The following is a 72,089-nucleotide window of genomic DNA, read 5'->3' on the forward strand; positions in this document are numbered from 1 at the left end:
TATTGATTATTGCATCGAACCTATTATTATTTATTTTTTTATAGTTTTATAATAAGTAAACATTTTATTTATCGGAAAATTATTGAAACTAATATCGAAATTATTTTTTAACAAATTTGATTGTATCGGCTTCCACAAGATACAATGCAAACCACCACTCTTTGCAGCTGTTAGACTGTGACGTCATGCTAAAAATGGTCTTTATAGCTGAGGTAGATGGCGGGAATGATTCCCGTGTGAGCGAGCTATACACTAACTCCTTGATTGGGCTCGCGTCAAACTGTAGACATCAGGAAGAAAAAGGCAAGGAGAGGATTTGGCGGCCGCAGCTATTTATATATGTGCCCCCTGCGAGTCTTTACAAGCTGAGACCTGACCGACAGAGACCAACGAGGTTCCCGAGGCTGAAACTAGTCCAGAAGTTGGAAATGGACTAGTTCCGGCGCGCCACGCATCGTGATTACGCTGTTGCATCGGCTAGAAGCTGAAGCGGGACACGAGCACCAGCTTTCAAGGCCAGGCTCCCATCAATGACGAGAGCCGGTTGGAGGGGAACTAAACTGAGCGATGGTGGTGATCGGTTGGCTGACTTTTCCGTGAAGGTGAAGAGGATTGCTGGGCCGGAAAAGCAGAGGCTACTTGCTGCAAGACCGATGCGGTTCCAACGATGTCCTTGGAACGAGCTGCATGGTGTCCTGCACTTTCAACATATGCGAGCTTGAGGGCGAAGACAGAGATGACCTTGAGAGTGCCGTTAATGTCAACTTCATAGATGAGGTCGTTGAACGGCCTAAGAACTTTGCGTGGCTTCGCGTATGGCAAGGGCTTCTTGACGGTGTCCACTATCCGGAAGACGTACGAGCACGGACCAAGAGTTTGACTGGTACGGTGTGACGAGCATCGGGTGCAGCTCATAATTTGGACTCAAGGGTTTTGAGCTCCGCAATAAAGATGGAAACGTTTATTGCATTCGGATGACTGTTTCAAATAAAAAAAATCGCCTGGTATCCGGAGCGTTTTCCCGAAAAACTTTTTTTCTGAAAAAGACTGCAAGTCTTTTTTATGTTGGTTCGAATGCCAAGTAAGACCATAGGAAGTGCGTGGGGCTAAAAACCGTTCGCCATCCCGTTCGCCTGGAGATGATTTGGAGTGGTCTGGACGCGACTTGCACCGAAAAGATTGGATATTGCGATAACGAGTGATGTCTCGAATTGCGGGCTTTAGTTGGTCGTAATCGTCAGCGGCGTGTCAAAGAGGAAAATCCTTTGGTCGCAAAATGCGTACACAATGGTCACCGGTTGCTAGTCTGAAATAGGAATAGCAGCTGGCCATTTGAAGAAGCAGTCTACAATGGTGGTGCAATATTGCAGCCCGCCGTGAAGCAGCGATTTGACGAGATCTAGGTGGAGATGGTCATAGCGGACCTGTGGTGTTACAGCACTTCTATGCGGCAAGGCGTGATGCGGCCGTGGACAACGTTAGAAGCCTGCTCGTAAAGCTGCCTTGGGACGTTGGGTTTCACGAGGTTTTCCTCGGTCCTGCAGTACAGGTTGCAAGTTTCAGTGCTTGTAGGGATATTATTGGCAGAGTGAACAGATCTTATAAACAGATAAAATTTGTTTTTAACGTAAACGTGAACACCGGTGACAACTCACAATCATCATTAATATCTTTATTTTTTATATAGAAACCATTACATAGATCCTTCAAAAGCGATAAGTCGTAATCTAGGTTATAACACTTAACAATATTAATTTTTTCAAGGACCATCTACGTTTTGTTTAGGCAAACCATTGGAGGTAAGACGCGACAAATTTTCCATATTTTTTCATATTATATTTTTACCTTTCAACTGGACTAATAAATATTAATAAAATTATTTTCAATTGACTTTTGAAATTGTTTTTGCCAAACATGTTGCGCACTGGCGTAAACACATATTTAAAATAAAATCGTTATGACATTGACATATTTTGAAAGAACGTGATGTCCTTGATTGACATAATCATCATAAACGTTGCCAATGCAGTGCTCCATCAAATAAAATATTCTGTTTTTTATTAGTAACAATAAATAATTTGATTATTGATAAACTCAAAAGCCTAATAATCGAACTAATTCGTAATATTAAAATAGTTTACTTTATAGTTTGATTTTCATGAATGATTTTATTATTTTATACAATAGAAGTCAAAATTTTTAGACACTCCTAATTTTTCCTTATCTCATTTTCGAATTTTAAGCTTTACACGACTTTGGAGTTTTGAATTTTCTAGTAATCTCCTCAATGTTTTTTTTCACTCAAAATTAATCGAATAAGCATAATTGACACTATATAGATGTGATTCACTAAAAAGATTTTATGTACATTTTAGTTTGAAAAGTTAGAATTTGTAAAATAATGAAAAATTATCCATTTCACTATTTAAGAGACACTAAAAATTTTCTACAACTAAAAATATATTAGTTATTACTTAATACGTAGTTTTTTTTCTACATATACTTTAGGCTTTTAAGTTGAGCTGTCAAATATATACTTTTTAGCATTTCATATCACTGATTTTTAGTATTCGAGATTTCTGCATTCATATACGCTCGTTTTTTTTTTTTTTTTTTTTTTTTCAATTCAACATACAGGAATTTTATGACAACATATTTGTATTTATTTGGAACTAATTAGTTTTGAAAATAAAAATATTTAAGAATAAAATTAAACTACTGAATTGTACTAATCTTTTTATAATATTTCAACTCAATCAAAAAAAGAATAATAAAATTTAATTTGTTTGCTAATTTATTCAATCATAATAAGAAAATATTTATCCAAATCCTTCAATATCTAGTGGCTGCTCCTTTAGCTTGATAGCAAGCCTTTAAACAATTTAATTGAAATCAAAAAGATTAAAACAATTTTTAGCTTTAGCAAATTGGCATCATTAATTCTGTAAGCTAGACAATAATTGTTACTCAGAGTTTGTCAAGCAACAGCGATGGTTGTTTTTTAATCATCATGGTTTCTCCAGGTGTAAAGGGTGAGATCGGGAGGAAATTAAGTATGTGGATTTGAAATTTGAATTGCACTTTATTTATTATTCGGCGCACACGAACGACGTTCCTATACAAGGCCGTAAAACTGTATCTAATGAAAATTCGTATCGTACGCACGCGTCCGAGCGTGACGTACAAGGCAATGTCCATTTTTCGCTCGGCCACTGCCAAATTTTCCTATCCGTTACCGCCGGTTATAGGGTCTGAATGACGCGTACGTCCCCTTAACGTTTCTCTTCCAACTTTACTCTATTTCTTTCTCCCGCTCTCATCACTCACCAGCTTTCCGACTCTAGGTTCAGTTACATACGTAACTGTCTCTTTTCGTATTAATTTGACTTCCCGTGAGGTCTAATAGTTCCCGGAGACCACCTCTCGGAATTATCTCAATTTTGACATTACGGCGATGAAATTTTCGTTTATTTATTTACAGCTAAGATATCTTGATAAAAAATGAATACAAGTTTTATTTTACAGCTATTCACACTCAAATCTAAAAACAAAAAAATCCGAAATCACGTACATTTACAAGTTCAGGATATCTGGAGGGCCGAACAATTGATAACGTCTAAACACGTGTGCTAGAACGGCCTCTCCCATTAAAAATGAGTCCTCGTTTATGATAGAGTTGGCGGAGTGCGTCAAAGACTGTCGCTACCTTAATTGAAGAAAATCCCGAATTCCCGTTACGAAGTGTCCACGCGTCCATCAATGCAGGATCTCTCTTCCTCTGCATGTACAGTGCCGGTCAGCCACTTTTACCCCCCCACGGGCAAAATCAGTCTAACTTCAAAGTTTTATATCTCTGGTAGAAATTAACGTACAGAGACGCGCGTGGGTGCGTTTGAAAGGTCTTTCGGAAAGCTTTCAAATGATATGACTCACGAATGCCATCGATTGTTTTTTTAAATTTTGCAACAATTATGCAAAATTGAAAATTCTGAAATTTTTTTATTATTTTTGACAATTAGCCAATTTTGGAAAAAAAATCGTACGAAAATTTGAAGTACACCATTTTTCAGCTATTACCAAGCCCTATCTGAATCACTCATCAAAAATTTATTTTCGTCAAATATGACGCGCGCACGGGCATTTTTTCCTGGAAGTGACAGTTTTTTTCAACATTTTTTATCTCCGTCAAATTGTAACAATCGAAAAAAATTTATAGGAGAAAAAATGTTTGTTTTTTCACGTAGAATACTGCAATAATTTTTTCTTCGGTTTTTCGAAAAATTTTTTTTTTCGGTTTTTTTCAATTTTTTTTTCTCACAGTCGGTACTCTAAAAAGATGAGAAACCACAAAAAAAAATTTTTTTCCACCCATTCAATAATACTACATAACAAGTATCGTAAATTACATAAAAAAAAAAATCTTTTTTTTTTTCGACCTTGAAAAATAATTTAAACCGAAAAAAAAAATTATTGCAGTATTCTACGTGAAAAAACAAACATTTTTTCTCCTATAAATTTTTTTCGATTGTTACAATTTGACGGAGATAAAAAATGTTGAAAAAAACTGTCACTTCCAGGAAAAAATGCCCGTGCGCGCGTCATATTTGACGAAAATAAATTTTTGATGAGTGATTCAGATAGGGCTTGGTAATAGCTAAAAAATGGTGTACTTCAAATTTTCGTACAATTTTTTTTCCAAAATTGGCTAATTGTCAAAAATAATAAAAAAATTTCAGAATTTTCAATTTTGCATAATTGTTGCAAAATTTAAAAAAACAATCGATGGCATTCGTGAGTCATATCATTTGAAAGCTTTTCGAAAGACCTTTCAAACGCACCCACGCGCGTCTCTGTACGTTAATTTCTACCAGAGATATAAAACTTTGAAGTTAGACTGATTTTGCCCGTGGGGGGGTAAAAGTGACTGACCGGCACTGTACGTTTTCAACACAAGGTATTATTTAAAATCACTCTCTCAATTTGATCTTAAGCATTCTCAATTATATTAAGGTTCGGTGAACAGGTCGACCATTTTAATAAGAATTACGAGTATATTGTCGTTTATTCATTTGGAAGTTTTTTCGAGTTTCTAAATTTCTCACTCTCGCGAAATGTAGTTCATCTAGATTACTTTTTCTGACAAACAATTCCAAATCAGAAGTCAAGAAAAAATAATTAGATATCTACAGAATGAAAAATATCAGATTTATCTAAACTAATTGAAATCAAAAAGATTAAAATCCTATGGATTCATTTTATTCTAAACTATTTTTATTTTCAAAATAAATCAGTTCCGAATGAAACAAATGTATTGTCATTCAATTTCTATGTGCTGCATTGGGCAAAAACAAACGCATATAAAAAAAAATAACCTCATGTACTAAAAATCAGTTAATATAAATAATGTTAAAAATTTTACATTTATATGTGACTTGAACATCTTTTTGCATCATCACTTAAAATTTAACAGATGAACTTAAAAGCTTAAACGAAATATAGAAAAAATGACGTCGTGACATGTTGATAGAAAATTTTTATTGTGTCTAAACTAATGAAATAGATAGATTTTCATTATTTTACAAAACATAACTTTTTAAACTAAAATATGCATAAAATCTTTTTAGTGAAGCCCACCTACTGAGTGTGCCCTAAAATTTTGACCGTTACTGTATAGTCAAATAATTACAATAAATAAAATTACATGACTTTCGCAATTTTTGGTACGTAATAATATTCTATCTTGATATTTATTTATATTTGGTTATACAATGAAAATAAAATTATGAAATGTATTATCATATCGTCTGACTTATAACGATAATGATTTAAGAATTGATTGAACATGGTACGGTTGAATAAGAATCTGATTTACTTGTACCATTTCGAATTATTATTGGACGATCTTTCAAATTTCTAACTCCCGCGTAGTGTTGTTCGATTTCTTGAAGAGTTCTCCCTTCAGTCTCGGGAAGTATAAAGTACAGGACTATCAAACCAAAAAAATTAATTAATGTAAAAAATAAAAAAGTGCCTGCCAAAGTCATGCTTTGAACCATATAGAGGAATACTTTGTTGATCATAGCCGAATAAATATTGAAAGTAGAACTAACTAAACCATTAGCGATACTACGTATGTTCTGTGGAAAAACCTCACCGGACATAATCCACGGTATATTTTTAATTCCAACCGTGCATGAAAAGACTGAAACTAGAATCATAACTGTAGGAATCCAAGAATACTGTTTTACATCAATGTCATGGTAATTTTGAAGAAAACAATAAATTGTGACAATGCCAAGAGCTAAACCAGCGCCAATTAAGGAATAAAATGTAAGTTTTCGTTTGCCTGTGTAATGAATGAGAACGATGGTAATTATTCCACCAATGACTTTTAATAGTCCTAATATCATGGTGGCTGTGTACTCATTTACAGGTGAATCCAATTTTTGAAACAGCAAAACTGCATAGGTCAATATAGGTGCTGATCCGTTAAAGCAACTGACAAAAAATGTGAAAGAAACCATCATAAACGGTAAATAGACTTTTTTTTGTAAATAGACTCTGACCATTTGTTTGATATTTTGAATTCGAGATCGTTGGCGAGTGATGGTTGTTTTGTGATGCAATTGAAAAAGTGATTCATATTCTCGTTGCACGTCAGTCGAATCAGTCCAACCTCTCAACCAAATTAATGAGCGCTTACATTCATTAAAGCGACTTCTACCTGTAATCAAACATCCATTAGTCAGCTTCATTTGACGAAATAACGAAACAATAAAAAGGAGTAAACAGGAGGCTTACTAGCTAGCCAATGAGGGCTTTCAGGTATAAAGCACATTGCCAGAAAGCAAACAGCTGGAAAGACAAGATTAATGAGTACAAGTGTGCGCCAGTAAACATAACTGCCAATCAAAAACTGCAAAAAAACGCCGATGGTTAATGTCATTGAAACAGTAGTTGACAGGCCGCCACGCAACGAAGGCTCGCTTATTTCGGCTGCGTAAGTTTGAAGAGGGGATTCAGCGAAGCCACCTGTCAGGCCTGACATGGTTAATGCAACGAAGAGCATTTTTATTTCTTTGGTATAGTACAGTATCGTCCAGGCAACTGTGTAAGACAATGTCAAGATCATGATCGTCGTGCGTCTACCCAGCCATTCGGCGATGAAACCGCTAAAAATCGCCCCGATGGTCACTGCGATGTAGTTTATACTACCTGAAATGAACAAAGAAGTGCTCGTAGGATGCTTTTCACTGTCAATCGTGCGTATTCAAATCAATAATTAGCTTTACTCCTTGAATTTAAAAACCTTACATAACCAATGAAGTTATATAACGCCATGAAACGTCGATGAAATTTCGTTTAAGTGATTCAATTGCTTTGCGAAGTTATAAAACTGACATTCAGCGGGAGAGTCGAATAAAATTTTAATTATTACGCACCGATCCACGTCAACTCCCCGATTGTCACCACTATTTCTGCATTTTCTTTATATAATTCGGGAATCAATATCGTGGAGAATCCAATGCTTATTCCCATGGACATACTTAGGAAACTAGATCCCGTAGCAGCGCAATATTGTGAAAATGCTCTTCTAGTTTTAGACGGCGATTTTTCTTCCACATTATCACGTTCACTATTCTCTGCACGGATTTCAATATTTCTGAAAGTTTTTATATAAGTTCAATCGCATGCTATGACAAATGGTCAAATATTAACGTAAAATAATATTTTCATGCTTTCTTTCTTTTTTCCTAAACTATAAATAAGTAGTTATGTATTTATCTTCGATTTCAAAGTCAGCTACAAATTCCTTGGTGCGTTATGCTAACATTCTCATGCGTGTTGCCTTCTGATTCTACAAAGACGTTATACAATATGTGCTGTGCTCGTTAGACAAGAAACCACACGGATCCTAGTTTTTTATAATTTTTCCACGTTACTTATTATGTGTCTATTAAATGTTCCTTTATTTTGCAATATGCAATAGGTATTGTTAAAATAAGTCATGTTGCTTCCTTTTAATGAATAGTGGTGTTTCCTCTCACCTTACAGCGCCGATTGTAGGTATATCAGGCTCCATCCTCTTAAGTTAAATATTGTAAATGAACTAACGAAATAAGAGAACTATGACCGAGATATCTATTTTGCACATTCCCAGTAAGATTTCGCAATCAATTGTAAATTAATTTATAAAACACAGAATTAGGACTACTTTTTGCAGAAACTATAATTTTCTTTTACATCCTTGATAGAAAAGAGTTGTCCTACACTGCTGGCAGCTCTCAACTAACTGCAGATCTTTCTAAGCACGGTTATGTATTCTAGTGTTGGAACTAGTATGAAATGAATTTTCATTCGTGTTTCCGAGTATTTGATCGCACCATGTTTCTCTCGATTTTAAATATCAGCAACAAGCTGATTTGATTGCAAAGAATAAATAATGCACATACTAAATGAAGAAGTCATCCAGCTAACATAAAGTCATTATTGATAACATTTTCTATTGACGTCTGCATTTTGATGCCGAAAACCTGGAATTATGAGACGTGTGAAAAAGGTATAAAAATGCTAATTTATAAAAAATTACCAGACTTGATGACTTCCAGATGAAATACCAAACGACGCGTGAATCTTGTAAAAACTCATTAATTTAAGATTCTTGAAACGAAGTTGTATAGCGCTAATCATGATTTGCCATGGTGTTTAATACACGGAGGTTAGCGTATTTTAGCATAAGTATTATTGGATGAAAATACAGTTGAGGCGTGTCTTCAACGAAAGGTTTTTGCGAACTTGTTTAGATGCATTAATAGATTAATTAGATAAATCTCAATGGAATGAAGTTGTTATTGTAAAAATTGAATGTAAGCAAAGAGACGAGAAATTTGAAATGTTAGGTGAGTTGCAACTTGCATAAGTATCGTTACCAAGAAAATTATTTGAAAATTTCATTTAAAATTTTTTTCATTTTACAAATTTATCTTTCACCTCTGTGTACTCACATAATGATGTAAGAGTCCAAGGGGGTTTGCACTTCGCAGTTATTGCACGTCCGCTATTCATAAAACCCCTTTATGTGTCTCGTACATAGTACATATTTTATTTAAATGGTTCCATAAATCTTCACTAATTTTTCAAAATATTTGAATATTGACGAGAAAGTTTTTTTTGTTTAGTAGGATTTCATTACTCGATAAATCTATATGGAGGTAACCTTAATTAGATCGCAAACGAAAATGTTTACACATTTAAAATTAGCGTGAAAACAAATAATTCAAACGTATTTATTTCTATATAGTTATTAGTATAATTAAATAATTAGTACGATCGAAGGACCGGATCGAATAACCAGATCAGCGCTCGGGCCAAGCCAGATAGCCCCTGAAATTATGCAATCGGTGCTTAGCACAGAACAAACTTTTCTTATTAAAAAGTATTAATAAGTCTCGTACTCGTGGATAGTTGTCAGCGAGAAAATTGTTCATAACAGTTCAAAGTACGTGTCTATCAATTTCCGAAAATCTACATTCAATATTTTCGGAGATTTGCGAGGAAATGTATGAGGTTATAGTACCGGCGATGCTTATGCATATCGCAGCAAAATTTCGGTTACTATTTTTTTTTTAAATATTGAAACGTTATTCTCTATCGAAAATAATTATGATACATGTAATAATTACTGTAATTTTCAATGTATATTTATGAAAATATGAATAACAATTATTTTCTATAGAGAATAACATCTCAATGTTTTCTTAAAAAAAATATTAACCGAAGTTTTGCCACGATGTGCATAGGGACTGCCGGTACTATAACATATCACATTTCTTCGTAAATCTCCGAAAATATTGAATGTAGATTGATAGGCACGTACTTTGAACCATTATGAATTACTTTCTTGCTGACAGTTATCCACGAGTACAAGATTTATAATGCTTTTTTCAATAAGAAAATTTTCTTCCGTGCAATGCGCCGATTACATAGGTTCAGAGGCTATCTGGCTTTGCCCGAGCGCTGATTCGGTTATTTGATCCCACCCTTCATTATCATTGCACTATGATACTAGAATTTAAACTAATTACTAATCTATTTACTAATATATTATTAAACAAAAATAATTGATTGGTATGTATATGTTCGAAAATAAATCTGTAATAGCATCATGTTACATTTTATAAGGGACTTTCTATTATGTGCGATCGGACGTCGAACAATGGACATTGGACCTGTACCGAAGTAAAAATATATATTAGTTGTTTGCTATTTGTGGACTCTGCAACCATAGGTCGATGTAAAAAATAAAACCATTAGACCTACTTTATATCGCTGTGCATCATTTTTAAATTCATTTTCTTTTCTACTATCAACAATGATTTTGAATAAAAATCAAGTTAAGAAAAAATCTTTTTATGTTTAGTTGTTGTGTTGTTATTAAAAAAAGTATTTAATTGAAAATCTTTATTTAATGAAAAAATTATACATTTTAACATGTGTGACTTGTCTACGTGTCATATTCAAAACTGGTCAATAAATATTTTTAAATTTAATAAAAATTCTTGTTTAAACAAACGTAATAATTACAGGATCTAAAGTTGTAAAACTTAATTACTTTCCCTTCGACGAGACAAACTGTAGGTGATTATAAAATGATTTTGACACCGTTGAGATTGTAAAAACAAGCACTTGTATAAGGGGAAGTAAATTTTACAACTTTAGACCTCATAATTATTAAGTTTATTGAAACAAGCATTTTTATTAACTTTTAGAATATTTATTGACTAATTATTAATATATATTTTAAACATACTACCAATGTAAAAATAAATATTTCGAATCAAACACTTTTTTTAAATAACAACCAAATTAAAATAAGATATATTGAATATACATTATATTCAAAATAATTAAGGTTAGTAAAAAATAACATTAATTAAAAAATGATAAACTACGATATAGATATATTCGTTTTATTTTTTACATTGACCTATATTTGCAGAACATATCAATAGCTAACAATCAATTTATTTTTTTCACCCCAGTACAAATCCGATGTTCGTTGTCCGACGTCCGATCATACCTTATGTAGCAGGCTCTTAAATTTCATATTAAATTTTATTTTATAAAAATTTACTGACTTTTGAAAATTATAATTTTACGCAGTGAAAAATTATATTGATACAATATAAATGAATATAACATCCATATATTATTACCATATGAGAGGTTTTTGCAAGAATAGAAATTTCATTTTCGACGCACACGACAGATGGCGAAAGGCATGCGATCGAGGTTATGACTTATGTATTTAAATCAAACTTTCATCCAAAAGTCTCATTAGTGAAAATTATAAATATGTGTACATAATTTTTCTGAGGAAACTGCATAATAGCGAAGAAACAAATTTGCTAACAAGCTTAAAAATATATTGTAAAATTAGCGAACGTGTAAATTTATTACAGAAGTCCACTTTATTAATGACTATCGTAAATAATGTAAAGTTCGGGTAAAATAGTTATTAATTTTTTTTAATTCAGTCTTTATTCATATAGGATGTGGTCATTTATTATATTTGTTTTTATTTTTCTGAAAAAGCAAGTGAATTTTCTTATTGCATTAAAAAATTTAGTTTCTTCGCCAAATTTTTTAGTTATATTTCACTTACAGATGATTCCCATGGTGTATATACATACAGCAAATCTGTTAATTAAAATTATTATTGCGTAGTTTATATACTACTTTACATTCTGATAAAAATTCATTATTAGTCATATTTGTTTCATCTACGTTATTTTAGCAATCGTTTTATTTTTAATTTAAGCAAATAAATTTTTTTCGAGATAAGAAAATAAAACTTGAGCAAGATATTAATATTTTTCATAGCTAGGTAATCGTTAATAATTTTGCTGCTTAATTCATTTATTTTACAACATTGAAATGTTTTATCTAGAAGATCAGAACATTAGGTTTCTGTAAATTCTGGAGAGTGGTTCATAAAAAAATCTACATCATTTTTTATTCTAATATAATAGTTCAACAGTCTAACAATATTCGAAAAAGTAACATATATTTTGCTCCCAAGTTCAACGCCTCCCAACACACGCCATTATTGTTTTATCTTCGAGTTTGAATTTTGCGTATTGATATTTTTCATGCATGTATAATTAAAAAATTATCTTACCTGAATATGTATTATTTTAACCAAAATGGCGCCCAGGAAAATGAGGGCGATGGATGAAAAAATTGTGCGATGCTTCTGAATACTTATTGTGCGATGAACTTTCGGTCGATCGAGGTATATATATAAGTGAAAATAACAAAATTGCAAAAAGTGTGATACCAATGATTAGCCGACGTGTAATTGGTTCCTGCCAAAATATTGTTGGTTAATATTTACATAACTTTAAATCCATCATATTATCGACGTCATATTAGATGACACTTTGTGCGATAAAACAATATGTGAAATAAAGTTTATCATTCACGACTTGAGAGTATTGTCCACTTTATTCATTTTCCATATCAACAGTCCAATTGTTTTACTGTTGAATAATTTTTCTCAGTTGATCACTATCTCGGTAATATCATCAATTTGACTTCTTTATTTTTTTATACAATACTTAACGTGAATATTTCACTTTCATTTCACTTGAGCATAAATAACTGGTCAAATAAAATAACTTTATCAATCAAGTTGTACATATCGATGTATGTACAGATTTTTTACGTATATTTGCTCGTCACTTCCAAAGACAAATAAATAAATAAATATAATGCAAGCACATTATATACGTATATACTATTACAGGCATGGAAAAACTTGGTAAAAATAATAGTTTACAGAAACCAAAGTACTTTCAAGTCGTAAAGAAATGTTAAAATAATAAACAAAAGAAAGTACTAGAAGTAGCCGCTGACGAGAAAAATAATATACGATTAACTGGTACAAATTTAATTGTAATTAATATACCATTTGACACTTGTCACATAAGTAGTCGATTGCGCTACGTAGTCCCTTTTGCAACCTACGCATCTTACACCTTGGTCGAATTGGATTTATAGGTAAAGTTGACTGGTTATTGCTAAGTGGTTCGCCATTTTCATCAGATGGCGTAACTGGTATTTCACATTCAATATCATTTATTGAACTTTGTTGAATTGGTTTGCGAAGAGTTCCTAAAGCCACCATGTATGTACTATTCTACTCACAACCTTTGACGTCGTAGAAGGTTGCTAGCAAACTGAACTGTTTCGCAGGACTTCGATTTTTCTCAGGTGCAACAAGAGGGGAATTTCCCACGCGATCCTTAATATAGCTACAGTTTCTGTATGCACATAGATTTTGGCATGCGGGCAAATGTGCACGGTTTCCTTATACACACAAATTATTGTACAACTTAACGTGACGTAAGAATCGATACACGCTGATTCACGCCATATTTCTGTGCACAGTAGTTTGCGTGTATAATTAAACCGCCATCATTGACTTGATACCTAATTTTCAATCCCTCGACAATATCAATCAATGTTTTAATTTACGAACAATGTTAGCCAATTTCATTAAAACCGTAAAAAATTCTAATGTGACCGCAGTATATTTAAAAAAAATATATATAATTATAAATAAATAAATTATAAATAAATAAATTATAAATAAATATACAATTATACAATACATTAACCTTTATGACAAAAATATTTAGATAACAAAGAAGATTTCAACTTTTGACTATCATTTGTTTGGTATCCTGCAGTGTTAATCTACAAAAATATATATTCAAAAGTAATGTATGCATTGCCCGCAATAGCAACGCTTGTTGAAGCAATAGTTTTGAATATAAAACGAAGAAGCACAATATTTTTTTCTTACGAATATTATTACGTTAAAATAATAATAAAATGTCACATAATCTAAAATTAATGTTTTTAAAACATTTCATACCACTGACGAATATACATAATGTGGTGTATTAAAATACAGACATTTTTTTATTATAAGTAGACAATCTATCGGAGATGTTATCAATAATGTTGCAAACAAGTAGATGTAAAATATTTGTATATCTAGAAATCGAAATTTAATGTATTGATATATTTTAAATAAAACATTGTTCTATAAAATAACAAAAAGATGTAAAATTATTTAAAAAGTAATGTTCAGTAAGATATTATTGTATAAACGGTGTAACAAGAATTAACATTGTTTTATATGTAAACCTTTATGAATTATCAAATAAAATATGTAATTTAAACATATACAATTGTGGCTTAAAATTGAGTATTCTATAAAAACTGGGAAATGAAATTCAAATATAATTAAGTCAAATTAATATGCTAAATTGCAAAACAAAAAAAAGAACGGCGAAACAACAAATTTTTAAATTACATCATGGCCTGATAACTAAAATGTTTTGTTCCCATATCCCAAATTATTGTAATCTTTACAAACACATTAATGTTATCCGTTATATGTAGTTCCTCTGAGATAGATGACTTATAATGTTCTAATATAAGAGCAATTATTATAACCGCGCATACCTTACCTGTTTAGATTTAGGAATATTTTTAATATAAGATTTTGACTTTCGATGTAAAAAGTGATGGTAATATTGTACCGCTGATGTGCGAAAAGAAAAAATATAGTTCAAGATGCTTTTGATAACGAAGTTTTAAAAACTTGTATGTAAAATAAATAAATCTAGTATTTTGACACCTTCATCAAAACTTTTACTAGTTGAAATATTTACATAATTTTTATCGGATTTACTTATGCGGTTTCCAGAAGACCTATAGCGACAGACTGTACATTCATTTTTTGCAGTTCATTTTAAAGATATGTATTCCAAAACTTGTTTCCTTCTATACTATCGGAATCATTCACTTTTCTAATTTCTTTCAGAATTTTAAATCAAAGTCAAAAGGATTATCGGAACTTTTATTTGATGTAGTTTTTTTTCTGTATTGGCAGAATTAACTTCCATTTCTTGTCGGAGAAATTCATTTATATCAGCAAATTTTGTATCTGTTATATTTAAAAATTACCAAAATTTTCTGATTGCGATTTTTTAAATATGTTTTATGCTTTCTTTTCTCAGTCAAAGTTGCCATAGATGCCTTCACTATTTGTAACAGGATCATTATTATTCCCAAATTCATATTAACTTCAGTTTTATTTAAGACATCATATTTTGAATCTTGTATTGATTTATTATTATTGTCAGCTTTTTGATAATAATTATCATTATTAATTATTGAAGGATCTGTAAATTATAATATAAAATAATTAAAACTTAGAAATATAAAGATTAATTGTTTGGAATAACATTTTAGAAATTATTATGGAAAATATTAAATTAATATTTAACATTTTCCATACCTTTAATTAGATTTTAACTACCTTTAATTCCATACCTTTACGTACCTTTAATATACAAAGGTACCTTGGTATCTCTAATTATCTCTCTGATTACTGTTATATAATTGGTATGATTCGAAATTTTCATTGCTTTAGTCTAGATAATTTATGTAACATTTGAGAAACTATAATAATTACAAATATTTAAAATAGTAATGCAAATAATTTTGAATTTTCTTTTTTAATCGCTATCATATTAAATTAATCATATACATTCTATTATAATGCATACCCATCTTCATCTTTTAGCTAAATTATATTCTATCAAGCTATTATAATCAACAGTCGTGTGCAGTGGATCGAAACCTCCAAAGTTTGTATCTTGACTTTAAGAGACAGTAGGCTTATACATAGTTTGGCAAATACAGTTGCTTTAGCTTCTTCATAACTAGGTGGTTCTTAGGAATAACAATCAAATACAACATGCGAATAGGCCATTGTTTAGAAGACAGCTGGTCTTGTGAAAAGTTTTAAAACGACTGGCGTAAAGCGAAATGAATCTTTATTTAACTATACTTTGTGTAATTCCGATAACGCGGCTGCGTGGCTTACTAAGCGAGACCAAGCGGGAAGATTCACGTATCATTGACAGGGTTGAGTTTTGGTTACTTTGATGGTCTGTGAGACACTAGGCGATGCATTTTTTTCTATACATTCAAGTGAATTCCATCCAAACTTTTCTGCTCAAAATATTAATTATATCAAAAGTTATTTACTATCAAGGAAAAATGATAAAAATTTTTTAAAAAGCTATACTTCTAAAACGACAAAAGATATCGAAATCAATTTTTTTTTAATATGTCTAACATATTAAGCTTCTCAAACTATTACAACAAAAGTTATTAACTTTAAACAATTGCAAATGACACAAAAAGTAGTTCTTTTTAATGTTCACTTCAACGGATTCCTCTAAGGGTTTTTTCTATAGAAATCAGTCATAAAATTCAAGTTTCTAAATATATCGGAAGGCGTGGCACCAATAAAAAAAATCGTCTCGGTGCGCGTTCGGTTGCGACGCTACGGCATACAGTGGCATATTTCGAATTTTTTTTCTTAAAAACCTCACGGAAATTGCAATTTACAATTAATTTGGATAGTATTTTTTAAAATACACGGCAATAGTTGTATTTTCTGAGGTTGATGCGCCTAAGCAATATTGATTAAAAAACAATCCATCTAGAATTGTGGCAAACTAAAACTACAAAAAAAATGTCAAGGAATATTTTTTTTTGCATTAATCGTATTGATACAAAAGTATTGTATCGTGACCTGGCGTTTCCGAGTCCATCGAAATAGCCAAGAATTACCCATATGCACCACAGCAGGACGCGTGATCAAATATGTGAATATATCGATTGTGCCTGTAGATTTAATAAGATATGAAAAGAGTAATAAATTATGTGAAACATACGCTCAAGTTTATGTATTTATGGCGTGCTAATTTGGCACAAAATTCCTGTCAAATTTAAGCAATTGAGTATCCCCCGACGGAGTTGCGTTTGCTGATGACTTCGACATTTAACTTTCAGCTGGAATCAAAATCTTTTGTAAGAATTTTACTTTCTGAAATTATTTATTATATATTTAGTTGTAATCATTTAAAGCAAATTATTCAAAGTAATATCTTCAAGAGCCTACATATTATTAATTAAAAAATATCTATAATGGTTTCTTAAATTTTGATTGAGTTATAACTAAAACTTTTGGAATGAATTATTTACAGTGCCGGTCAGCCACTTTTACCCCCCCACGGGCAAAATCAGTCTAACTTCAAAGTTTTATATCTCTGGTAGAAATTAATGTACAGAGACGCGCGTGGGTGCGTTTGAAAGGTCTTTCGGAGAGCTTTCGAATGATATGACTCACGGTTGCCATCGATTGTTTTTGTAAATTTTGCAACAATTATGCAAAATTGAAAATTCTGAAATTTTTTTATTATTTTTGACAATTAGCCAATTTTGGAAAAAAAATCGTACGAAAATTTGGAGTACACCATTTTTTAGCTATTACCAAGCCCTATCTGAATCACTCATCAAAAATTTATTTTCGTCAAATATGACGCGCGCACGGGCATTTTTTCCTGGAAGTGACAGTTTTTTTCAACATTTTTTATCTCCGTCAAATTGTAACAATCGAAAAAAATTTATAGGAGAAAAAATGTTTGTTTTTTCACGAAGAATACTGCAATAATTTTTTTTTCAGTTTTTCAAAAAAATTTTTTTTTCGGTTTAAATTATTTTTCAAGGTCGAAAAAAAAAAGATTTTTTTTTTATGTAATTTACGATACTTGTTATGTAGTATTATTGAATGGGTGGAACAAATTTTTTTTTTGTGGTTTCTCATCTTTTGAGCGTACCGACTGTGAGAAAAAAAAAATTGAAAAAAACCGAAAAAAAAAAATTTTTCGAAAAACCGAAAAAAAAATTATTGCAGTATTCTACGTGAAAAAACAAACATTTTTTCTCCTATAAAATTTTTTTCGATTATTACAATTTGACGGAGATAAAAAATGTTGAAAAAAACTGTCACTTCCAGGAAAAAATGCCCATGCGCGCGTCATATTTGACGAAAATAAATTTTTGATGAGTGATTCAGATAGGGCTTGGTAATAGCTAAAAAATGGTGTACTTCAAATTTTCGTACGATTTTTTTTCCAAAATTGGCTAATTGTCAAAAATAATAAAAAAATTTCAGAATTTTCAATTTTGTATAATTGTTGCAAAATTTAAAAAAACAATCGATGGCAACCGTGAGTCATATCATTTGAAAGCTCTCCGAAAGACCTTTCAAACGCACCCACGCGCGTCTCTGTACGTTAATTTCTACCAGAGATATAAAACTTTGAAGTTAGACTGATTTTGCCCGTGGGGGGGTAAAAGTGGCTGACCGGCACTGTATATAGTTCAATTAATTAAATTTTCTTAGAAATTTAAGTACATTTTTTTACCTGCTGATTGCTATTATTGATTTAAACTGCCATGTATCTTTTTGTAAATTGTAAAAAAGCAGATGATTCTTCTATATATTTATTATATGCAGAGTGCACTATTTTTCGATAAGTAATAACTACTGATAAGTCGGTACACGTTAGCCCTTCTTATCACAATGAACTATACTGAATGCTGCATCTCGATACTGTTACCCTTACTGAGTTGGAATATGATTCATCTATCTACAACAAGGTATTTTCAAGATTTTGAATAGGTTTTATATATCGAACTTTCATTCGTAATTGAGACTGCTACTAATGATTTTTGACTATCTTTTCGTAAACTACAAAAAAAGAAAGAGGATGGTCCTACTGCTGTTATCAAAAGAGGGCAATTCCTGAAAGGAAAAGAAAATATACAATTCGTAAAAAAATTGTAAGTATAATTTCTATTTGTTGAGAGCGTTTTCTCAGGGAGTGAGTGGAACTAAAGGGCCACAGTTTTCCGCAGAAGCCATTCCAACAGTTATTCTCAAACTTTAGTAGCGAAAATATCATTTTCACTCCAGTTCGATGTTTTATTCTCAACAGTACAGTTCAAATTCGTAGCTGTGTATAAAAAAATGTTTTTGAAGAACCAGTTTCAATAGATTCTTTCTCGAAATTTCCTAATTAAATTTAAATACTGTACCTACTTCAAAACTGTACAAAAACGCTGCCAACTTATTGACAGCTAGCTTCCTCGTCAACAAATTCAATTTCTAACTATATTTTTCTTTTTAAATTATTTTTTTTAAGCCTTTCAATTCAATTTACTTCTGTTATCGTAAAATAAAAAAAAATTTTGTTTTTAGACAAAACATTTTTTTGTGGAAATTAATCTATACGAAAAGTTGAGATTTACAGGATATTTTACTAATAGTATGAGACACCTTCAGTAAAATTATGAAATAGATTATGTATTATTTTTTTAAATATAACTTTTTTAAAATATTTTACCCCTTAACTTAAAAATGGGAATAACTAGAGATACGACTTTTTTGAATGATAGGAAAATAGAATTATTACCAAACTCTAACATACAATTCAACGAATACCGTATATAGGACCGAAAATAATTGAAAAAACTATAAGTTTCATAATTATTCAAAATCACATAATTTTAATTTTTGATCAAACTACTCGATAGATTTGAATGAATTTTTTTTCCACTCTTCATCACACACACGCGCACACAGATATTTCATATAATTATATATAATACAACATGCAAGACTTATTTCATCTATTAGTTTTCCAGCAATCAAACACAATGACAATATATAATGAATTATTAAATACAACTGTGATGTTTCTACAGTGTAATTAAAATCTACGAATACCAAGAACATTAAAATATCAATTATTATCACTTCTAACTATAATGGTAAATATATTTTTAGTATTAGTTATATTTCAAAATATGTATATTTGTTCGTTTAAAACACGATTTCCTTTTTCATATATGCATAGAGATTACTTGGCAGGGAAACATAGTCAAATAAACGCTACAAATAATCAGAAAAAAGCTCTTGAATGTGAAGAAACGAATAAAAAAAGAGCTGTCATTAACGACGGGAGTGATCAATGATAGTGCCACTGATCAATCTATTATATATATATATATATATATATATATATATATATTCAGGTATGCTGCAATATTCATCTGTTTAGTCATAAAAATTGTGCATATCGAAATTACATCGGATCTCACATCTGTTGCACATTATTGGCTGCGTTTAGGCGACTTACAAATCGCCGTGGTTTGTGTACATCTCTGAATAGCGACAATACAACAAATTTCCAGAGGGCTTACGTCGAGTTGTGACGACTGATCTGTAAGACGTCGATCATGTGTCGGGAGATTGCCGTTGCTATAGCTCGAGGTAGAGTTGAATGGTCATTTATTACGCCAAGTGTCCCGAACTTTGAAGAGCTGTGAAAAGCCAACATAAAGTCTTGAAACGCCACTTGAAAAGGATCATCGGGAAAGCAAAGTTGATATTTGAAGGCTTGTCTCAATTATCGACTTTTGGGGTAATATAATTTAGGTGGAGAAGTACCTGTACTGACACCAGAACATTTTCGAATAGGCAAGCCTATATAATTTCACCGTCGGAGCCATTCCAAAGAATCAAAGAGAATGAAAACAGAAACTAGGTGGAACTTACGTGTGCTTGTGAAGAATAATTTTTGGAAGTGATAGCATCGGGAATTCCAAGTAGAGTTGTAGAAGCGCTCTAAGTAGTTGAAACCGAATTATTACTTTAAAATAGGAGACGTCATGAAGTGGTGAATCATGAAGTCGCGAGTGGTGAATTCGTAAGGTCAATCAATAAGCTTATTTCGTTGTCTACGAATACAGAAGACTCCACGCACTGTGCATTTATAAGAGAATTTTTTAGCAAGCGGATCTAAAATAGATCCATGAGTTCGGAAATCGTCGAAAAACAAGCTAAACGAAGAGAAAATTCGAAATTTTGTAAGAACGCAGTGAATTAGAGTTATTTTTTGTAAAACATTTAAGCTTTATTTGTCATTTTTCTCTGTAGTTATATGTACCTTTTTAAGATTGAGTATATCACTGAAAAGCCTCATTAGCGCAAGGGTATGTTTGGAATGTGTGCGATGTTTTTTTAGCTGTTTGAAAACATTGTATAGCTTGCGTAACTTTACGTCACGATTTTACGTCGAGATCTTACGGAGCGGACGTACGATAGTGCATCAGTAAAGAACCATCGCAGAACAAATGGAACGCAAGCAAAATCCGTTGCCTGAATAAGATTCTATAATGAAGCTAACAAATGAGAGGATTACAAGAAAAGGCTTTGTCGCGACCTATATTGATTTAAGAGTAACGTGCGTGCACAGGTAGCTTGCTTTGATGAAAAAAAAAATGTAAATTGGATGACACGGTTACAAACCAAATGTCTTGACTACACCTACAAGTTTTGCTCCACTCCGTTTTCCGCTCAACAAAACAAAAGGCTAATTTCAGACTATATATATAGACACAAACACACGATTACAGAAATTATATAATTACATTATTTCGTTTGTACACACAGGATAAAATAATAGTTCATACTTTTAGGTCGTCATAAATTAAAAAACTAAATTTTATGTTTATTTGAACTGTAATATAAACTATTAATGAATATCCATTCGAAAGTTGAAACAAAATCAATAATTTTCTATGATTAACGAATATTATTGAGCTTTGTACTTTATGCTTTTACCCTTTATGTATACGGGCCTTTATTGTTAGTAAACTACAAATAAACTCTATAAATTGAATAATAATGTTGTTGACATAATAATACTGAATATTTTGTTCTGCCACGAATGAATTTCTACAAATCCAAAAGGTTGACTTTACCGTTACAAATCTTTCAAATCTTTTGATAAATTACTTTTCGATCAATGATACAGCTTTTCTTTAGTTTAGTTCTATAGTTATTCTTTTATGTCGATGCCTTTATCGTTACAAACATTAGAGACATTATAAGGAGGATTGTATTATAAGGCAAAACTAAAGATGTTCATTACTTGTTGCAACTAATAAAATATGTATATTTATTGTATTATTGAAAATATAAAGTTCATTATTCTTTATTAAACAGCCTAAAAAGGAATATGATTGAAAAATTGTTATTCAATGTATATTTTGAAACGTATCAGGTTTAACAATTTAAAAGTAAACAAAAGTAGCGGGCAATAATGTATGCAAAGCCCATTAGATATCTTTTTTTGGCTTAGAATCTAAGCATACTTATGTCTGTAATGCCTTGTTTTACGTCTTAATCTTTATATGCAGACTAAAAACAATTAAAATAATTCTTGTATCAATATCACGTGTTAAAGTAAATTTGTAGGTTGAACAAAATCTCACTGTCACACAATTGTTCTTGGAGGAAATACATGAAATTTGAATAAATGATTCTTAATTTGCAAAAAAACTAATATAGAAACCAATGAGAATCCCTTACATTAATTTGAAATAGCACGTTTGAATAGTAATGCGAAAGAGCCCATTATTATGATCCTCGCAAGTAGTAAATTTGAACCCAAAATGTATTGAACTGTGTTTTTTCTCGTATACTCTAGCAAGCACAAAGAATATTTCGCTCACGGAGCTCCAAAAAAATTATGAAGTACTCGTAAACGCGTGCTTATTAAAATATCAAGGTTACAATTACAACACCGTAGCACAACACGTGCTGAATCGTACTCGATGATAATGAATAATTTATGTTGGTACCTTTTATTCAAATTAAAAATACTTGTGTAATCTAAGCCGAACAATAACAATTTGTTCGTTCGTAATTGTTAGTATCACATTATAATGGAACCATTAAATGGATCCACAAACTCAAGCTCACCTCGTCGAACAGTCGATAACGGAATGTTGGAAACTACGATCCTAGGCTTTTTTTCATCAAATTTTTTCCATAGCTTCATCGTACGTTTGCGAAGAGTTTTCTCCACTTAAGAAAACATCACGTTTTGGAAAAAACTGCATGGCATTCTTTGACGAGAGTACTGACCATATACTGACTTGTTTTGTAGGCGGCAACAACGTCGCGTTGACATTACCTTCAAAATTTCTTTATTATAGTATTCGTATTGTTCACCTTAGAAGTTCTATTCATTTAATTTTAAACCATATAGATTTAGGACTATGTATACTCGAGTTGTCGAATAAAATTTTTATTTATTATACAAAAAGGTGCATTTTATGAATATTTACATAGGATCGAGATACGCGCATACATAGTATATATTTATTTATTAACCAGAGTATTGTATAATCTGTCTAAGCAAAATTTTACAATAACTTACACAATAAGTATGGTGTAACCCAGCAGAGGAATAAATTTCTTTAGTCTGGCCTGGTGATATATGATAATGAGTTATTACTGTGGATAAAAAAAGAATTCGATAGACACTTTTTTTCATTTCATTGTTCATTCAAGTTGTAATCTCTGAGTTAAAATTTTAAATGAACACGCAAAAGAAAAACAAAAAATGTAGAACACTAATTTTTCTAACATTTATAGTATTGATATCATAACAGGAAATGAATGAACGTTTTTACTAATCCCATCTTACAAATTTCTCTCTTAGATTACACATTAATTAATATAAGTTAATAGACTTTTAGTATTACAACAGAAGTTAAAATAATTAATAACAATTGAATACGTAGTCTACAATTGTTATTAACATACTATATATATATATATAGTAATTATATATAATAAAATATGAAAGTAATTATAAATAATACTGGAGGTATCAAGCAATCTTATAGTTTTGCAAAGTTGTACTTTGAAAAGAACGTTTCTTCCAATTTACCAAACTATAAAAAGTATTTATCGATGGCAATCTTATTTTTCATCGTGCAGCAAAAATAAATATAAATCTCATTTTTGTCACTAGACGATATCTTATTCGTCGTCAACACTAGTAGAATCGAATTTGGCAGCATATTAGCATTTACGCTGATAAATTTTATTTAGAAAAAAAATGTTGGTGCGTGCCGAGATCATTCAATAGATTACGGACGGAGTGTTTGTTTACGGTTGCCTAATTCAAGAATGACTGATCGCGAGCGAGCGATCGTTTCGTTTCTTGTTTCAACCATAAGTGAATGTTTAACATTTTAAAAGTCATTTTACTATCTGAAATGAGTAGGTACTAATACAGCTGCCAATTCAGGTGCATACATAGTGAAAACATGAAAATCAGTCGAAAGCAAACTTCGTCTCAGAATCTGCTTTTAAGATTTCGTCTTGGGTGTGGTTTACGAAGATTTGTACACATATTCAGCGAAATTAAAAAATGTCAAGCCACCTTTGTAAAACGAGACATAATTTATCGGAAAACTGTACGTCACTCTTAACGTGACTCATTATTAGTGTCACGCAAGAATTATTTGCTCAATTTCCTACGTACTTATTTTATTATCTGGACTACGATGTACTTTAATTAAACATCGCCAACTTCTTTACTTTTGTGATAAATACAATTAACAATAATACGATCATGATGATAATTAAGAATCCTACGATGTGAAAACCCAGCATACTCTGAAAATAAACATAGATATTTATTTCATAAAATCATCACAAATTATTTACTTATGTTATGAAAAAGATATTGCAAAATATGCAGATCTAATTAAATATTATTGATTATCGTTCATTTTCAATAAGATATATGTTCTTACTTCTTTCTCAACTGGTGTGAGATTTGTATAATTTGTTGAAGCAGGCTGACCCATATTCCATACACGATAATTTCGATAGTGTACCATTGCAGGCTCTGGCATACGTCGACCCAATTCTTGATTTCTTGACGAAAACTTTTAACAATACAAAGTAAAAATATTAATTTTTTTGTGTTTCACAAGTATCCATTTAAAAATAATTTATTTATTTGTAAATGAAGACGTATATCATTAATAATAACATGACCGTCCTTAAAAATTACGTCGATAATTAATTAAAACTTGAAATCTTCAAAATATTTTACTTCCCATAAAATTTTGCAGCAACGATTAATGAAATCTTGAATCGATAAAAAAACATTAAATTATTTATATTTATTTTCAATTACAATAAAGGCTTACAATATTCTAGAATGAAGAAATAATTTAATTAGACTGTACGTCTGTAATAATGCATATAACATGATCGTTACATATGGACATTCGCGAATCAAAACAAAACTAAATTTACAAAAATAGAAAAATATACTAGAATTAATCTAAATATCAATCAATCTGCTCAGAAACGTATTCAGTAGTTACAGCGTTCGTAATAAGGGCAAGGCCATGCGCGAGGCTATGTGATTGTGTAACTTGCAGTTGCATCTATCCGTCAAGCGAACGGTACATAAAAAATAAAATAAACAATTAGAAAAATGTACAACATATTGTTATATAATGGAAATTTGTTTTGCATTGGATAAAATGTTTTTGTTTAAGAGAGTCGGTTTGAATCAAGAATTACACGCTTGGCTTGATAGCTTCATATATTTCAGTAACACTTAGTGTTTTCAAGGTTAAGATATAATCTTAGTTAAGGTGGTTCTACGACGAGGTGCTCAACTTCGGATAGCCGTGCAATTAAAATAATACATTTTGGCTTCTGCTCGCTCGTAATAAAAGTTATTGATGGATAAAAGCGAAAACATTTGGAGGTACTCCTCATAGTGTTTAGTTTCTTATAGTCTTTGTCTGAATTCGATATCTACTTTTGTTTGTTCAGAAAACAGTATAAGTTCAGAGAAAAGTCTGCTAGAAATTTTCGAAAATCAAAAATTTATTTATATTATATTGTTCGCTAAGGTTTCGAGAGTACTTTTATCAATTTATAAGTCTTAATATTCATTAGAAAAAATTATAGAAGCTATTTACTTTATAGCAATATTTTAGTTAATAACTTTAAAAATAATTGTTAATAAACTTTAACTATAATTTTGATTCCAAATTCAATTAGCTTTGTGCTACAAAAATTAGTAATGTTCTTAAATTTGTTTCTACGTTACTTTTAAAAAATCAAATGGAAAAATTTGCTTCTTATCGAAAAATACATTGAGAACTATATTTTGTCTATTTCTAATTCAATTTTAACGATCTATCATTTGAACAAAGAAATCGATTCAGAATTCAATTAGCTTCGTTGTGCCAAATTCTAGTAATGCTCTTGAATTCTTATAGAACAATATGGCTTGACAATTATTCTATAATAACATGTATAAAAAATACCTGAGTTGTTGTCGTTCCATTGAAAGATGTATTATTAATTGTTCTATTATTGTTAGAACGTTGAGCCTGTGTATCAGAATCCAAGGAAGGAACAGCAGCTAATGTTTGTATAAATGTCTCTTGCAAAACTTTTTCCGTAGCTTGTTCGTATGTAGGTAACGAGTTTTGTCGTCCTACAAAGTTTTTACGCCTAGGCGAGGCGTTTGCGCTGTTCATCGACATTCTTCGGCGGCAGTAGTGACGCACTGTTCGTAACAGACGAACGCCGTGTGTAGTTATAGTCGGTACGGTACAACCAGCGCTGACGTAGGTTCCACTATCGCGGCTTATTTTAATGCCTTTTTCATATGGAGTTGTCAAGGTTAAAAGTAGAATACTGCTGAAACTTTACTGTACCTACACGTTCGGTTTTTAAATACTTTCTTTTGCTCAGCGGTAATCAAATGGAGCTTCGCGCAAAGAAAAAAATTTCATCATTTCAACTCGCTCAAATATATTCAAATTTATAGATCGATTAAAGCAAAAAAATTTGCGAAAGTGTTTGTTAATATCTTTTGTAAGCACGGTACCCATTATTTTTAATACATGAATCGCTTTAGAACTAAATGAACTTTATACTATCAAAGTTTTGCGTTCTGTGTTCATTACAGTTAGGAAATGTCATAATATCGTCCCCTGTGTATTTCTACAAAAGGAACCGATCTTTCGATTTTTATTTAGGAAAACAACATAACTCTTTTTTAAAAAATCGTAAAACTTTAATAAGATTAAATTTATGTAGTTCTGAAATGATGGATACATTATGAAATAGGTAAGGGTGCTTTTACAACAGTTATTAACAAATTTAGCTTAGCACCGTTCCTCTTAATCGTTTCTATCAGTTTGTAAAATCAATATTAACACTTCAAATTTGATATACGCATTCTTGGGACATTGATAAATAATGCAATTCTAAAAGAAATTTAATTTTCGAAAATTTGTATCGGACTTTTAACAATTTAAATTATTCATTTTATAGCTTTCAAGATTATAATTTATTTTGCACAAACAAACAATATGAATTTCCGGAAAAAAACTATTATAAAATTGACGCTACAAAGAGTATTTCCAAATTTTTTCGATTTAATCCGTAACTTTATAATTTAATCTATAACTTTTCACTTGCAAGCAAGTTGAACTAACGAAACAATTTTTTCGTAGCGCGCATTACTCTTTGACAATCACTGAGCAAGAGAGCATCCTTGAGTAGGTCTCACGACGTTGCGGATGGCAAGCGATAAGCTGCGGGAAAACGACATACAGCGCATCTGGTAAACAGACGCACCTATGGCTACGCGTAAGCCGACGCTGTCGGGTTATCTGTTTCCTATCTGTCTGAATAGGCCTGAAATCCATCTGCCCAAAAATAGCGGCGCGCCGACTTCTACGTGTGGCCAACAATTGTGAAAACTCTTCCTTTTTGTTAACGCTTTGGTCTTTTTACGTCGAAGGTGCATGGCTCGTCTGAATCGAATCGCGTGCGCTTTAATTTGAGAGTAACCGTGTAACTTGAGTACGAGGAAGTATGAATCGGCTGAGAATTACTTGTGTGTTTGTGTACGCGCGCGTGCGTATGTGTACGTGTGTGTGTACGAACGAGTGACGTCAGGGTACCACGTTACACGAGTCGAGCGTTGCGGTCAGCGAGTCGTAAGCGACCACACCCTCTTTGTCAATCGGCTAATGGGAGCTTTAACTATAGTCAACACCTCTTCCGAGCTCCAATGGCTACTCGAAGCTGAAGAAAACGGGAGAGCGGGAAAAGCAATCCGTAACGCTTGTCATAGGACCTGCAAGCTTCGCCTACGACTGCAATAGCGCATCGGCAAGGAAAAAGGCACAGCGGATGGGATGAATAGAGAAGTACCTTCGAAGAAGGAACTCATCACTCGTCCCTAACACAAGAGTTACAAAATGCACGTTGCACGTTGATTTTCATCGAGTTTACCCCCTTGATCGTTAACAGATTTTGAAATCACGCTAAGAAAAGTAGCACAGTGCAAAACACGAGGGTTTCTTCGGGGCAGGCAATATTTCACTCTACTTTTCTACCGCATTGCCTGACTGATCTAACATAGTGTCCTAACATCCGCACGCACTCGTTCACGCGCGCGCGTGCACACACACACACACAACTAAATTAGTATAAGTCTAATACTACTTCTTTTATATACAATAAAGTAATAAATCACATGAGACTTGAATTATAAATCATTGAAATAAGTTTTTTATGATTATTAAGCTTTCAAGTCTTTTACAGAATTATGTATTTAGTTTAGATTATCTATGACTTACATCGGTAGTGGACAGTACATTGTTATTTAACAGCATTATTCGTAACTTGGTTACAAAATTTTTCAAACGTTCCACAAATGTTGCTATAAATGACGACGTTACTTAACGGTGATGCATTCCGAAGTTACCATCAGTGACTCAAATTCACTATCAACTCATTTATTACATTATAAATAAGATGATAGTGAACAAATAAACTTATTGGGTTATTGGCTTATTTCTTACCCATGTAAGACTCACGAGTTGCTTACATTTCTCGTAAGGATTGTAGCCTCTGGTATGCAAAGTCAGTTACGTTTTCGTTGCGCTGTACAAATGCGCCGCTACAGATGTCCACTTTGTTATTTGTGAACAAATAACAGAGTGAATCCAGAAGACAGAATATTTTGAAAGAGTACTCATTTTAGCACTTAGCGTATGTTCTGTGAACATTCACCGTTAGACCAGGATCCAGCGTCTCGTCAGAGTGGTGGTCATGCGTCAACTTTATAGGACGCGACGTCAAATCCCCCGCCTATTTGCGAGAGGATGATTCGAGAGTCTCTGAGCAGTACGTTCTTTATGGACCATGAAGTCAGGTCTGGACAGAGGAGACGCATTCGGTTTCGTAGCTGACCTTCATCCACAAAACACTCTATGCTCCGTACAGTAGACTTATGTGGACTGCAAAGGGCGCAAAATATATACCATCGAACACTGCACTGAAAAATATTTTCGACACTGATTAATCAAACTCAAGCTGTCGGCAAGTAATTGAGGATAACGTAATTTTTATTTATCTAAAAATTCTTCCTTGTATCTTGAAATCCAAATATTTTTACACGTAATAAATTTCCATCGAACGAAAATAATCAAAAGCAGACCAAATGACTATTCGCGGGTTAGGGTAACGGATTACAATTTCGGAAATATTTTTCGTTGGTAGTATAAATTGAGTATTTGAATTTATCTGTTTATGAATTCCACTCTACATTTAGCATATTCTATCTATTAATAATATCTAGTTTCTCAGAAAAATAATCAATGCTAAAAAACTTTTCGAATCGTGCAGTTACAGTATAAATTATTTGCTTTTTACAATATTTCAATCAGCATGATTACTCAATTATAAGTACGAAAAAAACATATACAACGTTGTTTCGTGCTAAAAATATTATGCAACGGAGTGAAAATTATGACTGCTTATAAATTAGATCGTTCGAGATCAGAGTTATTTTGAACAACTTTCGAAAGAAAGTACTTATGTGAGAAGCTCTTTAAAATTTTGCAGCAGCCTTCAATCAAAATTAATTTATACGTGGAAAATGTTATTACGACAGGAGAAAAGTGTTGAGTTAAATGGAAATACAATAATAGCATAGGCGTACCGCCATTTCAGCATTCTCCGTCCACTGCAAAACAACAATTAAAACCTAATGAATTATGCAGTCCAATTAACATTGTAAATGAAAATTTATAAAGTACGTGCCATTCTACATTTACAAGAATTTAAAATAATTCTTGTAAAGCAGTTATTTCGAAGAATTTAAAAACTAATTTTAAGAGTATCTTTTGACAATTATTTTATTATATAATGTTATGTAAAAAATGTCATGCGAACAAATGCCAAATTGATTGTTAATTATTGAATTGTAATTTCCCAATTCATTCTAAGTAAAAGTTGTAATTATGTCTATAAAAGTCAGTATAGTCGGAGCCGGCGCCTGCAACTCATTAACCTCAGTCGAGACCCAGTGGTGGCGGTAAACTTACAACGAGCAGACAAGTGTTTGTGCACCCTGTACTCACACAGAGATATACATAAACACATATATATGGTTGAAGAAATTGGAGAGAGATTGAACGTGTTTGGATCGATCAGAGAAAAAAGATATACTGTGTCGTAAAATACTTTTCTTGATTGCGATTAAACATTAGTTTGTTTTACAAAGTTGTATCACAAATAATTATATAAATCTAACAGATTATTATACTTAAGTTGAACAATGAGATCATTACTATTACTATTAAAAATTATTTGAATAAATCATGTCACACTAAATTCTTATCAAGTAAAATTAGTTAACTTGATGTGCACTTAGTATTCTGCGTATAAAATGATGGTCTCATCGATTTTACAATCTTGAAAATATTTAATTAAGTCAGTCTTCATTCCTTCACTACATGTTAGAATGAAATGCCTTGAAATCCACTATAGTTGACGAATACTGCATTTGTATTTACTGATTTTAGTTATAATGATATCGAATTTAGTCGAAGCATTTTGTGTATCTACTTTATTCAAATTTGGCGATACAGAAGTACTTCAAATAGTTTCTTTTTTCAATATGGTATATAAAGTAGCCCTTGATTTTTCGAAAAATAATTTTGCAACGCAAAATTACTTCTATGGATGTAGACTTGCTTCTTTTTTTCTTCTTGCCCTTTCACTTTCTGTCAAATCTGTCTGGACCATCTACCGTACAACAGGATCTACACGCTGAGTCTGTTGTTATAGGCCTCGTCCTAGGCTTGTCTCAACGTCCAAATTTTTTCTAGTTCTCGTTGGCGGATAAGACGATGGAGAATACTATATTTGCAAACAAATATCACAGTTAGTATAACAATACCAATAAACAAAAATTTGAATAACTAGATACAAATTGAAATTCTCGTATGAATGTTAGAATGAAATGCCTTTGATTTTTAATTGAACATTTTAAGGAGCAAATATTATCTGTTGTTTGCAGGGATTACATTTTTTATAAACTGATTATTATTTATATAAATTGATATGACTTGAAAAGTATCGGTCACAAAGTTTAGCGTTAATAAAAATAATAGGCATCAACTAAATAAAACAATACAATAATTGCATTCTCATCACGTTATTACCATGTATGATATGTGTTGAATTGATATTAACTTTAAATTACACTGGAAAGATTAGCGATAAAGACTTATTTTACTTTGACTACATGCCAGTAAAGTTACAATGAGTAATCCAGGCACCGACAAACACTCATTCTCACATAGGTATTTCTGCTGGGATCCCACGTGGGCTTTTCAAAAACATTTATAGTTAATAATATATTGAAAACAACAATAACGATGCAACAGAATTAAAGATTTTATTGAAAACGTTTGAAAACAATTTTAAATAACGATACTTTAATGATATAGTTTAATTAACATTATTATGAAATTAAAGCCAAATTCAAAGGGAATCAATAAATTTTGTTATTTATTTCTAATAAATAATCGTTATGATAATTAAAACATATTTTTGCATAAAGATACAATTTATGGTAAAAAGCAGAGTATACACATTTTATTGATAAATATATATTGTATCATTTTATTTGAAACAAAAAAGTCTTACAAACATTGCACATAACAATACAACTACGTCACACTATTTGCGTGTTTACATTCTCTCGCCATTGTCTGCACTATCGGGGTATGCGTAGTCATAGTATGCGTGCAGTTGCAACTGGCAAGTGGATTCTACCTACTGGAAGCTAGCTGAATCATATTCAGTCTAGATATTCGTTACTTATACGTATAATTCAGTTTCCGTATGATATAATCAGATTTATTATTCAATTTATATAGACTGTTATATATAACACACACGCACACCACACACACACACACACACAAAATAAGTAATAGTACATTAGGATATAAGTGCGGGAAAGTAGATTCTTGTCTCGTGTGGTGTTTACGCCCAAGCGAAGCGAGTTTAACGAATCCAAACATTTTATGTTTGGAATAAAATGATACAATATATATTCATCAATAAAATGTGTATACTTTGCTTTTTACCATTAATATACTAAATTTTACCTTTCTATATTGGTTACATAAAACTAAAACTTTTTTTAGTTATTATAACAATTATTTATTAGAAACAAATCATGCAAATAAAATGCATTGATTTCCTTTTAATCTGGTGTTAATTTCATATTAATATCAATTAAACTATCCCATTAAAGTATCATTATTTAAAATGATACAAATTATACTCATCAATAAAATGTGTATACAATGCTTTTTCCATTAATATTATAAATTTTACCTTTATACATTTGATATATAAAACTTTTTTTTAATTATTATAACAATTATTTATTAGTTATAATAACTAATAAAAATAGTTATTAATCATATACGATAAAATCTTTAATTCCTTTGCATCGTTATTGTTGTTTCCAATATACTATTAATTATCAATGTTTTTGAAAATCTCATGTAGGAAATTCTTTCAAATTCCCACGTGGAACCCCGTGTAGTTTTCCACGTGGGATGCCACGTAAGGATTTCTAATCAGATAGTTTCAGGCTCACTACCATATTGGTTGATTTTTGTTTTTACGTGAAACTGACTAGTTCACATTAACATTTTTTTGTACTTGTTGAAAACTTTATTTACTGAGAGATTCTCGTTTTCGTTATACGATAATCGATGTTTTGCGAGTTTTCGGTTTTGAAAATGTGTCGTTGTTTGAGATGGTGATGAATGAACTGGCACAAGATCGTCATTGCCGACCGCTCGTTCGCTTAGTGCAGAGCATAGGTGTATCGGAGCCAAGGCTGGCACTAACGGCTGAACCTTTCCTGTAGCTTCCTCATAAGTCGGTAATGAATGCTCTTTATGCGACATTCTCTGGCAAGCGGTCGACTGAGACTGCTTTGTAACATCCAAGTCCACCAATAGGACTTAACTTCCCCCGCTCTTCCGAATTCCCCAGGAACCTTATTGTGGTGTTGGTCATGCGCACTTCAATACTGCACAGTATAATATAATATATATTGTACGCAGATTTACCTGTCACAAGGAGAATGTTACCTCCCTTCTTCCAGCCTACAAAGTGTAGTGGGCAGTGAAAAAAAAAATACCATTCGAAATATCTCTAATTAAACCCTCAATAAATGATCATTATTTTAATGGAACCCTTTTAGTTGTCCCAAACAAAATTAAAAACTATGTCCATTTTTTTGGTTTTTTGCAACTGTGATATTTTTAGATATACTTAATATTTTATCAAAGAAATAAGACAAAAAAATTGAACCCTTGGTCATTTTAATCGAACCACTCTTATTTTTTTAAAATTATTAATATATATGTCAGAAACAACAATCTCATTTTATTGTATGTTCTTACTAAAACGCATGCACGTTCACTGATCTTTTTAGTAAGAACATACAATAAAATTAGATTGTTGTTTCTGACATATATATTAATAATTTAAAAAAGTAAGAGGGGTTCAATTAAAATGAGCAAGGATTCAATTTTTTTTATCTTGTTTCTTTGCAAAAATATTAAGTATTGTTAAAAATATCATAATTACAAGAAACCAAAAAATGAACATAGTTTTTAATTTTTGTTGGAACAACAAAAAAGGTTCAATTGAAGTAATGATCATGTTTGAAGGGTTCAATTAGAGATATTTCTAATGGTATTTTTTTCACTGTCCACTACACTTTGTAGGCTGAAGTAAGGGGGGTGAGAATGTCAATATTGTCAATGAAGTAACTAATCAACGTTAATTAGTTTTGTGACGGACATGATCGACGCATAATATACTGCGCAACGTCCAAGTGCGCATGACCAACACCACAATAAGGCTCCAGTGACGAACTGTGTATTGTGTAAGCATTGCATTTTCTGCATAACTTAGTCTCCGTTCGGCTTCGTACTAATACTATCGATGGGACGTCAATGGTTTTACTTTCACTAACGTTCTCATCGTTCCCTTCCGAATATGCACATCTATAACATTCGTTTACTTTCAATATTTTATTAATTAACGACATGATTTTATTATTGCAATAATCCTCGATTGATCTTATTTATTTGCTTTTCATTTAGAACAAATTGAGAACCTCAAAGTATGTTGCATCATATTTTGTTGTTGTTATCAATGAAAACTTGTTGATAAATTGTGCGTAAATTGGGAACGTGTATCGGAAAATTGTGCAATATTTTTAGTACTTCGATTGCTATATTTTATAAGTGAACTATAAATGAACCTTATATAACTTTTACTAATTTGTACATAATAAATTTTATAATTATGAAATTCTATTTTTTAAGATATAATAAACTATATATAATTAAGCCAATATAATACATTTTTCAAAATACATACAATAAATTTCAAAGGAGCCTTATTGTAATGAAGTTCTTTGGACAGTGCATTGTGCGATGACCATTACAAAAACCAGTGATAAATTACCATGCATGAGTAAATATAAAATCATCTCTATTTGTTATAGAAATACTCCTAAAATGAATGATATACTATATATATATAGTATTATATAGTGTGTGTGAGTGTATGTGTGTATAGTAAGTATTCAATGAAATTTTGATTCAAATATTTTAAACTACTCAGGTTCACCTGAGATCTTATTGTGGTATTGGTCATATGCATTTGGATGCTGCGCAGTGTATTATTCATAGATCTGTTCATCATAAACGCAATATTAATGGAATAACTAATCAATGTTAATATATTAGTTTTGTGACGAACAAAATTGGTTCACAATGCAATGCACAGCGTTCAAGCGCGCATGATACATTGCAATAAGGCCTCTTATTCGACACTTGATACTTCGACAACGTGAGGGAATGGATTGCACCTTGGCAATTCCGTTTTTAGGGTGAGATAAGGGCCTTTGCTCACGGAAATATGGCGCAACATTGAATTTCGGGTACACTATGCGAGAATAATTAATTTTACGTTATCAAAAACGTGACCAATCGGTATAAATAAGATCCGATCGATGATCCAGCTCATTTGAATTGGAAATTTTTTTATAATCACTAAATTAATGAAATTATTGATTACCTTGACTACGTGTTAAAAACTTTCTTCGAGAATAGAGTGGGATTATAGTAACAGAAAATCAACAATTACACTTACTTAATATACATGTAAAACTATCACACAACATACAGTATATTGATATTATTCAATATTTATTATTTTAAATCGTTAAATTGTAGGAGAATTTGTTAAATGAAGATCTCAACTATTTGCTAGGTTTATCTTGTATTAACTTATCAAATAAAAATTTCAGCATTTGTATTATTCCAATTATGTATTTGTTTCAAAAGACAATTACGAAACAGATAAAAAAAAAGAAAGTTCAATAACGGGGTTTTTTTTATGAAAACGTGCGTTTAATAAATAATCGAGTCATACAAAATTACAAAAATAAAATATCAAGTTTTTTTAATGCTTCCACCTTCCCAATCTCTGTACTATATTATAACTCATCTTATATCTGTTATCTTACATAGAATTATGAAAATTCAATGTCGTACATGGAATATTTGCAGCTTCAAAAGTGACGACTGTTCCTACTACGTGTCGCTAAAATAATGCCTCCAACAATAACGAATATAACTAAAGCAATGCAACCAATAGTATTTTCTATTTTCCGTTGAATAAAAAAATACTATGCTAGTATCGGCATGATCCATCGTGATGAACCATTTTTATCAAATTTTAGTACAACAGTTTCGTCATAACAGATTTTATCAAATTAGAGCATAACATTTTGTATCTGTTATAGGCGAGTCGACCGACTGGAGACTAAGTAACCGAGTGACTCCGACTGTTGATGCCGCCACCTGCACTTCGGCCGACGACCGCTATGATGTCATGTCAACAACATCAGCACGAGGAAATTCCATCGCGAATCGTCACGCAATCTCACTGTACCAGTACAGTTTTATGTTGTCAATTCCAACTGATTTCATTGATCGCTGTAAAATTTCCTGTCCGTCAAACAATGTCGCCTAATTTTGAAAATTTGACGTCCTAGTTTTCTTTCGCGAGACGTATTGCTTACAGCTATTTCCATTATTCGATTTTCTGATCGATGCGCCAAGTAATCATATGAAGTTTTACGACAGATCTCTATTTTACCTTCTTCGCGCGATCGCTTTGGAACCAGTGGGTATGGAAGTTATCATTGATACAAGTGCTTTTCTCAAAGTTTTATTAGACCGACGTAGAAACGAGCTGACTAGCTCGAGCACTAAGGAAAGCATAATGAGCTATCTTTTGTCAAATTTTATCTGTTCATTTTATTATTTAAAGTTCAATTAATAGAATCAGAATACGATTTTAGCGCAAGAGTTGAGACTCGCGTAGGTACTGGTTCAAAAAGTTCTTGAAAATGAAATTTGATATTTAATATGATGATACTGCAGTTAGACTTGGGAGAGCTAAGTATCTAAAAAAATTTTTGCTGAGAAAATATCAAAAAATCAAAGTATATCGGTGTCTTATTCGTCAAAATTGATTGTTTGACACTATTTCTTTCCCTAAAAGCTGTAGCGATCAAAAGAAGTGAACCTAACGAAAAATATATTTCAAAAAATACAAAAGATGAAACTTAACAATTTTACCACGTTATAACAAAGTATACTTAAACATCTGAAAGTCAATTTTACATTCTGCTCAAACTTGAAAGGGATATTTGGATTATACATATATAAGGCAATGAAGACATCAAGCACAAATATTCATACGCGAAAAAATACGTATGTCAATATTCAATCTGCTGAATACGTTCAAAATCAGTCTATAAACGCCGGAGTAGACAAAGGCTCGATAGCCTCTGAAAGTTCTACTGCCAATATATCGGTCCCAGCTGTCTTCGACAGCACTGGACTTTTTATAGATCTTCCGCTTTTCCTTATCTTGTCTTTTTATTTGCGCTTTCTTACTTTCCCCGTCGCTCTCGCTGTTACTCAATAACGCAGATCGCTGTTGTCTTTTTCATTTCCCGCGTATCCGCAGCAGTCATTGCTCATATGTGCTCGGAAAGTGTGCTCTAAGGATTAGAGTTCAAAGATTGCTTTCAGCAGTTTTCAATCCGTGCATGTAAAGATGAAAGTGGATGAATCATGTATCTCCAAAGTGCATTGAACGACGTTATGAATAATGATCGATCATTTATATGATTGAAAGATGTCTCGGAGGAGCTTTACAAAAATAGTTCTATTATACAAATACCTGTGTAAAATTATCATGTAATAAAAATTTATTTTGAAAAATGCCCATTGTTAAATTGGATAGTTTGTATCCAATACTAGTATTAGTAACGAAAATTGAATATATTTAAATACATACGTGCACACACTTGACAAGAGAACTAAAAGTCGATATTTGTATATAGCACTTGACTTACATAGTTCTTCCAAAGTACTAACGATCGAAACGAAACAACAAGTTATATTGAAAAACCAGGCGAAAATATATTTGACGAAATAAGGGTCACCAGTGCTACTCAATGACCGGCACAGCCCACTTTGGCGTCTGTAGCATGAGATATAGATATAGATATCGTGCATGCGATTGGAGGAAAACGTGACCTCGGTGGCTGCTTCGCCTTCCGAGGATTGCTCGACAGTCTTATACTCTTGCTCACGAAAAAAGAATGTTGGAATTGCCAATACAAACGAATAAATTTCCTTTTCCTTGCTCGATCTGCATCAGGCAGCTATATCTTACTTGCAGTAATATATACCGCAACTGTGTGCTTTTAAAGCACCACGTGCAAGACTGTAAAGTAAACTTACGTGATATGAAACCCTAAAGAAAATCTTAGTATGCTACCTTCTGCTATCTCCGGTATTTTGCTTTTATATAACGCCCTGTCAAATAATTCTGGTGTACTAAAATTCCTATAATTGAGTTTTTTCTTGAATAGTCATCTTAAAAGTAGAAGTATTACGATTTTATATGAAATCATTACTCTATATAGGAGGAAAAAACTTTTTTAAACAGCGTACCAGCCGTTTTAATTTTCTTTTTCTTTTTTTTTTCAGACAGATATTTCCACGGTTAATTATAAACCTTCTTTTTTCATGCTTTTGTCTGGTATTATGAAGCTTTTGACCGCACTCGTCAAGCTGTGAATTCTAATTACAATTTTTCCAGTCACTTTCTTCTCAAGATTTCAACTTTTAAACAAAAAGATACTTTGGACAAAGAAATTGGCAAATTTCATTTATTTTTAGAATTTAGATTTGGATGTAAAACTTTATTTGGCTGTGCAGTACTTACACATCGTTGTTCTTACAATTTAAAAATAAATTAGAAATTATCATAATAAACAAGTTATGTCTACCCTTAACAAATACTAAATTATCGCTGCTTATAAATAACTATTTTGTATTATAAAAGCCAAAACGATAATATATGAAATAACTAGTACAAGCATAGTTGATACATACATAGTAAAGGCAGTTAGTTTTTGCGTTGCTTAATCAGCAGTGGTCTTTTCATGCAAATATAATAGTATCTACGTATAAAAATATTTCAATACATTCTACCTTGTTATTTCTACCAATATTCACATCTATAAAAACTATTATATCGTTACTGCAATGATTTAAAGAAATTGAACATTGATGCACTGGTATATACTGATAACAATTTATATTTCATACAAATAAATATTAATTTAATATTTGGTATATATTGCAATAAATTACAAGTAAAATTAATAAGATTGGTCATATTTCAAGGCTCATAAAGTCTGGTTCTTTTTATTGTACCTCTTATAAAGGCTAGCATAGTTCGAATACATACTATGAGTCAGAAAATTAGATCTACAGTTTTCGGTATTTATACTATTGAATAATACACTTAAACAAAGTTCATACATTTTTTTCTAAACCGCTATTGTTACAAAAGATCTATTGGATGTTATCAGCCTTATAAAACATTGAAAGTATTCGAATTATTTTTGAACTCGAAATATAAAAAATTTAATGATAAGAGAATGTTGGAGAAAATATTGGTTTATGCACACTTATTATCGTAAAATATAAGTACATTGTGTTTCAGATGTAAAACATAACAAATCTTATTGATGCTAAAGAAATACTAATAATATTTTTTATAAGAATACATACAGATATTTGGTATATATTGTAATAAATTGTAAATAAAATTATTAAGAGGGGTTTTGTAGTAAAGATAATCCTTAGAAAATAATTATTTTAATACGAATTGTGAGTACTAATTAATTTTGAATTTTAGGAGAGAGATGGAAAAGTTCCAAAATAAAGATTAAGATTTTATAATGGCACAGCATTTCATTATTTTTTGGTTCAGCAGCTCTTGCAATATGAATAACTCAGGATCTGCAAAAACAAGAATTTCTAATATTAATAAAAGAATTATTTTTATAATAAGTTAAGAATAAATATGATTTTTGATAGAACCGATATTGGTATATTATCTAAAAAACCTTGAGATATGTCAAATGATTATGAAAGAGTTTTGAATCTTGCTTCAAAAGTACACTGCCGGTACCCCCGGAGGTGAGGGGAGGGCAAAATCAGTCAAATTTGTAGTTTGGTGGGTGGGAGGAAAAAAGTTAAAAAAATCTTTCAAAAAAAAATTTGTAAAAATTTGACAGCATTCTACATGAAAAAACAAACATTTTCTCTTATAAAAATTTTTTTTCTATTATTGGAATTCACGGAGATATAGTATATTGAAAATAAACTGTCAATATAAGGAAAAAATGCTCGCAAGCGCGTCACAGTTGATGGAAAATTTTTTTTAATAAATAATGCGGATAGGGTTTGGAATGAGTTATAAAATGCACTTTGCCAAATTTTTTTATCACTTTTATCCCACGTCCGACATAATTTTAAAAATAAGAAAAAATGTTTTCAATTTGCAATTCAAAAAAATTGCTTGTAAAAATTAAACAATTTTATGCAGTCGTGAAGTACATATTCTGAAAGCTCTTTAACCAAGTCCTTGCTCTTCTCTGTACGTTATTTCATACCAAAGAGAAAAAACTGCAAATTTCACTGATTTTGCCTAGACGGGGGAGGGGGGAGGGATAAAAGTACGTGACCGGCAGTGTATAACGCTCATAATCTCAACTTTATAATATTCAAAGTTATAATGAAGAAAGTAATCTAAGATACATATTTCACACAGAAATTTAATCAAGACTACGACAGTATGCATATTAAAAACTATCGTCCATATATCCAATTTATTTTTTTTATCGTGATCTATTTGAGTGATTTTTATTAGGATATAAAATACAACGTAGTACTATGGTATCATTATAAATCTAGTCTCACAGAAATCATAAAAACGGATAATGAAAATTTTTGTATTTTTAGGTATTACGCTTGATTTATTTTATAATGTATTCATCGTTATTATCTACTTTTGTTCATAGTATAATTTTCAGTAATTGGAAGAGCGTCGGATATAGAAATAAAAAAAGTCAGTATTTAAATATTCTTTGAAATACTTTGTTTTTTAAAATTTAATTTCTGAAACTCAACGGAAAGACTAATAACAATATTAATAATTTCATTAAATTAAAAAGAAAAAGTAAAATATTTATTCTCACTTCTTTCAACATTCCTAAAAAGAAGAACTGATCGATATTAATTAAAGTACATTATGAAATCTATATACTAATTTATACGAGGTATAGTGAATCAGCTTCGTTACAAGTATGAGAATAATGAAAGCTCATTATTTGTAGAGTTTGAGTTTAAGAATGGTTCCATAATTTCAAATATCTGCGTAGGGAACTAATATTTTTAAATGATAGATTGAATAAATCGAATGATTAAAAGCGTAACCTCAATATGAGAATGTATTTCTTTTTGTTGAATTCACTTTATATATATTATAATTTAGACAATGAAATTTTTACTTAATTTTTCAACTTTTCAATTGTACAGTGAAGTTCAATTCTTCAATTCGTTGATGAAATTTAACTTATGTATCTGTCAATACGTAACCACTTTTGCTTTTATGTAATTGTTTGTGGATAACAAATACACCAATGACAATATAAATTTATATTTTAATTTCGACTGTTCAGAAATAACATAGAAATTATATAAATTATCTTACCTAAGCATTCATCTCGTTACTACAAACCATATGACAGCAACAATTAAGCCTATAGTAACTCCAACACTAATAAGAATTTGTTTATTCTGAAAGAAAATGTTTTGTGAATTATTCAGTATGAATTATGTAAAACTATGTAGCTATATATATATATTTATAAATAATTAGCAAAATGTAACATATAAGTTGTAAATAAATAAACTAAACTAACTAAATAATTAGCATAAAAAATAGGAATATTTATCAAATCATTTGTTAAAGTATTGCCTATCACTCAATTTATTATGATAAGAAATCATAAATCAGTTGTTTTTTTTATTATTTTGTCCAAAAAATAAAGAAAACTTGAAGAGGATAATATGGATACACCGAAACGTTAATAAAAACTCTTGGTTTTATTTTATTTGCCTTGACTCGGGAAGATTTATAAAAAATGCAATCATTTTTTCAGTGCATTACATGGCAATCTATAAGAAAAATAAAAGTATTTTTCGAGCATACGGCACAAAGAACTATCGTACATTGCAATTTAATTGTCATCATCATTATCAAAAAAAAGAATAACATTTATGTAAATTAATAAGTACTTAAATGATTCTACTTTTTACTTTTTAAGTGAATATTTTGTATTTTATAAATAAGCGAGTGTTTCGAAAGTTTGTGAGTTGCAACGATCGAGAGGGTAATAGAAACCATCAACGACAGATGTTTCGTTTAATAAAGAATAGAGCAACAAAGTGATAAAACAGACAATAAAGGCAACAGTGTATTCAGAGGATGCGCGAACGTATGTTTAAATATTATCCCTTTCTTTTTGTATTATTTTTGGTTTTATAACTGAAATTTATTTTCGTATATTCATATATGCTTAGAATTTTCAAAGTCAATATGTTCAATATTGTAAATATAAAAAAGTTATGTCGCGATCTCTCTGCAAACGTTTGATAAAAGATATACAAACAATAGATATTTAGATGACGGTTAATAATCAATACGAGGACGTTCTGCACAACTGTTTATCGAGAAAAACATAACAATATAAGATTGTTCTTCAGTGGTTAATTCAAACCAAAATGACAGTTGGAAAATAAATATAAAAGTTTTTGTTTTAAAAATACATGTTTCTTGATAAAACCGTTAAACAGAAGACTATGGTAATGTTTAGTCATAATTTAGATATAAACAGTTATTGATCGTATGTTTTTGAGTAAACTAATGATTATTCAAATTAAGTACACGATAAAATAAATGTTGCAATAAAGTTTTCCTATTTCCTGTAAGTAATATTTTTTAATTTTCCATAAATATTGATGTGGAGCTTTAAATTATTGCGAAGACTTGGTTGGAACTATAAAACGTTAACAGAATTTAATGGTTTGAAGATTATGACTCGGAACAACGGCTTAACAGTTGTTATTTTGCGGGTCAGTTCACCCTACTCGAATGAATCGCAACTATGTAAAAACGCGGGTACCACTTTAAGCTTGTTACATAATTTTGTTTTATTTTCTCAATTTATTTCGATTTCTTAACAAGTAGGAAAGAAGCGTGTTAAAATGTATAGAATAAATCATGTTGGCAATCTAACTTAGTTGAAAAACATTGAATGCATTCGATCTCAATTTCTTGACTCGTACGATGCTTTTAACAATGATGAAAACTGTTTAAAACATAATGATAAGCAGTATTTTCCCTTTCATTATATTTTTATGTGCGATATCTTTATGCGAAGATGATCTGATGATGACGAGTGTAGACATAAAGTTTATACGAGACGAGGGGATTTGTGGTCATAAACTAAACTGCATGCCTGACTTACATTGACTATAACTACTTTTGTTCTTGGACGCGGTCCTAAAACACCTACTTCCCATGCCAAGACTCTTATTTCTTGAAAAACTTTTTACAGTTAGATATCTATGGTTTGAGATTTTATCGTCACAGTCTACTAGGCAATACTATGAACAAGTTGACTATTATTTGTAGAAAGACTGTTTTACTAGATAAGGTAAAGCGATTTTCTGAAAAAATGTTGAATAAGCACACGTTGAGCATCAATATAACACGAAAGTAGTTGTTAGTGGCAATAATGAATCGAAAGACTTTTGAGTTGTCTAATAAAGGCTTTCCGCGTTCTTTGCACGACCGAAGCACCAATAGGTCCGCAAGTACGCGTTAACGTTTCTAGTATAAGAAAATGCGAAAAGAAAAGTTTGACCGCAATAATTATCGTCTGTCTAGAACCGTCCTCGTGGAAGTGTATTTACAGAAAATACACTCGCGTTGGCGAAGCTTTAAAAATGCTCTATTTTGATGCAACTGCTATTCGCGCGGAATGCAAGGTATGGCGGGCCGTAAAAATAGGTTCGCTCGTAAAAGAATCGCGCTGAAAAAAACGTACGGACAGGCTGCAGTCGCACCGAAAGTGCCTTGAGAAGGAACGAAGCGTCGAGGCTGGAGGTGAATTCGCGCGAACGGCAAGCGGCGGGAAAGCGGCGAGCGCGCGAGCCGAGATCGGATGCGCAGGGAGCATCGGAACTGGAAGCGATCAAGGGCGAGGAAAGAGGCGCGCGGCGACAAGCAGAAGGGCACGAGCGACGCGCATGTCTGCAATATCACTGGGAACGAAGTCGCGTAATCGACTTAGAGCTGACCGCGCGCTTACTTGCTTTCTGATTTTGGCTTCTCTGCACTCCTCCATGACGACGTGGGCGAGAGTGGGGCCTCTGTCGTGCACCTCCTGCATGCGTTCGAGTCCGCGCTCGAGATCATGGTGACGCGATATCTGCTCGGACACCTCGGCCTCCGGGTCCCTGTAGCCGTAGCGCTGCTGACTGCCTAGGCTATCGCGGTGGTGATAGGCCATGCTCGACCGGTCGCAGGCCGACAGCCACGGAGAACGCGGAACGCGGGCCTACAGCTCTCCGTCGATGGCTCGAGCAGCCGCGGCCGCCGCGGAGGTCGCACTCTGACTCGCTCGCCAGTCGCGAGCCGACTGCGTCGACGGCGCCAACGATTTTCCGCGTCGGCGCCGTCTGTCCCCTGCGCGCCCTCCTCCCCCGGCCTCGCGCGCCTCCTAAAGCTGCGTGTGTGCAGAGGCGCCGCGGAGAAGGTCGCGCAGCCTGGACACACATCCTCGCGTCCGCACAAGCGCGCTCCGGGCTGACGTCGCGACGAGCCAAGCCCTGGCACGCGGAGAGCGCGCTCCAAGTGTTGCACGCCTCGGTGCGCCTCGTCTCCCGTCTGGTGCGCGCGCGATCTCTCTCTCTCTCTCTCTCTCTCTCTCTCTCTCTCTGCGATTCCATGTGCCGGCTCAACGAATATTTTTAATAGTTGCTCAATGGCATTACAATCGGATAGGCTTAAATCAATTAAACTGTCAGCTAAAGTAGGCCACAGAAGTGCTTATTCGCCGATTCACACGCTGCACACTGCAGAAGCTACAGCTGTATTCGTAGACGCCGATTCGTCTAATCGAGCAACGCCGCCCTGCGATTCTCTAAGCTCGTTACATTGAATCGCTTTACAAGTATGAAGCGCTCTATCAAACGTCCACTACTCGTACGAGTTCAGCTCTTAAAGGCTCGGCTAGAGCCGACCAAACTTTACACCCGTCGCGTACATGGTCAGACTCGTGACAAGTCAACGAAGAGTGGCGACGTGTTCGATTGTTAATTTCAAAGCTGCCCTTCTCGTTCGCCGATTAAAGTTCGATCCAATTACACCTTTTCTTCCCGTGAGGAGTCTCAACTTTTCGCGCCGCAAACATATAACATTAATTGAGAGATCGCAATTTACAAAGAATACTTAGCATTTTTATCTCGTCCCGCTAGTCCTTTCGTCGCTTGCAGAATAGGGTCACGCGTCTCATATACGTTATCCATGAAACTTGGCGAGAGTCACTTTTCGGCAAAAAATGCGATTTACCAGTTACGAATTGGAAATCTAGTGCGTGGCAAAGCTGTGAAAGTTCGAAAACATGCCAAATTCACTGGATAAATGGAAATTGCCGTCGCTTCTGGAATAGATAACTCGCGTTCGCAATAACGTGGTGCGCTGCACTTGGATAAATCAACAAAGAGCTCGACATCATTATTCGCGCGCGAAAGTACAGTGTTTGAACGGAACGCACTTTTGGATGAAAATTGAAAGAAGAAAAGCAGGCGACACGGGAAATGCGATCCTCTTGTTTGCCTTTACTCGTAAATCAGTAACGTCCGGAGCAAACAATCGGGCGACGAGGAATGGGAGTGTTAGCGACGCTTATCTTCGTGATAAGAGAAAAGGGAGGACGAGGTGGTGAGGGAAACGGCAAGATTTAGAGTCGCCTTGAAAATCCAAGCCGCTAAAAGAGCTATACGCGTTTTCATCATTTTTATCGCGGCGCCCGCCGCGACTCGCTGCTGGGCCGCGTTCCAAAGCCATTTTCCACTCTATTTCCGATGGTGCAAAAAGACGGCAACTGAAACAATGTCGAATGGCCGTTTTGACTTGTTTTTTTGCTCTCGCTCTTTCTCTCGATCCTTTCTTTTCTCTCTGTCCACCGTGACAAAGCATCAAAAATCGCGAGACGTGCGCGAGACTCCTTTCGCGTCGCGAATGCTTTTAATCTGGCAAGAGACCGCAGAGGAAATTGCGGGATCAAGGTGAACTCTCATCTCAAGAATAAGAAATTCCCCTACATGATGCATAAGTATTTTCACTTAAAAATGTTGAATGCTTAAGCGCCTCTCTAATGAAAACAAGTGCACACGTTATACAGTAACATTTTCTCATTTCCGTGGCGCTGCCTTAATTATCAATGCTCTTAAATGAATAAACAAACGTATCTCTTTCTTCGTGGAAGCATTTCTTTAAATAATAGCAAATAAAAATCCGATTTTCTTCCTTTATATTTTTGCCTATTCATAATGAAAGTTTTATATATGTTTTCAATGAAACTTAATTGAAAGGCGAACATAATAACTATTAACACATTGGGACAAGCATTCAACTGCTTAGCAGCGAATGAATATTCTCATTGTAACATCGCGTATTGTTCATTCGCGTGACTTTTTTGATACTTGCACACCCTCAACGTCTCATAAGCCTCAAAGTGTAACTGCAATTGTCTATAAAATTGTATGAAAAGGAGCATATTGTGACAATAAAATAAAATAAAATGAAAAGTCATCACAAAAACAATAAAAGTTTTAGTCGAGTAAAAGCATAATTTATTTCATTTGAAGAAAATATTTAAGAGTCATAATTTTAGTAATGGATATCTTTGTTTGACTGGCGTTGCATTTCATTTGAAAAAAGAAATTATCTTCAAGCACTTTCTTTCTTGGAGAAACTGAAGCGACCAGTATACCGATGCCTACTTACATTGCAATTACTTACCTTTATTTCAACGTCGCTTCTGCAAGTTCGCTTTTATCGATTTAATTTTGTATTCCATTTACTGTCTCGTGAAAGAGCGCGATACTCAGACAATTGTAGGAGAAATTTTAAATCGCTTGGCTCGCGAAACGACCATCGTATTGATTCTCTGGACATGATAGATTGTTGTAGTAAAGAACACTCCAAGTCGCCTTTATCAGCCATTTATTTTTTGGGCCCTCGTTCACTGCCCAGTCATATAGAGAGGGCCTATTGAATTTGATCTCAGAAAAGTGGTTCCGTATAATTAGGAATTCAGTTTGACTTGTTAAACCAAGACTTTTCCCACAGGGTATACGTATCCAGCCATCCTGGAAATATGTTCCGTCCGTACGGACTACCCCAATTTCACTAAATTTGCTACTCTACTGGACAATATCTTGGTTTTATATATCTAGATTATCATAACTTTATATATTTCTTACATTTTAAGCTTTCAACTGTATTCCATTTTATATATACATAAATTCAGAATTTTATTGTATATATAAAATCATATTATTGAATTAGCACATTAATTCTTAATATTATTTCACAAAAAGAGTCCATATGATTGGAAATAAAAAATTCAAACTACGGATATTCCATCAATTCATATCACTTCATATTACTTTGAAAAATTGTATATTACTATGATTCTAATTAATACAAAAAACAAGTAGTTTGAAAAATATTAATAGTATCAAATAAATAATGTTCATCGCAAACATGGCAAATAACTCATTTTTTTTTCATATTAAATCATTGACTGCATATTAGTATGAGAAATTGTCCATATTCTCAAGGTACTAATAACAAAAAGTAATCTGATTGTACTTATAATTTTATTAGTTCATATCAATTCAATGGTAAAGAAAGTATATTGTTTTATCATATAGAATGTGAGGATAGTTGATCCATTAAATAAAAGGGAATTTTTCAAGTAAATTTAAAAAATCAATTGTGAGCTGCTATCGTTATTATTAATTATACTACTATTTTTTTTCAAGTAAATTTGAAAAATAATTTGTAAGTTGCTACCATTTTTTATTATTTATACTACTATTTTGTACGGTCATTATAAATGATAACAATATTTAACTAAAACTCACTTAATTTCTTAATTAATGTTTTAATGTTTATAATCAAATGGCAAATCATAATAACTCATGTTTAAAATTATTTTCATATTAAAATCTTTGACTGCATATTAATTTGAGAAATTTTCCATATTCTCAAGGTTCTAATTACAAAAAGTAATCAGAATGTACTTATAATTTTATTAATTCATATCAATTCAGTGGTAAAGAAAGTATATTGTTTCATCATATAGAATGTGAGGATAGTTGATCCATTAAATTAAAATGTAAGGGAATTTTTCAAGTAAATTTAAGAAATAATTTGAGAGCTACTATCGTTATTATTATTTATACTACTATTTTTTTTCAAGTAAATTTGAAAAATAATTTCTAAGCTGCTACCATTATTATTATTTATATTAATATTTTGTACAGTCATTATAAATGATAACAATATTTAACTAAAACCTCCTTAATTTCTAATTTAATGTTTATAATCAAATGGCAAATATACCTCAATAAATGTCGATCACCGAAAAAAAAGGGAAGCTCTTTCTATTTGTGGGATTGGAAAAAAACAAAACATAAAAGTATAGGATATAATAGTTAAAGATAAATACTGTAAAATAAAAATTTACATATTATCTTTATTATAGTAAGTTAGACTATAGTAACTATTGAGTTATGAATTGTTTAGATTTGTTACCGTATAATATTTAGATGTATTACATACCATTTTCACACCATTACAATATAAGGAAAAAAAAACAGTCAAAAATATAATAAAAAATCAAATCTGATCGTCAAAATATATGCAAGCTTATATTTATTTTTTTATTATTCTATAGCCTATAATGTTTCTTGATATGAAAATTAGTTATAATATAATTAAAAATATATCGATACCCTAAATTTTACTTCAATATTATTATTTTAACATTTCTCTTTGAGATTTTTACATGTACAATGAATGAAAAAAACGTTATTATACAAAATTGATTGTATATATGCAAATTTTACCTTAACATTGTATACATAATAAATTATAATTTATCGAAATTCAACATGCATTCCAACAAGTAAAAAAATAAATCCTGAGAAAATGAAATAACATTGAACAAATACATGTTTCATCAATAAAAAATATAATGATAAAAGGAATGTCAGAACGAGGGCCCTATGCGAAAAGTAAAACGTTTCGCTTTTGCGATTTTTATTAATTGTCATTGCAAACAGTTAGATCTCTAGAGGTGGTAACGTTAGTATAATTACAAACAATCACTAGAAAACATCGAGTTGCGTCAATAGATTATTCTGCTGCGGCAACTTGAAGCTAATTGATGGCGTGCATAAATGTCTTTATAAGAATTATCGCGCCAGCAGTAATTGGTTTTCTGGGTCACAGCCAACTTATTACCGAGACACGCATTTATATTATCATTACAAAGATGGCACAAACGTATTCAGCCACGGTAATGTGTTCTTCGTCTACTCTCTCTCTAATTGAAAGTTTTTCACAAATGTAGCCGACATCTGCAGCTACACTCTAACGAGTTTCCACTAAAATCTCATTTATTATACTTTTTCCAACTGGATGAAAGCCTCCCTGCTTCATATCAATAAGCACTCTATTTTTCTTTATTCCTGTTGGAGTATAGCAACGCCACACGCAAACATTTTTCGTATCTGTGCGGAAGGGAAATCGCTAGGCCTAAGATTTCTCCTAGCAGGCTTTAATTTTGTAATATTGCTTACCCCTTCGCCCTAAGGCATTTCGAAGGATGCATTTTTACAAGTGTAAGTAATCAGTCCGGATCTAACCATCACGACAGACAGTCGCACTATCCAAATTACAGTTGACTTAAAGCATATTTCGTGTTATACTTAGTAGTGCGTGTCCTTTACAATCAATTGAAGATATTTTCAGTTTTATGAAATATAACTCAGTGTACATTCACGTACTGCGTTACGTTCTACTTTTTCTTTGTATTACCTAGTGCTTCGTATATATTATTATAATAAACTCGTAGTCTAATGATTCCGTCACTCAATAATAAAATGATCAATTCATTTCCATTTTCCAATAAAGCAAGATGAACACTTTTAAATTGTAAAAAATACTATAAGACATGCTGGTTCAGCGGAGTAAACTAACTTAGCCATTTTTCAAGGCATATTCGGTTTAAGAATAATCTTAACGATAACCCCAACTTTTAAGTGCCATTGCAAATTTCCTTCGCTTGTTTTTTCTTTATTTTTGTATCGGGTATTATTTTTTTTATCACAGTCTCAACACAATAGATTCCGATTGACTTCGCTTAATTTTACACTTTTTTCTTCGGCGTAAATCGAACCAATTAACATACTTAATTTTTGCGTCACTACTGCAAGAAGATCTCGATAAGTAAAAATAGTTTGTTCGACTGAATAGGAACACTGTTGTATAGATAAGCTTTTTGACCGTTTCAGCGTTATAAGTAATAATCCAGTCTACCGTGTTATACTATCGATTTTTTAAATCGCTGTCATTCATCAAGGATAATTATTGACACAGACGCATTAGAATTGACGCCCTACATAATCCGAAGACAAGTGAAATCTTGATATTTTTTTAGCTCTAATATTATACTAGTGATCAATAATAGCGAAGCACGCAAAGCTTTCTCTCGTCGTGCACGAAAGTCAAAAATAAAATATTCCATTATGTTTTCTTTATTAATTATCATTCGCGTTTATACATCATTAGTAACTATGATCATTAATGAACTATGCGCGCTGCGCGCGCTAAACGCTTGTCGATTTGTACAAAGTGTATAAATAATTTCAAATTCTCACGTCAAATCATTACATCATATGCCATAATCTTGATCTTCAACACAAGTCATCCTTTTTAGTAAGGAAACAACTCATCTCTACACTATACATACACGCTTATTTGCCGCCACCTAGCAGTTTATCACGTACTCACATCTCAGCCAATCAGATCACAAATAAAATGCTTCAACGTGGCATTCATCACTTTTTTATACTTAAACAAAATCTCAAAATCTACGAACTAAGTCACTTTAAACTTTAATAATCTGCGATGTCGAGTTAGCGAGAGGTAATTAATTCATTTTTACGGTACGGAAACTGAATGACGATATTCCGAGCGAGTTTCAGTAGAATGTATTAAAGTAAAATCCATCAATTTTTCCTGTTGCTACTTAACGGTGACCAGTATAAATTTCTAACCAGAACGCCACACGAATTTTTCCCGTGTTCTCGGTTTACCCTTCGCTACTATAAAAACAAAACATAAAAGAATCAGATAGTGAAAATTGCCAATTTTCAGGGACAATATAGCTTCACGCGAGCTTGCCTTTTATTTCGGCTATAAAAGTTTAAGTGACCGAAACCGCCGAAAGATCAGGCAAAGGTCAGCGTTGCAAAAAGTTAATTTTGATGTTTCATATGCATAAACTAGTACAACTGGATGAAGAATGCCAAAGTAGAGAATAGTTTTGTTTCGCCAAAACAACTTTAATAGGTCATGGTTAAATTTGCAATGCCAAAACAACAAGTTCAACTTCCGGCTAGTTCAAAAACTATTTCGACAGATTGTCTCACTTTGTGATTTACTTGCCAGCATGTACAACGTGAAATTTTACCGTACAACATTTACATGTTAATATGCTTCAGTGTAAAATATTACGTAAATCGTGATTAATGTAATAGTCTGAAAACTTATATATCTATTTAAATGTATTTGAAAAGGCGAAACTATTGATATAATCACACCCATTAAGATTTGTCAAAGGTACTTATCACAATTTTATATATTTACATTGTCATTAATTATATTATATATCTTTCTAATTCTATAAGTAACGTTTAGTTTTCTTAACATAGTTTTGTTCGTATCTATAAAAAATATTACGTTCGACTCGGAACAGAAAATATTTACATGTCCTGAAGATAATCGATAATATTCATGTGAAGTATAACAGTATATACATTTTTTTCTTAATATATTGATGAAGGCATGTCATAATGTAAACATTTAATTTACAATCACGAAAGAATTCGCTATGTAACAGAATAATACGAGTTAAAAAAAATTAAATATAAATTAACTTCTTTTCAATACTCCGTGCAGAAATTACGTACTTTCCACACACTCGATCAAAAACGTGCATTCAAAAACGAGCTTTCCACGTGTATCGAAAAATACTGTACGACACATGTTAGGGAAAGAGTTCCCGGTCTCGTGTGGCGTTTACGCCCGAGCGAAGCGATCTACTTTCGCCCACTTGTATCGTAATGTACTATTTTATTACTAATGTTATTTCGCCCCCTTTTTCTTTTTAAGTTTTCTGTTATTTATTATATTATTCGAACCTTCTACGTGACAACTTGGAAATTTTAATTGAGATAAATAAATCGTGCTGTTTAAAATACACTACATACATCAATATTCATTGATGAATAAAAATAGAACATGCACCCATTTTTTCACAAAAACCGATGAACTTTTACCCATTTCAAGAAAATTATCCAAAAGATTAATTAACCTACGATCAATAAATTATACTATGATAAAACACTAAACTTTACATACTCAATAAAAATGATTATGGCTTCATTCTTATATTATATGAATAATACATTTAACATCGTGTGCTTTTTGTTGCCGCTATAAAAATACCCGTGAATATTCTTCAAATTTAATGGATTTAATATTCTGATAACTAGTTTCCATTACTCCCATACTTCTTAATTTACAATGTACCAAAGATAAAAATGTATTTTCGTTTATTTTATTCTGTTTATTTTCTTTCATTTTCTACCAAATTTTAACACGATAATCTTCATTTCAGTAACATCAATGATTGTAAAATTAACGATTTGTGCTGATTTCAAAACAAAACGTCTTATGTCTTCAAAACGATTTATTAATGGCATATTCCATTTTTGCAGATTATTATCCATGATAATTGATCATAAACTGAATTCACTGCTGAAATATAAAGTTCACATTCCTAGATATAATAAAAATATTTCGAAGTATATGGAAATTAAAAATTTTACGCTCTTTTTTAGCATCAACCACTCACAACGCTGGATGTCTGCGACTCATCATTTTTTTAAGATAGTAATTTTTTTACATATACGACTTAAAACTTGTCTCATTATGTCTTTATACACCATCATCTCTCTTACCGATGCATTAAAAAAATATCTTGTAATAATTGTGGTCTGATAAAAGAACTTTTTCTCTTAAACGAACGGCATTTCGAATATATCGCTGTACAAGTCGTCCACGCGAAGGAAATGATAAGAGAGCAGTTGGTTTTTCGATAAGATGCGCCGTTGCTCGTACTGTTTCATGTCAAACCAACGTTTTGCTAGCGTAGTTCGCTTGTCTCTTAAGGTTATTTATTAACATAATATAATCATAACGTGGACAATAAATTATTACAAAGTTTAGCGATTGTAAGATAGGAAATAGGTCAAAAGTATTCGAATGAAATAACGAATAAACCAATGTTATTTTTTATTACAATAACATTGTTATTGTTGTTAGTATTACTTGAAAAACTATGTACACATTAATCTTGATTCCTTTTAATCATTAGTATGTAGTTTTACGTCCCCTACTACTTTTGCAATGGTGTGAAAGAAGTTTTTACGCGCGTATCATGACTGAACCAACGGTGTAAAGTGGAATCCGAATCATTGGAACATATCAGACTCATAATTTGCTTACTTATTTGACAACAATACATTAAAACTAAAAAACAATTTTACTCGAATAAGCTTTATTAGTATATGAATTATAATAACTTGTGAATCTTATTTATAGAATAAGGACAGTTAAAATTATTCTGTACATTTTATGTCGAAACGTTTATTATTGAAAGCGATAATTATTTACTTTACAAATGAACTTATCAATATGGATTAGGACTACACTTTCTTCAGTAAGTTGAAGAATCGGCTGCTAAAAGTTTTCACTTTCTGTATTTGATCATGTCATTTTCTGCTTATTCCTCAGATTTCGTAATTGCAACGTTAATCACTTATACTTATGTAAAATCGATGGAGATCATTTTAAAAACTGTATCTAGTATAATTTGAAAATAATACAAGAATGGTAATAACACTAATTGTTGAGAAATGTGTATAGCGAATACATAATAAATGTAGATAGTGAAAAATTTTTAATCGATCCGAAAAAGAAAGCCAAGATTTTTTTGACTGTAAAATGCCTTTGCTTCAAATATATATACATTAAATTCACGATTGAAAATAAACTGAATCAAAGATTTAGCATCGAGTGGTGAGGAGAAGTCGAACGCCGATAGTTTGGGTCGCTCAAAAATTCGTAAAGTACCTTCAAAACGCATAGCACGACTTTGACATTACTTTTCTCCCGATCTAAACAAGAGAATTGATCCATTCTTTTTTTATTTGATACTACTCGTCGAGACAAATCTGAATATGCAATTTTGAATACAAAAATATTGTTGGTACTCAATACGACTTTAGCTAAAAGGCTTAATGAATAATGAACGTGATCGATGCTACTACCAGAAATACTTTTTATTGTTTCCACGTGTAACAATTTGTATTAATGTAAAAAGTACGAGTACGTAACTTCAATTAATTAATTAATTAAGAAAAACGAAACTAACTAAAAGTGATAAATTAAATAGATGAGAAAAGTGTTATTGCAATAAATGTTCAAAGCATTGCCCATTATTTTCGAAGTATAAGTTGATTCTTCGTTAGAAACTCCTTACATTTGGCAATCAAATTTCTCTTGGAATATTTTAACGAGCCAATCTTATGCGCAAATAATGTTTTTTCGGATTTCAATCTCAATTTGACCTTGGTATCTGACCTTTCTAATACAGTTCCGATCGTAAAATTTCCCGTTCTGTTCGAATCCGGTGTGAAATGCAGGGGTTCCCATTTTAACAAATTATTGAAATTGAAGTTCAAGGTAAACATTAACAAGACATGTAGATGACCCTCACTGTCCTGAACAACTTTTGTCTGATCAATTTTTTCGTACGTCAACTTTTCCAGATATTCAGGTCCGTCATTCAAAATTGAATGCATATATATATATATATATATATATGCACACACACAAAACTACTTAAAATAATGATGTTTGTGGACGTTCGTGTTGCAAATTGTCGTTATCCGAACTCGAAATAAATACAATGTTGTTCGAAATGTAAATCAAAGTTTTTTAATGCAATTCATGAATTTATAAATAATGACTTTGTATATATGATAATTATTCGTTTCGAAAAATAGCTTGTTTATTCAAAACAAAAAGGGAAACAAAAATTAATAAATAGTACTATTTGTTTAGTTATTTATAAAATATAAAAATTTACTATGTACTTTGTGTTATACATTTACAATACATATTTATGATCACAAAATTATTGGTTATGTTATCAAGTCTTTGTACAATTATTAAAAAAATTGTTTTTTCATAAGAATCATAACTTAACAAAAGTTGAAGCTACAAATGTAAATCATGCGAAATAATGTTGACAATAACATTTTAGCAACATTTTTTGCGTACAAAAATGTTTTCACTGATAATTACTGTATAGTTTTACTAAATAATAAATCATGATATTTTCTATAATACGATTAGCTTCAGTATATATCATTTTATAGTAGACCTATAAAGTTTGTTGATTTACACAGGTACGTATTCTTGCAAAGAATAATCTTCATCATATAAGCTATAAAATATACTGTTTTATCAGTTTCAGTGCTTAACATTATGTAAATTGAATTGCTTCAATAATTTGTTTTTTCTCTGAGACGTGTCCTCTTTTATTTCCAATTATTCTTCAATACTTTTTGGGTCCTGAAAAGGCAATAACAGATTAGTACATTTCAAAATCTGTTGGCATAAGGCAACGATTTTCATCTGATAAAACTGGCACAATTTCTCGATATTTCTTCGCTTATGGAGAAGTTAAGCATTGATCTTCGGAAAAAACTAGATATTGCAATAAACTAAATAAAAAAAATTATAAAATAAATGAGATAAGCATACTTATTAAAAACTGATATACCTTTTTTATAAATTGTTGTTGAAGACGTTTAATTTTATCAGTCAATATTTGTACCTGATATTTTAAGTCTCTAATTAGATTTTCTTGCAAATATTGATTATCTTGTAAGGCGGACAATTCGTCCGTGCATTCACCGTATGAACCATTTATTTTATCTATAGATTCTGAAATAATGTTAAATGTATTGGAAAAGTTTGTAAATGTTTTATTCAAAAGTAATTCAAACCATACGTGTAAATTGAGATTGTTCCGTGGCACATACTTTTATTTGAAGAATGATTATCATACCGCACATCGGTATAATTATTAAAGCTATTAAAACAAGAATAATTCCCTGAAAAATTAAAGAATATTTTAATGATCTTTCAAGAATTCATTTCACTGATTTTTCAATTATGTTTTTTTTTTAATTTTACCGATTTCAAGCATTAATGAATCTCGTACAGTACACTATTCCAAATTGAAAAAAAATCATTAAATCAGCATAGATAGGTACTGGAGCTCCGGTTCGATTGGAAATTAAACTTAAACCAAAAATGATTGCAATGCTCATCGTTCTGTGAAATATCAGAATGCGTGCGGATATTTCATTCCAGAAACACGAACACTAGAAAAACTTTTTTACTTATTCAATATTGCCAATGGAGAATTGTGATAAGTTTTTAAATAAATATGTTAACGTGATTGAAATTAATAATGTTGATCATGATAATTTCCTAAATCTCTTGATTTTTCACGTAGGCAAGCACAACTGAACAATAATGCGCAAGAAAAGCGTATCCGACAAAATCAATTGTTAGATGGAGATGATAGTTGCTATCCTTTCGAGAAAGTTAGTCTTCTGACTTGTCAAGTGGATAACTTTGTCAATTAAAGTAGCCTTGAGAAGGGCAAAAACAGGAAAAAAAAGAGCACACTGTTTTCGACGGCGATTTCAGACACCTTCAATTTGGTGAATAATGATCGAAAAGCCGCGAAAAAAATTTAGCTTTTTTGAGTCTTTCTGAAACAACTGCGATGGAATTTAAAAATATTTCGATTAGTTTATTAGTAAACGGCAACTTCCGAAACAATAATTATCTCGTTCACGGTGTGTCCGCTTATACTTTGGAATTTGATACAAACGTGTCAAAGTTAAGCATCACGTTCAAACGAAGCCGCATTTTTTTTTAGTCGTAAACTCTCAATATATGGTGGCGCGATTGTAACGCGACACCAACAGTAGTTTATCGCTCTCTGTTGTTAAAACAACATAGTATTTTCGAAAAACAATGCACTGCGAACGCAATGCTAAGACTTGAGACGTTGACACTTAGGCATTTAAGTGATATGTCCAAAAATTTATGAAAAATTGAAAAAATCAAAAGTTTTTCAATGTTTTACATCAAATCCGAAAGTAAAAGATTTTTTTTAATTTCGCCGTATAGTTGCTCCAGAAAGATTTTGAACTATAAGCTGAATTTTGTTTAGCGACATGTCGATTACGATTCACAAATTAACAGATGACTGAATTCGGCGTCGAAAAGAACGCGATTTTTTTTCCCTTTTCGATCATCACTGTAATTGTTCTGATAAATATTTTGCAATTCTGCAGAGACGACGCGTAAAATGACAAGTTTTCGTGGAATGTATGTTTCGTTTATTAGCGATTTTTCAAGCGACACAGTAGGCGTGAATGACGTTTTGGTAAAGTTTTTAAGTCGTTTGACGGTGCATATTCGAAGAGAAATCAATACTCACTGTTCTGTTGGGCTTGCAAATAGAGAAGCGCGGCGCGTTTTCGCATTGGTGATTAGGTGCGTCGGCAGTGCTTTGGCCTTGATCCGCTGTATTGGCGGGCAGTAGCAGCACGTCAGTCTTGAAAGCGACGGGATTGTCACTGCCAATTAACTCTCCGTAAGAAGGCAACGGAGCATCCGTCTCGCTATGGCCTTCTCGGTTGGACGATGCGCTGCTGTTGTTAGTATAACGCGACATCGTTCGTGGCAAGGCGGGCAGCCGACTACCATGGCTGCTCACGTCGGCCGACATCTCGATTTCCAGAAAGCAGCCTAAGTGGGGAATTTCTGCCTTTCAGCAGCGTTGGACAGCTGATTGTCCAAACTTGCCTTCCTGTGCCTGTGCCTCTGTGGCGCGCTTCAGACTAGTATTTTTTGTGTATACTTTGCTCAGCACGCACCTTTCCAGTTTTTACTTTCTCAACTCGGACAGCGCTACTCGCCGTGCACTCGGTATAAGCCTCGTTATCTATATCGGCTGCTGCGCTCTGTTCTTTATGCTGATACCTACTGTATACAGTGTCGAACTGCAGGGCCATTTCAGTTTTTATTTTATTTTGTACAATGAATTATTTATGAAGCTGAACAAAGTTTGTTTCTTTGAAGCTCAGCACTGAACATGTCAATCAAATAATCGATCGGAGTAGGCCAATCCAATTTCTTTCAATTTCACGCAATGTTCTTCGATTTGATTATCATGCCATATAATCAATTTTGTGTCTAAAGATATCAGCTTACTATCTTTATGACTATGTAATTCTTGTAGTAACAGGTATTCGCAAGAACATTGCGTTGCAAAAATATGTGGCTGTCTCTCTATTTATACACAGATTAGGGTCAAGATAAAAATACAAAGCTCCTGGATAGTGGCAACCATGCTAACACGCTACGCATGAGGGCATTAATGATTACCACGCATGAAGATCAATATACAAGGTTATAATATTAATAGTCTATACATGCTTATAAATTTAAAAGATAAGGATAGAAAAATAATTGAAGAAACGTAGTACTGCCGGAACACGCTTAGTGATTATAACGATAAATCTAAACGATGTACTAATATTGAACATGATACAACAAAAATAGCACATACGTTTTAAAAAGGACAACGTATTCATAATTTTTATTCTAGTATTTATAAGCATTTGATTTGTATTTTATTATAAATATCTTTATTGTATCACAAAATACTTTAATACATTAAACTCATAGCAATTACAACAAGTGTTAGGTTTTCCTCATTAACAATAACTTGTTTTAAACAAACATTCCGACGTTTGCCTCGAAAATAAATAAACGGAAATAAAATACGCATGGCAGAATGTTACAATCAATCCGACTGGAATGTCGTGATTTCTTCAATTGTTAAAATATTTATATAAAAATAGTTATTTTTAATTACAACAAAAAGACGAAACATAACCAAAGTACACATAATCGCATAATGTGTCTGTCTTTTTTTAATTTTAAAACAAATTTGAGTGGAATGAAATTTTACAATTTGATAATCGTTGTTTAATACTTTTAGGCATTAATCAATGGCCAAAAATCTCATCAGTTTTTTTCACAAATCCATTAATATCGTGCATAGCTGCGCCCTGAAACAATACGTTTGAATAAAAATATTAAATATAAGAGAATTATGGTGCTCTTATATCAAACAGATGAAGATTCTTTTAGTACAGAAAAGTTGCAGATGAGTGTTAATGTTGGATGTTAACGTGTAAGTTTAAAATGTGGCGAGAAAAGAAACTCTAATCCAGTGTACACAGTAAATTTTGTGTTAATTAATTGTTATAGCACTACAGTTAATGTCTGTTTAGTTAGCAATTGTATTCCTTGGCTTTCAAAATTATATCTACTAGGTGCGCCGAAATCTCTTAGAATGTTTGATTCGTGTGAAAATGTAATATGTGAACTTTATTCGACTTAGATACAAAATACTTTTCGTTTTATAATTTAACACAAAACTATTCACTATGTACAGATTGAATTACCAGAATAAAGCGAAAGTTCTTAAATTGCATCTCTGAATACGTTTCCAACAATGCGACCTACACTCTCTATATCCTTCATAAGGTCGTTGAGTTTTTTAAGCTGGTTAGATCCAAAGAAACGTGGACGCGCCGTGGTCGTGGTAGTAAGTAGCTTTTGGCTTTCACTTTTTTGAAGTTCCAGTTGTCGGTTGGTAGCTTCGATTTTGCCTATCAACTCATCGCGCTCCGACTCTAATTTTTGTATTTCTTCTTGCATAGAATTTTCTTTTTCTTGGCACTGAGTAATTAAATCCTCGTGCTCGCCTTGTAAAGTGCTAAATTTTTCCTGGAGAGTGAAGTATTTTTCGCTCTCTTTTTCGCGTAGCGCTTTCTGTTCTTCGAGTTCATGCTGCATATTTTCTTCCAGCATCAAGTTTTGTGATCGTTCGAGTTTTTGTGCTTGAGCTATTGAAATAAAAAACTGGTAAAAATCGTGTTTTGAAGATTAGAAAAATAGATACACAATATGTGACTAATGTTTTGGTTCGTGAATATGGGGTAATTTCTATGAAAAATTGTAAATCGAGCGAAACAAATGTAATTGACTTTGTCCATAACTCGGAATGTTGATTAATGTTACGATTGCTGATTTTGAAGTCTTGATGATTCATTATGCATAACATTATTTCTTTGTGATGTGGCTCAATCACATTTTTTTACAAACTGGTTATATTGTTGAGCTTAAATACCAAGAAACCTTTTCATTAAAAAGGAGTGTTGGAAACAAAATACTCCGTAACATGATACATATTTTTTTAAGATAAAGAAAATGTACAAAGGCACCATTGCAGTCACATGTACGAAGTTTATCTATTGTGGACAGATGTGCGGTATTATTGCAAGAGCAACGTTGTTTCTGATTATTTGAAAATTTCACCGAAAAATGTGTTAACATGTAAGCGTTTTGAGAACCAATGAATCTATATAAGCAATTTTTAGTTTAAAAGACCATCTGCTATTTCATATTTGAGCTGTATACATTTTTTACATTGACATACGCAATTATATATTGCACTAAAATTGCTTGCGCAAGTTTTCTAGTACAAATTATTTCATAATAAAAAATCAATAATTTAATTATAAACTTAGTAAACTAAAGTTATTTTATTTACCGTCGTGATCTCCCTGCAGAGCTTTAATTCGGTTAGTGTATTCTTCGTGCATCTTGTTGAGCGCGTGCACAACTGAAAATGCAAATACGATGTACGATAAACAAAAAAAATAATGACAAAATGACACGGAAATAGAAAGGGCGTCGAAAACATATTATGTAAATCATACCTGATTGCGTCGAGTGAAATCTGGCTTGTGTAATGAAGATATAGCCACACAAAGTAAGGATCACAGCAATCAGAGTTATAGAGAGCCATCGGTACTAAAAAATAAAAAAAAAATCACGTACATTAATCTTGAATCATCTCATTAAAATTGCGTCAATTTGCAATTGAAATCGTTGATCGGGTCTTTGAAAATGTTTAGTTCCGGTTAACGGAGCTGAAAGTTATTCGAGACACTGGAAAGTATTGGAATATATTAAAAAATGTTTGATCAGGAGTTGAACCCCGTCGAAAAAAAACTGTTGGATTTCGCCTGCGAGAGATTGACGTAGAAGAGCGTAAGTAGGTGAGGCTGCCGCTACTTCGCGAACACCCGGTACATGCACATATGTCCGCAAGGGGAAAATCGCATCGAAAAATCGTAGGCTGCAGCGTTAGCAAAGCAATAAGCTTGTCGTTCCACGTCAGCGGGTGCACTAATAAAAGGAAAGAAATCAGGCAAACTTTCTCGCCGTCTATGGTGCGTTAAGCAAACGACAATTCGCGACTTTCGGTGAGAAGAATAAAGCGCCAGAGTAAACAATGAGGCCAATTTACTCACGTTCTTGATACTTCTGTTAGCTCTGTCAATGGCGATGATCAGCTCGCCAATCTCCACATTCTCGTTATTCTCGTTTTGCTCGTTCTGCTGTTGTTGATCGGCCATTCCGCTCTCAATGTTCTTGTTCGCCTCTTTCTGGCGAACGAGGTTGAAGCCCAGACGGCCCATTTTCGGATCTACGACAATGACAACAAACTAGACTAACACTGCGACGATACGTGTTGTGCGCGTTGCCTGGTTCGACTGACAAACTATACTGGCTTCGGCCGAGACCTGCGACTGAAGTAGCGCAACAGAGTCTGCTGGAGAGAGAGGGAGAGAGAGAGAGGCAGTGCTTGAAAGCCGCGTCGGAGAGCAGGAAATGTTCAGCTTAGTAGCTGGGGAGGTGGGAGAAAACTCAGTACAGAATATACGAGGTACATACGTATTAGTGTAGAGTCGAGCGCGCTGGAGAGGGTACTGGGCCCCCATTTTACGTATGATGTGGGCATAACTTGCTTATTAGTACAGTATGTTCTCGCGGCCGCTGCCGTCGCATGACCTGACTGTACCGCTCCAGCCGCATATTGAAGCTCTAATTGGCCACAATTAGCTATCCTCTCTACGATTATATATACTTGTAGTGTTGTACTACCATACACTTGATATTTTGTCCCCTGAATCATGCTGTAGGAAAAGGAATCTTTTTGGATATCACGCTTAAACACGCAGAGAAAAATGTCCTCATTAGCCTATAGAAAACTCGTTTCTTTCTTTCACTTGCCCTCATTTATTGATAAGTTTGACTTTTACATTTGCTTTCGAAAATGAACGCATTATTAATACATATAAAACCACTCTCGGCTGTATTCAAGTCATGCAAATGACTACCAATCACTCTATTTTTGCTTCTAATTTCAAATTTAATAGTTTGTACAGAACTATTTGTATGAATGATGTGTTCAACTTTATAAGGTATAAGGATAATGTACTCATCTTTATGAAATTATTGTTTGTTTTCCTATTTCTCCTAGAGCAATTATCCTATTCATATTTTATTAGTAAATGTTCCCTCTATTATGTGGTATTTTAGCGATGACTCAGCGATTAGATTAAAGTCAAAAAAATTAAGTTTAATCTCGACCAGGCGGAAGTTTCAATGGAAATCTATGTAAAAAACCATCATCTTGTTTTTTTTTTGTCTCGGAGATCATCTAATTTAATCCGAGAGGAAAAATCTTACCGAATCTATTTTCGAAAAAGAAAGTATTTTATCCTATGCATTTCCAGTGAACATTGTTCAACGTAGAATGAAAAATATTAGAATTCAAGAAATATTGCGTAAATCGCTCATATAAAATGTGTAAATACACCATAAAATTTGGATAGGAAATCGGCGATTAAAAAAAATGTATTTCTAAAGCAAATTATGAAGACGCCGAGCCGATAAGAACCTCCTAGCGCGCTTTCACTCTCTAAATACGCATCGGAATATGGTTTTAACTAGCGGATAACAATCGCGAGGAAAAGATCTGCGAAACACGTGGGCGAAAGTTTGGGAAAACTCAGCGGCACACGAGGGACGCAACGCCGAGATAGTACAACCCTCTTTAAAGTCCATTACCTATCTGATGAGGAAAAGGCTGTGGGCTCCACGTGGGCACTACACGCTGGACCACCCTCGCATTTTACGGTTTAAGTAATGTTAAGAAATGTGTATAGCAGACGCAGGGTAAAATGAGTATTTTTGAGATTGTTTCCCTAAGAGAACCCACTAAGGCCATAAAATCTTTTGTCCTCTGACCACTCGAAGACGTGCCGGTACCCGATGTCTCCATATAAAGCAATGAAATGTTTTCGGTAATTTTTCTGCCGCTAGCTGCATATACTGAAGTTTTACTGTGCTACCGATTGAGTTTATTTTTTTCTTAATAAATTCAACAAGTAGGCTCGGCCCATAAAAAATAATGCGTAAACGTTCCCGTTTCACGTAGTTTCAAGATTCCTATTTCGACATGGATGCGAAATGTAATTTTAATTCTGTTTCGAGTATGGAAAATACATTAAATTATTATGAGCTTGTTCGATCACGTTGTCGAGTTAGTTTGCCTTTGATGAAATAACTTGTATTGTTACGCGAACCATGATTTTGTATATATCTCGCTGCTCTACACTCGACCCATGAACTCGCACCAGCGCATTGCGCCGCACTTGGTAAAGGCGGGAAGTAAAGAGTGCAGCGTCCGGGATGAGCGTCGGAAGAAAGATTGCAGGCAATTCTGCATATCTAACAGCAAACAAAGACAAATCGCTCTCCTCTTTATAGGCAAACGTGCATTGTTAAGTCCATCAGAAGCGTTTATTTGTAATTTCACCGCGACTTATATCTACTTCATAAGAATTTGTACAGTTTTTCTCCTCGTTGGTACCGAGGTTCTCCCTGCCTTTGTTTCCTTTGTTTTCAACTACTTATTTGATACAATAAATTTATTTCACGTCAAGTATAAATCATTCTGTTATCCTTACTTATCCTTACCCTTTACACGGATATCGATCAAAATTAAAAATTCTTTATATTGGTTTCTCGTTTTTGTGATTATACAGTCATAAATCACTCGCAGTGTTATTTCAGCAGATTTAGACTAAACATAGTTTAATTTTTAAATCGTTATGAATTAGTAGCATATTTATACAAAAGGAATTATTTACATCAAGCTTCGATATATACGGTTTATCTGTTTTATTATGAAAAAATGTTTGTATGTACATTTTCATTGTCGAACGTTATTGTAAATACACATATACTATTGTTATAACAAATATTACATTTTCAAAGGTGACTTAGTTGATTTCCATTCAAATGGCTTCAAGAAAAATATGTAACAAAATTACATTCCAGATCTATTAGACAGATATTTTCAGAAGTTCATTGAAATATTTATGCATTTCTATACATATAGCCAAGCCTATTTTTACATTTTTTATGAGTTATTATAAATTTTATTTAGACATTTTGATTAGTTCATCATTTTAACCGCAGTTGTAAATATTTATATTAAGCATATGAAAATAAATGTAAACAGTCTTCTTAGCTTTAAAGCAACTTTGAATTCAATTATACTTATATAATATCAATAAATTAACAATACAAATAGCATATATATAAAGACATACAAAAATAACACTAAAATCAATCATGGCGTAACAAAATTAATTAGTTTAACTTAAAGTAATTACTTAAGTAATCTAGAGTTACAAACTTTTGATATACAAATGGAAAATTAATTTATCATTTTATTTTTCGGTGTACATAAACGAAACAGTCGTTATTTGCAGTTCAGGTATAAAAAATCACATTACTGAATGCGTGAAAATGAGATATAATTTAGCCTTTGCACATAGATGTTAGTTCAAAGCATCACAATCAGTTTCACGATTTGAATTATAAAAATTTTAAATTCTACGCAGGCCGAAAAACTATATTATATACATCATACGCATTAGCTAGCTCAATTTACAAGAATTGCACCCAATCATGATATTTGCATTTTCCGGATAGATTTTTTAACGCTTCTCCTTATTATACCTTTTAAATTTACAATTTCTTAGAAACTTGCACGCTCACTCAAATTTAATTTTGGCTAATAAAATTTGTTAGAAAACATTATATTATTAAGTATATCTTAAGTTGTTTCAATATCCATGGACACGAGCTTCGTCGCATTGGATATTTTGTACAATAAAAAAATACAGTCTTCTTACAATTGTTACTTTTCAAAACTCGTTTCAGTATATATTTTCATCACTTGACAGTCCTTGTTATCGTCTTAACGCTTTCGGGTAAGTCAATCTACCTTCGACTTCGCATTGATGGCTTTGAACTGTTATCTTGACATATAGTAAAACCTTGATAATTTGATCTTCTTTAATTTGAAATCATTGATAATTCGAAGCTGAAGTCTGGACTTTTGAATTTCTTATACTGGCCAATGTAAAATTACCCCAATCAATAAAAGAAACTCCAGTAATTCGATATTCGAAATCTTGATCATTCAAAGAAATTTTTTGTTCTATGCATTAACTTTTTAACTTTTTAACAATTGTACTTTTACATGTATTTTTATGTTGATAATTAAAAGTTGCTCCGAACAGCTATTTCGAACTTATGCCATGTATGACTTGATATAATCTGTTTACAAACATAATAAGCACGAGCGAGAGGATTTAATTGTCAGCAATATTTATGTAAGTGGCAGAGAGGAAATATATCGAATTAAAGATATAATTCACACACTTTAACATAGAAAGTTGAGATACGCCGAGTGTTGAACGTGGTGAATAATTAATATCGGAGATCGCTAAAAAATACGATGTTTCTCAGTATATTATTGTGGAAAATACAGATATCTTACAAAAATTCACAGAACTTCCTGTTGGTGAATAATGTAAACGTATACAAAATTCAGGATTTTCTACATTGAACGAAGTACTCACTTATTGTATTTTTCAAAGTAGTGATATATCACATAAGAAGATTTGATTGCACTGTAATAAAAGCCTAAGTTTTAACGCTTGCAGAGTTGCTCGGTGGCTTGGAGAAGTTGAAAAAATCAGCCATACCTTATTGTTTTTAAAACATTACCAAAAGACCAAAAATAAAATCTAAAAACTTAGATAACGAGTGCTATGTTTGAAAAGTGTCTCCTCAATTTAGATTCGAGTTTTGCAAAAATAGAATAAAAATAGAACTTTTCATTGACGATTGTCCAGTTCAAAATAAAGTTTGAAATTTTAATATACATAATGGAATTGACTTCCTACTTAAACACCAAAACAGACATTTTACTAGCGACCAGAATGATGAAAGCTACATGGAACAAAGTTAAGCCTGAAACCATTCGTAATTGTTTGATCGCTGTTTTTCAAATTTCAACAGAAGTTGACGTTAAGATTGAAAATGTTTGAAGAACCTAAAAGTGGTCACAGTTTGATGCAATTTCATATACTAATTACGTAAGTGTTAATAAAACGATTACCGTTTTCGAATGAAAAAGTGATAGTCATATTGTTGCTGTGGTTTTAAATGGTTTTAAATAAAAAGGTACGAGTCGATAAAAACTTATCGGATGAAGAAGAACAATCAAGTCAGTTTCGATTCCTTATTTAACTGAAGAATTAACAATGATAGAAAAAATCAAAGGATTTACAAAATCACGAGCAAATGTACGTAATGAATTTCTCCTTACAAACACCAGTTTTTAAAAAATACGACTGAAACTAAAATTAAATTAATAAAAAAACAAATTACTTCCATCTCGGTCGAAGTTATGCACTAACCAAATTCAAACTCCGCGAAAATGACTTCCTTCTTTTGAATAAATAAATAATAATCTTGACGATCTTAATAGTTTGAAATTTTTTCAATTTTCCATAAAATTTACCTTGCTAATTCAAACTTCAATAATTTGACTTGGAAACCCAAACTCTTCAGTATCAAATTATCAAGATTTTACTATTTTTTATTAATAAAAACTGCCACTGCTGTCAATAACTGTTCAAAGAGAGATTTCATGTTTCCATAACCTGATTGTAAATTAAAGTTTGTTTTATTCACGATAATGGTTATACAAATGGTATATTACTTTGTATATGATTAGATAAACAATGTTTACCTTAATTTGTGAAGATTAAACTTCACTCGTGTTTTACAGCATTCATGTTATTATGCATGTAGTCATCTTCATCTGCAATGAATTATTCAATCCTATTATTTTTTTACTAAATTTAAGGTTTGAGATAATATTCGCTGAACGAAAGTGTATTAATCAATCATAATGGAATGATCATAATATTCGATTTAATTAACTAGTTGTGTAATAAAGTTCACAAACCTTCACGTTCATCTTCACCTTCCTCAAGGTGAAGATCTCCATTCTTATTTTGTGGTTCCTTATAATTATAATCATCATATTGTTCAACATCTTCATTGCCCCCGGCATTTTCAAATCTGGAATAATTATAATAAAATCAAACAAAAGAGTTTGAGTTTTAAAAATCGAAATAATACTCAAAGATCATTTATTATTTTTTATATAGCTATTTACTGTAACGTGACGACACTTGTTTGTACCATCGCAGGTGGATTAACATTTTTTTAAATATAAGAGTCAATGTTGCATAGAATAATAATATCGTATACACTTTTCTTAATAGTTTGTTATAATATAAGTATTATAGCGTTAGTTATATTGCTCATTGTGCAATTCGCGTGAACTCTGTTTATATTACAAAAGATCCGCTATTGCATAGTAAAAGCACGCCCAAACACAATCACCGTTATGTCGGTTTATACCTCCGTAGTTATGCGATCAAGTCGATCTTCGCATTTGGTCACCTGATAAAACGGTACTTACCCGCTCTTCTCGATGTGATGTGGATCGCCAACTTCCTGGACGCCATGTTTCAATTTGAACCAGTTCGATTCAGCTTCGTGTCTGTCAATAATTTGCTCTCCAATGTGTTTGACATGGGTTTCGGGTTCCGGTTCCGGTGGTGGCGGTGCTTGACCCGCTGATTCCTTTTTCGCATCAGGTTCAATCAGTCTGGGTATTGGTGGTACCCCTACTGGTAATTTCACCGGTGACCTATTCAGTAGTGCCAATGGCTTACTTGAATTTTCTATCCCTGGTTTCGACGCTACCGAAGCAACCGCCTGCAATTAAAAGCCCAATTGAGATATTTTTTCACACGAGACTATTTTGCAGTTCAATTTATGGGATGGCATGTGTTTAATATTTCTGGAAAATTATATATCACAATCATAACAGTATTTTTTGATATTACTAATGTGTACAATTTTAAAAAGTGATATTCACTGACGTGATTAAATGAAATCTTTGCGGATCAGGAGCCTTTCAATGTAATGTCTATTTACATATGGTTGGACTGTGCTTTATACAATTAAAACGCTGTTTCTAGGTAAAAACATTCGAGAATACGAAAATGTATTATTATTTTAAAGTTAGTGAAAGAGTATATACATTGTATTACTATGAATTTCAATTAACTTTATATTTATTTTGATTTTGAAGGCATATTCTGTTATTACAACTACTACGAGTTAATAATAAGACAAATAAGCTAGTACGTAAAATTTTTTTCTCTTATTATCTTATTTAATCTTAAATTATAAGTAAGATATATTACCAACTCTATTAAACAAGCAGTACATTTAACACTAGTAACAGTTGTTTTCGTTGTACATGAAAATTTATAATTTGGTGAGTTCGAATAATATTTACCGTAAAGGTAATGCCTTACATAAATGAACGATGATTTTTGGTTCAAGATTCATATCAATTTTTACCTGCATTTGGTGTTTATTTTTATCCACTTGGCTCATTAGTGCATTCCGTCATATTATAACATGCGTGACAGGAAACTATTACAATAGTGTTATTTGATAATATTATTTACAATATTAAAACAATTTACAATTCATATAAATAGTGATTTTTTTGATCATACGTATTATATATACATCTTGGAATAGCATTTGCTGCTACGTGCTCTACAATATTATTATAAAATTAATACTGTACTTTTCTATATTTACAATACGAGTTTGAAATTCCACGAACGAGTGTTTTCTTTCCAATAACAATTTTTTTCTACCAAATTATATTCTCACATGATGAAGTATTGAAAACCTTTACTTAAAAATACTCATTGACATCTGAATAAATTATACTACAAAATATACATTAAATTAAAAAACTTTATTCTATCAAAATTATAATACAACTTAAAAAATTTGATATGATACTGAACTCCGATATTTCATAGATAGTAACTTACCTCGGTGACATTAATACGATTAATTGACGGATACTATTGAAGATACCAACGCATTATCTAACTTATTTATTTTGAATAACTCTTTACAATGACATCATTAAATCATAAAATATACTTTGTAGAATTTTATTCGTGAATTATTATATAGAACAATATTTAAATAATATTAATCATAACTACAGAAAATTTAAATATCTTAAAAATGTATTATAAATATTTGTTAACAAAAGAGTAAACAACACGATTTCGTAAAAAAAACAGTCTCAATAGTTTATGCTCAATCTATTGGTACAGTAAAAAAATATCAAACCATCACAACTTATTGTCTCACCTTAGTCTTCACGGCCTTCGTCACAATGTCAATTAACGTTGCATTTGTTAACAGGGCAAAAGAACAAAAAAGAACACAAGCAAATAAAAATAACAACAATTTATTAAGCTATTGAGCAACACAAAAAAAAATTACAGACACAAACATCTTGCATATTTTTCTGGCGCGTTAATTTTTTTAGTTGAAAATTCATAATTCTAACTGAAAATACGTGTATCTGCACTTTTGAAAGCAAATACCTTTTTATTTATATAAAATTAATTTATAAATTTATAAAGATACGATAGCTATGACATTTAATTTAAGACATTCATCAAAGTTATAACTTTATTAAAAAGAATATTACTAGCTGAAAAAAATTTCTAAAATGCAGATAATAGGCGTTTAAGTTTGAGACGATATTAACGTGCTATTTCAGTGACTGTATATATTTTTATACATATATCAAAGCTACTATCACTTTAACCCATGATCGAAAATTATTATTTTTTAAATATATCATATTAATTAAAAAATAACAAGTATTACTATTTAATGATTCAGCTGAAAATAATGCAAGTACGATCATCATAACTACATAACTAACATACAAAAATGGGAGTAAAAATTTACTTTCAATACATTGAAACCATCATCAATATTAAAAGTATAAAAAACCCCGCAATGACAGATTTTGCACTTGAATTATAAAATCTATTTTATTTAATATATCACACGATTGAAGGCTCAATTTGATTTTTAAATATAAATTTAAAGTAAAATATGCAATATTTCCTGTACTAATTTCTAAATTTCAGCTCCGATAAAAAACAGAAGAAATAGAAAAATACAGGAATTTCATTAGTGTGATTGCCTGTCATGGTAAGAACGTACTGCAGATTAGGGGTAAATTATACTGATAGAAAAAAGAATCTACATAGATAAGTACAATAGCACCATCTAATAACCCACCTAGAAAACTATTTCAAAGAAAGCTTTAACACAAATAAAAAATGATAAAAACATTTACACATAAAATAAATGTCTGTTTCATAATTCGTAAGCCAGTATTTTTCAAATACTGTCTAAAAAAGTTATATCGACAAGAGGCGCATAAAAATTTATTGCGCTTTGACATTTGTTGTATTCTAACTTAATGATAATTAAAATCTTATCAAGTATAATTTCAAATAAATGCAATGAAATCTCAATTTATTATAAATCGTACGATAAAAGTAATTAAATTGATATTTTGACGAGATTGCATATTAGATTAATCTTGATAGAATTACAGGCAGAAATGATAAAATAATGCCATGTAACTTAAAGCTAACACATTCATACGTTTCTGTCGATAGTCAAATCAGTATTGGCATTTTCCGAAGTCGTTTATAACGCTGAACTTAGAATGGAAATTTTGATCAATCGGTATCATTAAAGTCAACAGCATTGTTCTGTTCGTCTTCGAGTTGGGTTGAGTCCGCGGCGGCAGCAGCCTGTGGTTTAAGCATGGGCACCACAGCGGGCCCCTTGGACGACAGTCTATTCGGCGCGAATTCCTTTTTATCGTCGTCAAGATTGCTGGGCTCGTCGGGTGGGGCAAGGACCTGTTTGAGCTGCTGCTGCTCCTGCTGTTCTCGTTCGTTTTGTCGCTCGTAAGGTATAGGCCGGGCGAATTGTTCGTTTACTCCGACCGGGACAATGTTGCCGTTGCGGCTCTCAAACCTGGCCTCGTCGGCGTTATTTTCCGCGGCTTCGTCGTCGAGATGTCGATGATTTTGAGGCGCCTGTAGTGGCTGCGGATTTTGAGCAGCTTGCATATTGTCGCTCGGTCGACTTACCTGCTGTTGTGACGACGGTCGCAACATCTGAGCCAAGTTGTCTTTGTTATTGCTCTCCGCGTTGCTTGGCTTCTCGATGTGGTTATTATCGGCATTGTTATTGTAGCTGTTTTCGTTGTTATTGACGTCGTTGTCGCTGAGGCTGGCTGCATCGTTCGGAAGCCTCGGTAGCACTTGGGACCTTTCAAGCTTCGCACCTCGCACGCCTCCCACCGAGAAATGAGGAGTCTTCTGAAATAAGTGATTTTTGTGTTAAGCGTGAAGTTCCACGAAAATTTGCAATTTACCTTTACATCATAGAATAAGCGTTGACGATTTTAAAAAATTTAAAAGTTTTTAAAATCGTTTAGAAAAGTAAGTCTGCATCATAGCAAAGAAAGCTATAAATTCTCAGGACAAACGTAAAGTTTCTTGTAATCATAGCCTCATTC

General features: G+C 32.2%; 6 protein-coding genes and 1 long non-coding RNA gene across 19 annotated transcripts in view; 1 reads left to right on the forward strand and 6 right to left on the reverse strand.

Moving 5' to 3' along the window:
- Window positions 1–5,520: 5,520 nt before the first annotated feature.
- Window positions 5,521–13,083, reverse strand: LOC131663911 (facilitated trehalose transporter Tret1-like). Of its 6 annotated transcripts, XM_058934681.1 has the most exons (6): window positions 8,591–8,723; window positions 8,049–8,534; window positions 7,443–7,663; window positions 6,802–7,215; window positions 6,567–6,724; window positions 6,362–6,498 (listed from the first exon to the last, which is right to left on the reverse strand). In XM_058934681.1, the coding sequence occupies exons 2-6, from the start codon at window positions 8,081–8,083 to the stop codon at window positions 6,490–6,492; spliced, it is 837 nt and encodes a 278-aa protein (XP_058790664.1). In that variant the 5' UTR covers window positions 8,084–8,534; window positions 8,591–8,723; the 3' UTR covers window positions 6,362–6,489. The 6 variants fall into 6 exon arrangements, with proteins under 6 accessions (XP_058790662.1, XP_058790661.1, XP_058790659.1 ...); XM_058934679.1 differs by lacking the exons at window positions 8,049–8,534; window positions 8,591–8,723 and adding exons at window positions 12,182–12,368; window positions 12,971–13,083 and having other exon boundaries at window positions 5,521–6,724; XM_058934678.1 differs by having other exon boundaries at window positions 5,521–6,724; window positions 8,054–8,534.
- A 10,046-nt stretch (window positions 13,084–23,129) lies between these two features.
- On the reverse strand, window positions 23,130–26,386 carry LOC131663966 (uncharacterized). Of its 2 annotated transcripts, XM_058934772.1 has the most exons (4): window positions 26,161–26,386; window positions 24,619–24,753; window positions 24,345–24,478; window positions 23,130–24,242 (listed from the first exon to the last, which is right to left on the reverse strand). In XM_058934772.1, exons 1-3 carry the CDS (start codon window positions 26,380–26,382, stop codon window positions 24,374–24,376), a joined length of 462 nt encoding a protein of 153 aa, XP_058790755.1. In that variant the 5' UTR covers window positions 26,383–26,386; the 3' UTR covers window positions 23,130–24,242; window positions 24,345–24,373. The 2 variants fall into 2 exon arrangements, with proteins under 2 accessions (XP_058790755.1, XP_058790754.1); XM_058934771.1 differs by having other exon boundaries at window positions 23,130–24,478.
- A 9,358-nt stretch (window positions 26,387–35,744) lies between these two features.
- On the reverse strand, window positions 35,745–44,412 carry LOC131663979 (uncharacterized). The gene is made up of 3 exons (XR_009301901.1): window positions 44,070–44,412; window positions 41,405–41,490; window positions 35,745–39,648 (listed from the first exon to the last, which is right to left on the reverse strand). It is a non-coding gene; the product is annotated as an uncharacterized LOC131663979 (long non-coding RNA).
- Window positions 44,413–55,345: 10,933 nt separating this feature from the next.
- LOC131663910 (uncharacterized) lies at window positions 55,346–58,811 on the reverse strand. The gene is made up of 4 exons (XM_058934674.1): window positions 57,717–58,811; window positions 56,208–56,310; window positions 55,977–56,140; window positions 55,346–55,765 (listed from the first exon to the last, which is right to left on the reverse strand). The coding sequence occupies exons 1-4, from the start codon at window positions 58,005–58,007 to the stop codon at window positions 55,742–55,744; spliced, it is 582 nt and encodes a 193-aa protein (XP_058790657.1). The 5' UTR covers window positions 58,008–58,811; the 3' UTR covers window positions 55,346–55,741.
- Window positions 58,812–58,968: 157 nt separating this feature from the next.
- On the reverse strand, window positions 58,969–61,976 carry LOC131663909 (uncharacterized). 2 transcript variants are annotated; one of them, XM_058934673.1, is made up of 5 exons: window positions 61,672–61,976; window positions 61,075–61,168; window positions 60,906–60,977; window positions 59,755–60,198; window positions 58,969–59,355 (listed from the first exon to the last, which is right to left on the reverse strand). In XM_058934673.1, the coding sequence occupies exons 1-4, from the start codon at window positions 61,837–61,839 to the stop codon at window positions 59,774–59,776; spliced, it is 759 nt and encodes a 252-aa protein (XP_058790656.1). In that variant the 5' UTR covers window positions 61,840–61,976; the 3' UTR covers window positions 58,969–59,355; window positions 59,755–59,773. The 2 variants fall into 2 exon arrangements, with proteins under 2 accessions (XP_058790656.1, XP_058790655.1); XM_058934672.1 differs by having other exon boundaries at window positions 58,971–59,355; window positions 59,816–60,198; window positions 61,672–61,975.
- Window positions 61,977–66,549: 4,573 nt separating this feature from the next.
- LOC131663919 (phenoloxidase-activating factor 2-like) overlaps window positions 66,550–72,089 on the forward strand; it is a 17,355-nt gene continuing 11,815 nt past the window's right edge. The window contains exons 1-2 of one of the 6 annotated variants that reach the window (XM_058934692.1): window positions 66,583–66,663; window positions 66,752–66,873. The gene's annotated coding sequence lies outside the window, so the exon portion shown is untranslated. Of the gene's footprint in view, window positions 66,664–66,736; window positions 66,874–71,905; window positions 72,013–72,089 lie in introns of those variants that run through there. The other 5 variants (XM_058934693.1, XM_058934694.1, XM_058934691.1 and 2 more) reach the window with 5 other exon arrangements.
- LOC131663918 (probable E3 ubiquitin-protein ligase bre1) overlaps window positions 66,867–72,089 on the reverse strand; it is a 25,603-nt gene continuing 20,380 nt past the window's right edge. The window contains exons 4-8 of the mRNA XM_058934690.1: window positions 71,659–71,889; window positions 68,064–68,362; window positions 67,542–67,657; window positions 67,323–67,394; window positions 66,867–67,233 (exon numbers count right to left, since the gene is read on the reverse strand). Of these exons, the coding sequence (XP_058790673.1) occupies window positions 67,345–67,394; window positions 67,542–67,657; window positions 68,064–68,362; window positions 71,659–71,889 (696 nt within the window). The 3' untranslated portion in view covers window positions 66,867–67,233; window positions 67,323–67,344. The remainder of the gene's footprint in view (window positions 67,234–67,322; window positions 67,395–67,541; window positions 67,658–68,063; window positions 68,363–71,658; window positions 71,890–72,089) is intronic.

Source organism: Phymastichus coffea, unplaced genomic scaffold (assembly GCF_024137745.1).
Source record: "Phymastichus coffea isolate CEN01 unplaced genomic scaffold, Cenicafe_Pcof_1.1 PCOF00039, whole genome shotgun sequence".
NCBI lineage: Eukaryota > Metazoa > Arthropoda > Insecta > Hymenoptera > Eulophidae > Phymastichus > Phymastichus coffea.

Coding starts and splice junctions, on each gene's coding strand:
- LOC131663909 (XM_058934672.1), bottom strand. CDS start 61,839: ATGGGCCGTCTGGGCTTCAACCTCGTTCGCCAGAAAGAGGCGAACAAG. Junction 60,199..60,905: donor TCTGCAGGGAGATCACGACG/GTAAATAAAATA, acceptor TTATTTCAATAG/CTCAAGCACAAAAACTCGAA. Junction 59,356..59,815: donor TTATGAAGGATATAGAGAGT/GTAGGTCGCATT, acceptor GTATTGTTTCAG/GGCGCAGCTATGCACGATAT.
- LOC131663911 (XM_058934676.1), bottom strand. CDS start 8,083: ATGGAGCCTGATATACCTACAATCGGCGCTGTAAG. Junction 7,664..8,048: donor CCTACAATCGGCGCTGTAAG/GTGAGAGGAAAC, acceptor AAAAACTTTCAG/AAATATTGAAATCCGTGCAG. Junction 6,725..6,801: donor AAGCCCTCATTGGCTAGCTA/GTAAGCCTCCTG, acceptor GTTTGATTACAG/GTAGAAGTCGCTTTAATGAA.
- LOC131663966 (XM_058934772.1), bottom strand. CDS start 26,382: ATGTCGATGAACAGCGCAAACGCCTCGCCTAGGCGTAAAAACTTTGTA. Junction 24,754..26,160: donor ATGGAACGACAACAACTCAG/GTATTTTTTATA, acceptor TATTGTTAAAAG/TTTTCGTCAAGAAATCAAGA. Junction 24,479..24,618: donor TCACACCAGTTGAGAAAGAA/GTAAGAACATAT, acceptor GTTTATTTTCAG/AGTATGCTGGGTTTTCACAT.
- LOC131663910 (XM_058934674.1), bottom strand. CDS start 58,007: ATGTCGGCCGACGTGAGCAGCCATGGTAGTCGGCTGCCCGCCTTGCCA. Junction 56,311..57,716: donor TTTGCAAGCCCAACAGAACA/GTGAGTATTGAT, acceptor TTAATTTTTCAG/GGAATTATTCTTGTTTTAAT. Junction 55,766..55,976: donor AACAACAATTTATAAAAAAG/GTATATCAGTTT, acceptor TTGCCTTTTCAG/GACCCAAAAAGTATTGAAGA.